Consider the following 72,089-nt stretch of genomic DNA (forward strand, 5'->3'; position numbering starts at 1 on the left):
GCACTTCCTGCAGGTCTCACCATGGCTCGATGCAGCGTTATGCAAATGGAGAACTATTCGCTTCGTCGGTACATAAAAGAAAAACTCGCCCAACTGCAGGCAAAATAACGTTTGCTCCAATCCAATCGCAAACATTCATAAAGAAAACACCACAAGACTTACATATATATTCACTTGATTTTTGACCACAGGGGAATTATATCTTCAATATGTCCCATACTACTAGTGATTGACGCTTCGACTTCTTTCTGGCTGCAGCATGCGGTTCAACAGGAATATTTCACTAAAAAATTTCGGCCGAGTAGCCTGTGTCAGTTCGCCAAACAAATTCGTCATCTATATTCCTCAAACAACAAGCACCAGTAATTTTCTCAAGTGAGTTGAACGTGTAGCACAGAAAAAGGAATATATATTGGTGCATTCCAATTTGTATTCTGTAAATAGACGTAAGCCTACATTAGCTCTACTTCAAATTACACCCGTTTAAAATAAACACGTGAAGAACCGCCTAATTTTAAGAAGCAGTCAAATAAGCAAGTTGTGCTTGTAGAACCTAACTGCAGTATTAGTTAAGTCCTCGTGTTACTGCCGAGCGTTTCTGTGAAGCAACGGAAAAATTTGATATTACACCATAAATTACTCGTCGTGAGCAAACCAGTTTTAGCGGACTGTAACTGTTGGAGAAGTCATATATAGCCAGTGACTGTGACATACTTGTTGCACCGCGGCAGGTAGGGTGTCCCCCACAACTGGATTCTTATTTTCTATATTTTTGCGGTTGTCGATTGAAAAACCTGCAATGGGCGGGTCTGCGCTCCTTCGGCTGGTACTGTAGCGTTGCCTTCGAGAGCTGCATTGTCGTCTAAGCAATAGGTTCTTTGAATAAATTTTCGCAAATGAAGACACAAAAAATATATTTGAGACGACCGCCATAAGTATACAGGCAGAGAGAACGAGGGCGAGCAAACTAAAACACCGCAGAAAGCGCCCGGACACCGCCCGAACTGTAGCAGACGACAGGCGCGAGTCCTTGCCCTGACGTCACGCGAGCGGCGCTCGCAGCGCTCCTGTAGTTCGTTCTTGGGGCTAATAGGCAGACTCCATCTGCCATAGAGGTATCTAGCAGGGAACTTGATTTGTGTTGAGCGTACGCGAGCGCGTCAAGGTACTCACGTAATCTCAAGTTTGAAAGATGTACGAGGTTAGAAACATCGCTTTGATAAATGACAGTGTGAACGACCCGCCGTGATCGCTCAGTGGCTATGGTGTTGGGCTGCTGAGCACGAGGTCGCGGGATCGAATCCCGGCCACGGCGGCCGCATTTCGATGGGGGCGAAATGCGAAAACATTGGTGTATTTAGATTTAGGTTCACGTTAAAGATCCCCAGGTGGTCGAAATATCCGGAGTCCTCCACTACGGCGTGCCTCATGGTCAGAAAGTGGTTTTGGCACGTAAAACCCCATAATTTTTACAGTGTGAACGTCAGTTGTGACGCACGCACACTCTGATTTTGAAACGTGCCAAGCTATGTTGTCGCGTACTTGGAGCTCACGATGCTAACTTCTGGCCTAATGTTTTTGAGCACAGAAGACGCTCGACTTAATTTACATTATGGGGTTTTACGTGCCATCACCACCATCTGATTATCATGCTCGATGTAGGGGGGGAGGGGGGGGGGGGCTCCGGAAATTTGGTCCCCCTAGGGCTCTTTAAAGGACACCCATATCTAAGTACACGGGTGTTGTCGCATTTCGCTCGCATCGAAATGCGGCCACCGTGGCTGGCATTCGATCCCGTGACCTCGTGCTTAGCAGCCGAACACCATAGCCACTAAGCAACCGCAGTGGGTCCGCCCGGCTCAATGAGCACCGGCGCATTCATTTGTAAAGAATATTTAAGTTATTTTAATGATTTAACAGTATCAGCTATAAGTGGTCAGTATCGTTTATCAAATAATTTTTCGCAATTACAACAGGCCTGATGTGACAAATATTCATGCATCAGGTTCAAAATTTGTTCCGCATAAATTTGCGCCGTGTTTCCAGAAAAAAAAAAGAACAATGCAAATTTGGAGGCTTCAAGAAGTTCGAAGGGGATGGAGCCGTCACCGCATAGAGGAGCATTCATTCGTCAGATAAAGCGGCGAGTATAGAAGTACCTACACTCTTAAGCAAGATTACACCGTTTGGGTCGTATCTTGGCACACAATGATAAACGTTATCTGCCTTGTTCGCATTTCCTTTCTTTAACGCTGTGATCCCAGTACTTCCAAGTCACAAACGGTATGCGCGTTATCTGCATGCCAGAGCATTCTCGGCAGGAAAGTAGCGAGCGCAGCGTTTTCAGGAAAAGAAACGCAAGCAAAAAGACAGATTACGATTGTCGTTTTGTGGCAAGATACGACCCAAAGGGGTGTACCTTTGTTTAAGAGTGCAGCTTGGATATTGTCACGTAATGTGAAGGTGGAGAAGGCAGCAGAACTGTGATTAACAAAACTAGCGTTTTATTGGGCGACCGTGTGCCCTCAAAAGCAGGCTACACTCAAAGAACAACGATAGCGGTGAACGCACTCGGCGATCGTCGAAAATTTCTGATCAGCGGGTCAAGCGCGTCGGCTTTTATACATCAGTCGTCGAATGTTCCAGAGTGATCGCTGGGAGCCGCGTGTCTTCCACAAAGTTCTACACTATTCGCGCCGCGCATACATGTAATCAGATTACACAAGGTTCGGTGAAAGACATCATATCGAACCATCGATAACATTCCAGAAGAGAGAGAGAGAAGGGACGAAGGAACGGCAGGGAGCTTAACCAGACTGAGTGCAGTTTGCTACCCTACACGTGGGGAGGGGAATGGAGAGAGAGAGAGAGAGAGAGAGAGAGAGAGAGAGAGAGAGAGAGAGAGAGAGAGAGAGAGAGCTTAGGTGTAGGATGTCTATAGTCGGGCACTCAAGTCTGTTGGCCTCAGGTAGTGAAAAAGTGCTCCTACGGCTTTCTGGGCTAATGAACTGTGAGGCCAGGCTCCCAATATCTTCGCTTCCGTAAATGGCCTGTCATCCAGTCTATTTAAGGCACACTGGAGAGTCTCACGTTGATTATCGAAACGAGAACAGTGGCACAGAAGATGACTGATGGTCTCTTCACACTTGCACTTAGCGCACATTGGTGAATCCGCCTTTCCTATACGATAGCTGTAGGAATTGGTGATTGCTACGCCTACCCACAGCCGACAAAGCAGTATTGCGTCACGTCGTGGAAGGTTCGCTGGTAATTTAAGTTTCAGGGATGGGTCGAAATTCCATTCCAGAAACTTCCGATACATGCAGGCGCGTCCTACGCTGTGTGATAACATTTGTTAGGCGGTGAAACGCAGTCGCCTGATAAAGATAAGCAAGTACACGTGTCAATATAGTGAAATGCTTGGAGACTCGAGTGTAGCGAATGAATTGCGTCGGATATTGTGAAGGCGTCTGGAAATTATTTGGTTGACTATGGCAATATATCCAGTACTTGCGAATGGTCTGAGAACTCTCTTCAGGTTGTGCCATTTTCGAAATATGAATTTCTCGGATTTGCATCTGCGAAGTTTGCCTGCTTTTTACAGGCTGTCATAACACGCAGACGACTTGGCCACTCTACAATATAAATCCTGAAGTAAGTGCTTGTCCCAGATTTAGGTGTGTTTACTTTTGTCCCAATAAATGTGAATGTACTGCCTTGTGGGTTGGAGGACTTTCATAAATTAAGCGGAATAAGGCAGAGGCCTTTCACCACCCCGCAAAAGGAGTTGCGAACAGCAGTGGCACGGACATCGACTCTGAAGCGCAGCGTTTCCACGGAAATGTGTCATTTCACCGATAACTCTTGGCTTTATTTATTTTATCTACTTATCGAGATCACCGGCTATCGTAACTTGCGTGGCGGCGTGGCAAGCACTATTCCGGGCGGCCGCAGCAGGCGCGAGCTTGCACGTAACACTTTTTTTCTTTCTTTATAGAAGGGAGGCTCTGCTGCTGCGAAAACGACAGTTCCTGTTCTCTTTAGGACCAGTTCGATACTCACGAATGCTGCGCAGTACCAAAGGCCAATTAAAAAAAAAAAGCTACACCAATCGTTAAGATTCTCTTGATAACCTGCACTTTTATTGCATGGTACACTCTGCTTCCGCGGTAAGTGCTCTACCAAAGTGGATATTCAAGAGAAGGTAATTAACCTCATTCTATAAGGACGAAGGAAAACTGAAAAGAAAAAGAAACCGTTTACACGTGACGCGCGTTGGCGAGACAGGCAAGAGAAACAAGCGCAGTGCGTGAACGTCAAATTTCAGTCGCGACGATAGACGCTGCAGCTGGTCCGCTGGACAGCTTCCGGCCGCCTAGCGCATGGTATAACGTGGGGCCGAGTGCAGGGCGAAGCGGACGATGTCCTTCTGTTTGTGACAGTGTGTGGCTCGAGAGCGCGCTCGCGTCACACTGAACGCGCGCACCGATCTTGTTTTGAACATTGCTGCGGTACATGATCTCAAGAGCGAAATAACCGCTACGCGCAGCGATCTCATTCGCTTCAGCGTGCTCATTGCGTTAGTCAGAAGCGAAGTCTGGCGCAAGGAGCGCAGGAACGTAATTAAAGCGACGCGACTGCATCGTAAAACCAGACGAATGACTAATACCACGGACAAACACACGCGCTCGTGTCTGCCCGTGTTATTTGGCCCTTTCTTCTGTTTATGCGCTGGGGTCGCTTCAGTATGAATCGTCAACTGGCGCGTTCTTGTGCCTTGTCGGAATCAAAGGGCACGAAGTTCACAGCCTGGCCGCAACGCCTGCAGGACTATGAAGGTTTCGCATGTCCTCAGTGAACGCCCGGGCGGCGATCGCGAGCCACGCGTCACAGTTGCGACTACTCGCGCGGTGGTTCGTGCGCTAAGCTGAAAGGCCTTAGGTGTCTCGTGATATACGTACAGCATTATAGGGAGCGATGTTAACAAAAGCTTATTTGTTCCTCATTCGAATGAGTCCCACGAAGGCACTGGGGGCGTGGAGTCCGTCGGGCACCTACTCTACACAGTAGTCGTCGCTATACGACCGCAAGTGACTCCTGCTCTGGCCCCCATGTTTTATTTATTTTATTTATTTTATTTATTTTATTTCAACATCAGACGAAAGCAGAGCCTGATGTAGGGACAGAAGCTAAAGGCTGATGGAGCCTGACGAGGCCTCTGACCCCAAACAGTCTACAGCGGTTACAGATACAACACAAATCTTAGAAACAAAGGAAATAAAGTAAAAGAGACGCAGTATTTGACACCTATACACAAATGTAGTGCATATACTGTTGCACACAAATGACACATAACAAATCATACAATGATACATAATAGGATAATACAATGATACATAATGATACAATGAAACAATACAATGATACATAATAGGACGCTAAGCAAATTACTTGAATGAATCAGCACAAATAGCTGTTGTACAAAAGCATACAAATAAAATATAACTGTCAGTGAAACTGAATAATGTTGCTTGAAACGACACAAAAGTAAGATAGGAGCAATTACTAGTCATTTTGTGTTATATAGCATATGTTAAAGCTAAAGGTAAAGCAGTATATAGCATATGTTAAAGCAGTCAGTCGAGTCAGCACTCGCAACTGTTGGCATTCGCGCTGACGCAGTTTCCCCCGAGTACTCGAAGGCACTCTACCGCGTTCCTCACCAGAGGCTTCCCATGAAACTAGCTCAAGTTAGCGCCGCCGCTAATGTGCTTGCATGGGTAAAAAGCTTTCTTTCAGATAGGTCTCAGTGTATTCACGCTAATAATTTCAGATCGTCTTATCACACGTCGCGTCTGGGAAGGCCGCGTGCGCGGTCGCCTTGCTATTTATTAATCATTTGCCAAACTGTGTTTCGTCCAAAGCTGGATTATTTGTCAATGATTGTGCGATATACCCATGCCGCCATGACAACTGCTGGCTCACTTAGATGTAATTAACGCGCAGTGTTCGACGCAAATAATGCCACTGAATCTTTCTAAAACTAGAGTTATCCATTTTATTAAGCACGGTTGTTCGATAAAAACTCCTTATACAATTAATAACAGCTTTATTGGGCGTGCTTATACTTACAAGTCTCTCGGTGTTCGTTTACAGTATTATCTAACATGGAAAACCCACATCAGGTCGATTCTTTAGCTTCCGCTAACCGCTCACACGGCTACTGGAACGGAGTATCAAGCATGCTCTCCCTCACCTGTGCAAGCTAGCTTATCTATCACCAATACCACCTCAGGTCGAATATGCTCCCACCATTTCGTACCCTCATCATGTAAATTTAACTAATGATGTTGAAGCCTAGCAAAACCCTGCTGCTTGACTAATCCTTTCTGATCACTTACTATACGGAAGCGTAAGAGTACTAAAAGGACGCGCCAAACTCTAGGACCAGTCATACCATCGTCAAATCAAGTCGCCCTATTTCGAAAACGTTATTATAACACCTCACTTCATCTCAACGCGACCAAATATGCAAATGAAAGCTTCAAGTTTGGCGCATGGCTCACGCCATTTCGGCGGATATTTCATTCCACGAACACTACCACTTTGGAACAGCCTGCCACAAGACATAGTCGCTGAAACTGATCCTGATAAATTCCATATGTCCTTTGCGTAGCTCACGTAAACTGGAACGCATTTCTTTCTTTCAACGTGGTTATCTGCGGGGAAGTTGTCATTTGTATTCTTGTATTCTTTGTAGTCTTAGTCGCTGCAGTTGTTTTTGATTGTGCCTACCGGTCTTCCTTCTTCTTTTTGCTGTAGTGAATTTGCTTTTGATTTTCGTAATTGACCTGCAAATAACTAATGACCGTGATCTCTAACGTTCCCGTGTACTGTACCCTGTATCTTTGTTTGTACACATTGTATCAAACTGTTCGAGCTTTGCTTTCGTTGTTTTAACGACTTGCAAATATAACGACTCTATTTACTATCCGCCCCCCAACCCCCTACCCCCCTATAACCTAACTGCCCAATCTAGGGTTACTTTGATATAAATATTTAAATAAGAAATAAATAAATAAACAAATAAATGTAGAAATACTTGGTCTGGAACCAGATGCGTCGCTAACTCTCGCTGTAGTTCCTGGGGTCGACAAATCCCAATTACCGTTTATAGACGACGTGCATCCGGACGTGCGCTCAGCTATCGTCCCTTCATTATTCTTATCCTTTTATTAGGCTGTCTCTGAGTAAGGCATAAAACCGGACGTGCGTGTAAGTTACCTTCCTCCTCTCCCTTTCCATTGCCTTCCTTTGCACGCGCCGCACAGCCATGCTGTGTGCTGCAAGCCACGTGGCCGCAAATTGTTCCATTTGCTCAAAGAAGCCCAGGTGGTCAATATTATTACGGCGCACTCAAATACGGCGCTTCTTACAGCGCCGAGGCACCGCCTCGGCAGGGAAGACGCGGTCAACTAATTGTTTTCACGGAATTCGATAAAACGGTTCTACAAACGGGTAATAAGCCACATTCACGCGCGTCTTGTTAAGTAATATGAGCAAAACGAGAACAAGGTAAAAGCGGGAGCCAACGTTTCGACAAGCGGACTTGCCTTTTTCTAGGCTGCAAACCGCCCTTTGAAAAATACAAGTCCACTTGTCGAAACGTTGGCTCCCGCTTTTACCTTGTTCTCGCTTTGCTGATCGTCTTAATTTCCATCTCCCGCCTTCTCCGTGTTTACCCTTGTTAAGTCAGGTATTTCGGAATTTTGAACGATTAATCTTTCAGAAAACAGTGATACGTCGAAACTGACCATATAAAAAGAAGGAGAAAGTAAGTTGTCCGCCTTATACTTGCGTATTCTCAGCATTAACGTACAATGTCTTGAATAATTTGCCGGCAAGAAAAAAAAAGAAAATAACTCCCGTATAAATAAATGAGGCCACCACCTGAAACGTGCGCCATCAAGAATAAACTTTACAAATTTGTCATCAGAGTCGAATTTAAAATTGTGTAAATCGTCTTTTTGTGTCTTTGTTCTTTCTTTTCAGTGAAGCACAAAGAGAGAGAACTGGTGAGGAGAGGGTCATCCCTGCCAGCCAACCATCCCTTCACTACATAGTACAGCCACATTTCTATCGCCCTAACTTCATTTTTTTTTTTCAATGCTATGTGTTTTATTTTTCTTGTGGCCGAAAGTAGATAGTTCCTTCTCTGCGTAAGGTGCTTGTTTACAATGATCGGCATGTTTTTTTTTTTTTCGCTTAACGAGAGCTAGAGTGTAAATTTTCTTTCTTTTCTTTTCTGCGTTTCGCGAGTGAACGGCTACGTCCGTCTCTCCTTACAAGCTGAGCGATAATGTTTTTGACGGCCGTATTTGGAAGGTGAACTCCGAAACACAAGTCCACGAGGTACACATTTTCGGGAACGCTCTAAGCTGTTTTCTCCGTGAGCGTTACTGAAGAACATGAAGCAATCTCACAAATGCAACATCGTCTGTAACGTCAGATGCAATGTCGTAGGGAGGATGTGTTATACCGAACGTGAGGTCATGCGAGTGTTTGGGAGAGCGGGTGGGTGGGGGTTGGGATGAGGCAAGGGAAGGAGAGGGAAGGGGGGTAGGTAGTACTTCTCCCGTGACTCTTACTTAGCATACTGACTACGCCACTGCATCTCATGGTACAGTCGACGCTGCGTTTGTTAGCTTGCTTCATGTTCTTCGGTGACGTTCACGTTCAAAATAGGCTACAATTTTGACGAAAGAACGGAGGTGACCAAAGTTAATCAGGAACTCTTGACTAAACGGTGTCTGTCATGGCTCCCTTGTTGTTATGTGACTTTGACTATAAATAAATCAATGAATAAATAAATAAATAAATAAATAAATAAATAAATAAATAAATAAATAAATAAATAAATAAATCTAGACGCATTAGCGTTGAAACACCAGAAGGTGTTTCCCAGCTCCCACCCTGCTCCCAGACTGCTGCCAGCAGCGCTTCTGATGCGATTCATGGCAGCTCGGGGAAAGCACCGCATGACAGCGGCTCGCACCCCGAGACGGCGACTTGCACAGCCACTGAAGGCCGGCGCCGCGTTAGCGCGCGGACGACCGCTCTCGGGCGATGATTTTCAAGGGCGCACGTGCCGTCCTCGCGCCCTCTCTACGTGGGCGAGGAGGCTGCCGACGCAGTGCAGCAGCAGCCTGCAGACAGCGCGGACGGACGCGCCGGCGCCGACGTCGAGACGGTGCTGGCTATTCTGGACGCGCTGCGATTTCCCCGCGAAATGACGCAAGAGTGACGTGTTCGGCGCGTCGGCCCGAGAGCCTACGTGCGCGCATGCACAAAAGCCGTCCGCGCAACGTGACCGAGATGTTTGCGAGGAACTCCCTGAGACCCGGCAGGAACAGGTCGCGTGCCTTGCGCCCGATTAATCAATCCCGACGAATGTACGTCGCTTTGGAGCCCAAACCGGACCTCAACGATGCGGCTTCTTTCGCGAATATGCGCTGTACACCACTGGTGGTCCAGGCCATGGGCCCGGATCCACACTTCCTCCCCCTCCCATTTTCTGTATGCTTTGTGGGGAAAAACAGTCAAGAAACTAACCAAAGGTGAAGCATAAACACAGGGCGCCGACCACCGCGATCTGGTTTGGGTGAAGGGACTGTTAAAGGGACAGACGGCTAGACGGACGAATGGATGGACTGATTTATGATGAACTGAAAGGGGGAGGGCACATTGACACACAGCCGATGTACCTTTATAATACTAACACAAGGGAACGTTTTCATTCGCTACAATGTAATCTCAGTTCGGAATCTTTACTCGTACATTCTGTCTATAAGGTACAAACAAAACATAGAGAATATAATTAGCAGATATTACTTTATTTGGCACAGTTAAAATCCAGGGCCCCTGTATATTCCACGCGCAATAAAGAGTACTCAAAAGTGCCCTTTTGCGGGAAAAGATATGGTGAGGAGAGCTTTCAGCATACGCTTCCAGTTTTCCTAAATTTATTCTGTCAACAAAGCATTGACAACACTGACCTCACGAAGTCCGGTTTACACAATTTGTAATAGTCTGATGAGATCGTTTTATTTTGACTTAAACTATTTTTCTGAATTTTTATTAAGTGTATTTGTTTCATTGTAATGCTACGTGCCTGTTGCTGTATTGCTCGTGGTAACAATTTCTATTATTAATGCTTTGTGTGCGTACGGTACATATCTACATTCTTGATTTAATACTTTTCATGTATGCTTTTAATGTATGTAATGTATTAGTATAGTGCATACGCAAACACTAGACTCGATTTCTTTTCCAGTGTGCTGGAAAGTGTAGTATGTCTAAACATTGGCCTACTTCCTGTTTGCCTTGCACAGGGGACTCGAATCTCTGTAATGTAGTAAAATGTTCACTTTCTTCTTCGGGCCTTCCTCCATTTTTTACAGAAATAAAATTGAAATTGAATTAACACCGCCTTTTAAAAGCGGTGGTGGTAAATTAGTGTAAAATATAATGCTCTCATAAATGTATGTTTTCCATACTTTTGTGCCACCGAGCTTCCACCCCTTTCTAGTGGTCTACACTGCAGATCCCCTCACATTGCCTCTACTATCCTTAGAAGACTTGGAAAGCTAAGTTTTTTTTTTTCTTGGATTGGAGGTTTGCCATATGGCTCAATGTTTGATATAGTTTGTTGCAAGTGGGCTGTAAGACCTGTGTTGCGTAGGAATTAAACAGGTGTTTAGCAGTCTAAAAACGCCCTGATTCGCCCCCTAATAGCCACTGCGACATTCCTTCTCCTCCAATCATCCTCTTACACCCTACCTTCCTTCTTTTTAGAGGGTGAAGAATAGAAAAAAAGGGTATAAAAAGAGCCCTAGAGTTTTACCAACATTTCCATAGGCTATGCATGAATCATTATTTCTGGTTAATTTTCTCTATATGACTACGCTACCTCAGACAACCCTACCTTGTTTTCGAGCAGTTGGCAAGTGCCTTTCTGTATCATAAAATACTTTCGTTCTGATTTTGTTCTTTTTTTGTCCATTGAACGCAGCTTCGGTGCAGTTTTCCAACTTGTATGTGTGACTCATGGTGGTGTACTTCACAAGCTCGCCCAAACTGCTTGATTTCACGAAAGGTTGCGACTTGTGAGCACCGACCGCTAACGAGTGCATGCTTTTTCTATGGGAGGCAACGAAAACAATAGGGCTGCCTGCTCGTTCTACACGTATTTTTCTTTCTGCGAAGTGTGTTTTCCTGTGCCTATATAGGGCTATCGTGTACCCGCTATCTTCAAGTAGCACCTTACTATAGGGTTTATCTGTAGGCAGTCTCATTGTGCAGTTGCTGCGAGCAATGAGGCTCCTTGAAAAAGTGGTGCAATAGGAGAGAAACATATCTGCACTTTTCTGCGAGGCGCAAACGTCCTCCAGCACTACGCACGTCCACGGGAATTTTTAGTTATCATTACAAGTCACGTGCCTCCTACAGACTGCCACTTCCACGCATTCACAAATGCGAAACTTTGCCCGCGGTAGAAGCTCAGTGTCTACAACTTGCTGCTGTTTCGATCCTGGCCACATTCTCGATGCGGCCACATGCGAAAACATTTGAGCACCGAGCATTGGAACGACAGAAAGCTAAGCTAGTTGGTAAGGATTCATTATGCAAAAAAGAAGTGAGGTGTGCAGACAGAACACAAGAGTATGAGTATAGAAGTGTTCGAGTTGTCCACTTCTATACTCTTGTGTCCTGTATGCACGCCTCACTTCGTTTTTGCATAATGAACCGAGCATTGGCTTTGGCTGCACATTACAGAACCTCGCGTAGTCGTTATAATTCCCGAGCAGCTCGACTTCGGTGTCTCTGCTCTGGTCAAGTGTGTGTGTGTGTGTGTGTGTGTGTGTGTGTGTGTGTGTGTGTGTGTGTGTGTGTGTGTGTGTGCGTGTGTGTGTGTGTGTGTGCGTGTGTGTGTGTGTGTGTGCGCGCGCGTGTGCGTGTGCGTGTGCGCGTGCGTGTGCGTGTGCGCGTGCGTGTGCGTGTGCGTGTGCGTGTGCGTGTGTGTGTGTGTGTGTGCGTGTGTGTGTGCGCGCGTGTGTGTGTGCGCGCGTGCGCGTGCGCGTGCGCGTGCGCGTGTGCGTGCGCGTGTGCGTGTGTGTGCGCGTGTGCGTGCGCGTGTGTGTGCGCGCGCGTGCGTGTGTGCGCGTGCGTGTGCGCGCGCGCGTGTGTGTGTGTGTGTGTGTGTGCGTGTGCGTGCGTGCGTGCGTGTGTGCGTGCGTGTGTGCGTGTGTGTCTTGCGGCCCGATAAGCGTTGTTGTTGTCGTTTCATTCTGTGCAACAAGTTGATGAAGCAAGCGTATACGGTGCGCGGGGTGTGTTGATACTGTACAGTCTGTACTCTTCCATGATCTGTCACTAGGTCATCGCCAGGCTACGCAGCGTGACCCGATAACTAAGTGCTTCAATGTATCGAGGCCGCAATTTCCAGGTACAGTGCTCAAAAATGTCATTCCCCCACTCGAACGAGGATGTTCTCATCACTGTGCACTGTCTCCGTGAGATTACGCCAAGATGCGACGATATCGCGGTTTGCTTTGCCCCCTTCATGTCCTTTTCTCAGCTTTCCCAGCTTTCTTTGGGAGAACTTTATAGGGTCTTGTGTTCAGCGGTCCGGAAACGTTTTCATACAGGAGCACCGCAATATGGCCGTCGTTATACACGACATCTCTATTGCTAACGGAAAGACACTGTTACGAAGGTCAGCGAACTACAAAAAAAGTTTTCTTTTTCTTTGTTGATTCTCGTCCCTAAACAAATAATCCACTCTGCGAAAGGAAAAGAAAATGAAGCCAAGCTGAATCCATATATAAAAGAAGACAACGTCCGCCTGCAATCATACCACAATCCCTTTGCGGTCACAGACGTTACCCATTGCACGTACACATCAGCGGCAGGCTCCCAGATTGGCAGCTGGATTTTTTTACTTTCAAAATCCTCCCATGCCCGGAAAAGTGAAAGAAGCATGTTATTGCGCACGAAAGCGTCTTCCTCTTGTTTTGTTTAATGACATGCGGTGTCAGACCACAGTAAAACACAACACGTAAATAAAGGGCGTGCAGACCCGCATGCAGCTGGTACTGCCAGAACGACTTCCTTGCTGTATACGAGCCAAATAGCAAAGTTTTCTGGTTGCGTACTACGAAAGCGTGCTTCGAGTTTGTGAACTAAAACCATTAATTTGTGCCCGACTCCTCAGGGCTCGTTCTGCTAACAGCGACACACCGATTGCTCCCAGTCACGTGCCCACATGTGGATTACTATTTTCAAGAAGAAATGCAAAGTGGCAGACAATGCTTGTCCTCGACGATACGCTGTTCGAAAAAGCAGAAGCCTATTGTAGCTCGGGCTGATATGGAACTAGGCCAACGAATGGGCGTGGAGTCACATGGCAGGCCTCCAAACAGAGTTAAGATATTTCATACATGACATCAATAGTCAAGGAGTGTTATCGTGTACATAATAACACTTTCGTTGCTCTGTCGTGAAAAAGTATGCCTTCAGCGTGAATGGATGACGAGAATGTTCCGGACGTTTCACGTGGAATCGCCAGAAAGGACGTTTGCGCCGTGTACCAAGCGACATAATTTTAACGCGAACATTGTGGCGACGCCGTTTCTTGCACCTCGACCGACGTTACTATTGGGCAATGGGGCGTTGTCGGCGGGCTGCCGGCGTCCGGTAGACCATGGCGATCAGGCAGGGACGGAGGCGATTTCTAGTGCGAAACTTGCACTGTTTATTCAATGGTTGGTGAAGGATATGAAGAAGAGAATGAACGAATTGAAAAAGTACGTTGCAGGGCCCCTTAACTAGGCCCTCTAAAATCGTAGGCCGGATCTTGCTCACGTCAACGCCACGTGACATGCACTGATCCTGGTCGGGGATGGGTGGCTGATCCCTTCTCCCAGGTGACGTTGCACGAGCTTGCCTCCTCTGGCGGCAACCCACGGAGTCTGGTCGGCGATGGGCGGCTGACAGTTTTTATACCAACCTTGATCCACCATAATCCACTTTAATCCACCTTGCTCGAATTTATATCAAATTTAGTTCACCCTAATCCACTTTAGTTCACCTTCATTCCCTTTACTTCAATCTAAGTTACGTTACTCTAACTTACTCTAACTTAAATTCTGCATTACTGCTGACGCCATGCAAGACGCTGATGGCGTCGCCGATTATGATGGTTTTTTTACCACTCGTTGCGGAGAACGCCGCCTTTTCTGCCTCGTGGGATATATAATGATTTCGCATTTATTAATAAGCGCAAGCACGTATAAGAAGTGCTTGGCTGGCAGGACGACACATTGGCATTAAAGTTTTAAGAAATAATGTATTCTCTGGAAAACCAGTGAAGCTTCCCGCGATTGCATTTGTCACAGTTCACACATACGTGTGAGGCAATTGCGTGAACGAATGTTGAGGAAGCGGGAACGTACAAAAATAATGACATTGTCGTATCGCGTCAGGCGCTTAGAGTGCTTTTAGGCTGCAATTTATGCACCTTATCTGCGCGATTACGCAGCGAAACTGGAGCGCGAAAAAGTGTGCGGGACTCGCTTGACAATGAGAGTGCTGCCGCGGCGTCGTACCCCATGCGGAGTGCGATACCCTCACAGCTCGATACGCGACAACAATCAACCTTTTACGAGGATGGATATCGCTACGTGATTTGATCTTGAACTTTCAGGGGGTGGCAGTCGACGCGAGTGTGCTTTCTGGACAAAATATTGCCCTGTCAACTGCACAATTTTCGTTACCGCTATCTTTTTGTTTTACTGCGGCCAGCAGTTAAAAAATTAAATTATGGGGTTTTATGGGCCAGAACCGCTATCTAATTATATGAGGCGCGCCGCAGTGGGGGACTCCGGAAATTTGGACCGCCTGGGGTTCTTGAACGTGCACCTAAATCTAAGTACACGGGTGTTTTCGCCCCGATTGAAATGCGGCCCCCGTGGCCGGGATTCGATCCCGCGGCCTCGTGCTTAGCACCCAACACCATGGCCACAAGCAACCACGGCGGGCATACAGCTAACAGTTAATAACTCGGAAACTGGGTTTCACCTGTTCGCCCGTCCCATCACGCCCTCGTGGTCGGGCTACCATGATCAGCTTCCCCCATCCCCTATGACGAAGGAAAACATTGTTGCAGAAACCGTCGGACATGAATGTCAAATTACGCGAATAGCTTACGCGGGCTGCGGAAATCAAATGGACATACTAGCAATACTTGAGAAGTAGGCTGCTAGCTTCGATGACAGTATTTGATGATGGCGACACAGGATCGTCGACATGCTTTGGTGGACGGCATGACAGCGTGACGACGATGGCGCGAAGACGATGATACGACGACGATTTGAGGTGACGACAGCGCGGCGACGACGGCAACGCGTGACCAAGGCGGCACGACGGCAATTGGTTGACGACCGCGTTGCGACGATGACATGACAAGGGTTGCGCACCTGCGTATTCTTCTATGCTCGTTTACTCCACGGAGGCCAGATGCCCCTCCGACGCATATTGTGATAGTCGGTATAAGCGAAGCTGTGCGGTAAGCCGGCAAGCCGAAATGGCGCATCTCGACGAGAGACGCGCAGAGGCCCGCAACTGTCAGCCCATGCGGCGGAGAAACGCGACACAGCCGCCAACACCGTCCATAGGATGTGCATCTTCAGACGCCCCAAATCTGTCATGCAACAGCAGGTGCGTCTCAAAGAGCTGTAGTTGGCGTTTGGTGACGAGAGCAGGTGCCCTCAGTGGAGAAAGTCTGCCCACCACGGTAACGGGGGATAGAGCCAAAGAAAGCTATTCGTTTTTTTAACACAAAACGTCGTCCAACACTGCCATTGGAGATCGAACTCGTGCCTGTGCGGCAATGTGTGGCGAAAAGCCAGGCACACTAACTAGGCTATAAGCTATAGCGCAGCTTTAGCGATTGAGATTTTGTGCAGAGTTTCGCGTGGCACGCATACTCTGAGAGGGGTGGGGCCTGTGCATGTATTTAGGAAGCCACAGCGAGGGCAAGGCACAGCAGGAGGTCACAGCTGTAGCGTACGAAAACGACATTGTGTGCATCGCAATGTTGTTCTCAGTGTGACGATGACTTTCCACAATGAGACCAAGCTGCTGTCGCTGCAGCAAATTAGTTCCGAGCTGGAGTAATGCGTCAATCCGTTGATTTATTGTAAAGTCTCGAGCGCTTATAGGTGGCCGAAAGCAGGATTGACCATGCATGTTCTCGTATTCACTGCTTTTGGGGATGCTTTCATTTTTTGTGTGTGACGGAGCGATCAGAGCTACGCATGGCTGGATCGACGTGGGGCATGCGTATATTGGCAGTGCACTTAACAACTATGGCACATGAAAATAACACTGATGAGAAGTGTGCAATTCCTATCCCGGTATCCAACTCTGATGGACACCGGGATGGATGGATGCGTAATAAAAGTGACATCCCCGAAAGTCATTAATCGAGAATGCGGCCCCGGCTTCCAGCCCTGTCTCTTTGGCCTAACAGCGCCCGTTACCGCTCGGCTGAAGTAGTATTACGACCCCACGTTACAACCCAGGATACGAGGCACGGCAACTTGCCATCGTATATCAGTCGTACGGATCCTACGGTTGCCAACCTAACCTGCTCCATTTTGCTTGACGGGAAGATTTGCCATGCACAGCCAGGTGCTTTTTTCCTGTGTACAGTTATAATGCATGTCTGAAGTTGTCTAATATTAGGGTTTGACGTCCCAAGCTATTCCTGGACTACGAGGCGCGCCGCAGTGAAGAGCTTCTACCAAATGTCAATGTCCTGAACTACATCTTACTACATGGGCACGTTTGCATTCCACCCCGCCGTCTAACTGCGGGCGCTGTGGCCCACAATCAACCCTACGACATCTCAGTCGACAGCAGAGCGCCATGGCTGCTTCGCCATCGCAGCGGTTATGGCGGCAGCTTTTAACAAACGCAAACACCTGTAAACCTCGTTTTAACAATGATTACAAGTGTTCACATGCATGCACCTGTAGACGTCGTTTCAACATAGTTTTCAGGGTGAATCAAGACTGCTAATTGGGCTAGTTGGAATGCTGGATTCATGGTTACGAAAAATTCAGCGCAAAACACAAGGGACAAGGAAGGAAATGCCCGACGCGAGCGCTGCGACTTCCGACTTCCTTCTTTGTCCCTTGTGCTTTGCGCTTAAGTTTCGTAACCATGAAAGATTTTTCAGGGGCACGAAACCGGGCTGGTTTGTTTTGGTCGGCAGTTGATTGTTTTCGTCGTAGTATCTGGCTGTTATGTGTGTGTATCCCCCCCCCTTACGCCCCCCCCCCAATCAGTACGTCTACAGTAACACGTCACACGCTCGCCCGTTTGAGCACCGGAACGCCAGTCACGACGTCTTCATAATGATCACAACAAAATCTGTGTTTCTACGTGCCAGAACTGATAATAACTACACTTAGTTTCATGCGCGTTTTGATAACGCGAGTGCGTTTAATTCATCCACGTTTCCTCGTCTCGTCGTCCCGGGGAAACTGTCTTCCCGACGATATCGCTTCTTTATCTAGCTCGGATGCTTTTCGTGACCAGCTACACGCGGTGTATTGCTAACCATTGTGTGATCTTTTGTCACTGCTACATTTTCTTTCTTTTTGCGTTTTGTATTCTACCCACGTTTTCGCTTTGCGCTATCACTTTCTGCTAATTTGACATTTCTCTTTACCATGATCCTTCTATTGTATCGGTTACCCTTTTTATTAATTTGGTGATGTAGATACCTACTTGGTTCATTCACTCTCTGGTAACTCGACATTCCTCTTTACCATGATCCTTCTATTGTTTTCGTTACCCTTTTTATTAGTTTGGGGATGTAGACACGTGCTTGTGTCATTCACTTCGCCTGTTTATTTCGCGTCAGTGAATTTTTTATCACTATGTTGACAACGGACGCAAGAGAAGCAGCACCGCATTAGAGAAATAACAGCGAACTTAACAAAAGTTCGCAATCATGCAGTTGAGAACGGACACGGCATCGGATTTAAATGACTGCGGTATCATTAGAAATGACCGATCGGATGTCGCTGCTTGATATGCACGTGACAGCGTACAGAATGCAGCTGGTTGGCTATAGTTGGTAAAGCTCCTTGCTGTACAGGCGGGGTTATAGCCTGGCAGTCCCCGCGTACTGGCATGCATGCTTGCTATGCTATAGCCCAACGAAGTTTGGCTGACTTTGCAAACTAATGCTTTTGTTCCCTGAATCCAGCACGTGTCCCGACGGGAGTTCAAAGCAAAGAGGGAAAGCTGCGACATGAATAGACAGACGCGTAAATATTAAACGTGTCGTCGAATGGGGCGCCAACAGTAAGCGCAATATTGACCCGCCGTCGGTGCGACTTTGCTTATCTTATCTGCCAGAAGAAATTGCGTCAGACGTGGAGTGCAGTCTGTCGGCTCTCTTTGTCTCGCAGGGGTCGCGTGCTTGAACACGTGAAACGCGGAGAAGGAATTATATGGCAAGGCAAATTGACACGAGAGATTAAATAGGGAGGGACAGAGAAAAGGACAGTTCGATGAGTTGAGACTGCAGGAAAGCTACCCTGAACTGCGGGGACAGAAAGAGGGGGCCAAATGAAAGGCACATGTAAAGGCAGACAGTGAATGCATGTACTCGCAAACACGGGCGTTCAGTAATTCTGATTGATTGATTGATTGATTGATTGATTGATTGATTGATTGATTGATTTTAATCTCCTAAAGCATCACAGGGGCTATGAGAGACTTAACGAGCTGAGTTCACGAACATTCTAAGTACATAGACGTGCTTGCATTCTACCCACCGTGGTTGCTTAGTTGTGGTGTCGGGCTGCTAAGCACGAGGTGGCCGCATTTCGATAGGGACGAAATGCGAAAACACCCGTGTACATAGATTTAGGTGCACGTTAAAGAACCCCAGGTGGTCTAAATTCATCTGGAGTCCCCCACTATGGCGTGCCTCATGATCAGATCGTGTTTTTGGCAAGTAAAACCCCATTATTTGTATTTTTTAAAAATTTTCTTGCATCCTGCCCCCATCGGAATGAGGCGGCCGTCGCAGGCGAATGCAGTCGTAGACTCCTCGTGCCCCCCCCCCCCTTTTTTTTTTGGAACGGCCTGTCCTTCAAACTGCTTTGGCTAGCGCGTAGACACCTTCTGGTTGTTCAAGGTGTCCAGAGGGAAATGAGCGGTTATGCATAGTTGGCGCACATTTAAATAGGAACGTTAACAAATTTACTAAATGCCCGATTGGTCACGAAGTGGAAGTATGTTATATACTCAATCTTCGCAAAGGCTGGATCCATGGCTCAGTTTGGTTCTGTAGTGCGCGGTCGCCGATACCGCCAGTTCGCGCTTCATGCACTTCGGTTCCTTCATCCGGTTTGCGGACTGGCGGTTCATCCACAAGGCCAGGCTCAATCTCCTTCCTTTCAACGGAGCGTGCATGTGGGTGACGGCTGAACGCGATCAGCGATGCAGCTTGTGCGGTTATGCCAGGGAGACGCTGCCATACGTCCTGTGTCACTGTATGCCACAGAGTGCACAGTACAGGGCCCGACGCAACCACATCGTGGCGCGTCAACGTGCTGCATGCCAGAGTCGGTTTACCATCATCAAACGGAGACATCAAGCTTCGCCGTAACATCGTCCTGGTACGTGGCGAGGAGGCAGTCTTCATTGATGTCTGTTGTCCTTTCGACAACAGACATCCGGCTGAGTCCTTTCGGCTTTCGCCGTGGCGCGCCACGCCAAAGTACTCTCTCCTCGTCGCAAGTGGCTACTGTGCACATCTGCAGTCTCTGGGCTTTGCTCCGGCGATGCCAGACGAGCCGGGTTCGTTAGCATTCTTTGCATCCGATGCGTTCGATCTCGATTTGGGTGATCTGAGCACAGGGATTTCCCCGCACTTTCCCCGCTGAACACTTTCCCGCTCGCTGCCGGCCGAAACTCGCCGACATCAGTGCCCGGTGATGTCATCCGCTGGCTTCATCCGTTGCTTTCATAAGATAACATGCCAGGGGGAGCAGCAGCTGGCAAATTCTTGACAAATGCAAGTTATAGGCGAGTAGATTTACGTGATGTGCAAGACGTGATCCATATCGTTGTCAGTGTCGTACTTGCAAATTGAAGTGCCACTCGATGAGTGTGTGACGCAGATGCATGCTTTATTGTTCTATTGTTCTGCACTTTCTTATTTTTCGTTCTTGTTTCTTTTTTTAACTTCTGTCTCGTCTCCTTCACTCACTGTACCCCCTCCCTTTTAATCTTTTTCTTACTGTTCACCCACTGAATCCATTTCTATGTGCCCTTTTCTTTCTGTAGAGGAGACAGGCGTTGTGCCCCGCTGGTGTAGAAAAAAAGAGAACGCGTAGCATTTCATCTCGACAAAACAAACGTTCGGTGACATATTTGGGATGCTTGCCTTACTGGAGCTTTACTCTTCGTCGGAAATGCATGCGTCGGACAGGAGAATAGGCAACCATGCGTGGTCGGCGTCCCACGGGCACGGTGCACGGGTTCCACTATTAAGCTGAATATCCGTGCAGTTGGTGCACTCAACCAGTAAAACCGTACAGTATATGGTGGTCGCGTATTCTATAATGACCCAGCTTTTTAACTATCGCGTATGCCTCGTGCTCCGTAAACTTTTGGGGGCGATATTACGGTATTATACATGGCCGGCTGATTCAACCATTTCATCCCTTCAAGGTGCACGAGTCCTTGCCAGCATATCAACCAGTCAATGAGACGGGAGAGAAATTCGATGCGAGCTCAGAATGTAAACATATCTGATAATGTATGTTGGTGCTCTAGTGCGTACGACGATAGCGTTCTTACGCGGCGTACGAAGGCGCCCACGAATTCGCGCACACCGGCGCTTATCTGTTGATGCTCGAACGTAATGTCGTGCCAGCAGAAAGACAATAGAAGTCGATGGGTGAATGCATTGGATCCTTCTCGAGTTGGCGCTTGTTTACTCAGGTTATACTTCTTATCTGACCTCTGGGCACCAATTGCCGAACTGATAACGCGTTACAGCATACACCCAAGGGCAGCGTTTCCAAGCTCTGCTCACGTGATGTCGCCCTCAAGTGCCCTAAATTTGTCCTTGGTTTGTTTGTGGCTCCGTCCTGCTGCTCGATTCACGCATGTTGTGATGCCGAGAGAATTGTTGATAGGCACTCAACCATCCTATTCTCACCTATAGACACCTGTAGAGAGAATGGACGCGCTGTCTATGAACAGATCGTTCAAGCAGTCGCACCGTAACCGCCACTACTGCTTCGCTAGCATTGGCCTACTTCCCGCTGCTATCGATTTGGTCATTAATATTTTTATACTGCCATACTTTTTTTTCACCTTTTCATAAATTTATTCTGACGAAGACCCTATGCTTATGATTTGAATATCCAGACTTGTGGCCACCGATGAAGAGTGATTCGAGAAGTTCTGTATAAGAGCAGAATTTGTTTATCGCCTTTTTAAGCTATTCGTCCTTGGAAGGCTAATGTATCAGAGAAGTTGAGAGGCCATCCTCGACATTATCTAGCCAAACGGAGAAGCTTTGAACAACGGAGTTTTTTGCGGGAGCTATAGGCGAACATTTACTTCATCCTCGCAAGATCGCTGATGTCGAAACTGACTGAGAACAGAGCGCCTATGGCATCCATCTCGCCGCCCCCCACCTTTCTTCACGTTGCCACCGCCACCGCTGACAACTCCACGAGCTTTTCGTCATTTTTTTCTTTCTTATGGCAAGCATTATTGCGTTTTGATGCCGGTTGCAGCGTATGCTGACAGCGGAAAACCTTGCTGCGGCGTAGAAGCGGTGCCAGAAGGAGGAGGAGGCAGGGATGTTAACCAAGGTGCAAGAAGGAATTATGATTTTGGTCTGGCACTGGCATCAAGACGCTACATTGCCGTGAAAAGTCAAGGTAAATACGAATGCGAGTAGTAAGACAACCGGCTCATGGAGCCATGCCAGTCGGTGGTGACAGCGTGATGACAGGTGGGAAAGGTTAGATCGACCTGCATAAGCACCCCCCCCCCCCCCCGCCCCCACCAGAATGCCCTGTTCCATTTATTTAATATGCAGTTCAGCGAGCGCGCGAAGGAGAAATAATTGTTCGTGTAATTCTTACAGGAACTCCTTCGTTCAAGATTTCGTTGTCCGTCCAGATAGCGAATCTCGACATGTAACGCATTTTCCCGAGGGCTTAAATACGTTAGCAAAGAAAGATAAATAATTCAGCATTGGCCAGGAACCATCGAAGGATGGTTGTCAAAGCGATAGCTTCCCATGAGACCTGCTGAGATATGCTGCTGGGGACACTTACTGGTTAGCTCAATTAGTCGATACTGTGAGGCACTGTGCCATTGCACGGCCTCTCAGCCCGAGTGAGAAACCTACGCGAGGACACGCACCGGACACTGATATCAGAATCTGCCTTCGCCATGTTTTATCGGCTCAGTTTACTAAGCCAGATTCCGCAAAGGGCGGAGAAAGAAATGTTCACACAACTCGTGCGTAACTGCCCAAGTTATCTTTTATCTATAGGCTACAATATGGACGCTAAAGTGTTAAATATGAAGTTGCTATGATTAAATCTGCCGAAAACGTGTATGCATCGCAGAGCGGACGAAAAAAAAATATTAAGAGATACGCCGTGTATATGGCAAGCTGCGAGACACTTTTCTGTGAACGAAGGTGTCTTAGATACAACACACATTTCAAGTGGCTGGATGGGTGCTTTCCAAGTATGGCCAATCGCTAAAACTGCGAAAAGTGCCCTTTCCTTTCCTTTTTTTTTCTTTATGGAAATGGTGGTCCACGCATGTTCACAAAACTGGTGTATTCCTTTGACGCGGCAATTTTACCTAACATTATTAGTCTTTAATTCGCAGAGTACAATCATCCTCTCTATATGGCTTTCATATATTACGAAAGGGCATCTGATTCAATTTAAACACTAGCAGTCATAGAGGCATTACGTAATGAAGGAGTACATGGCGCTTACGTAAATATCTTGGAAAATATCTACAGAGATTCCACAGCCACCTTAATTCTATACAAGAAAAGCAGGAAGATACCTTTAAAAAAAGGGGGTCAGACAAGGAGACACAATCTCTTCAATGCTATTCGCGGCGTGCTTGGAAGAAGTATTAAAGTTTTTAAACTGGGAAGACTTAGGAGTAAGGATCAACGGCGAGTATCTCAGCAACCTTCGATTTGCAGATTACATTGTCCTGTTCAGCAACACTGTGGACGAGTTACAACAAATGATTGAGGACCTTAACAGTGTAAGAGTTGGGTTGAAGATTAATATGCAGAAGGCAAGAAAATGATCAATAGCTGGGTAAGGGAACAAGAGTTCAGGATCGCCAGTCAGCCTCTAGAATCTGTGAAGGAGTACGTTTGCCTAGGTCAATTACTCACGGGAAATCCTCATCATGAGAAGGAAATTTAAAGAAGAATAAAATTGGGTTGAAGCGCATACGGCAGACATTGCCGGATCCCGACTGGAAGCTTACCATTATCATTAAAAAGAAAGGCGTTCAGTCAGTGCATTCTACGGTTGCTAACATATGGGGCAGAAATTTGGAAACTGGCAAAGAAGCTCGTAAACAAGTTAAGGACCGCGCAAATATCTATGGAATGAAGAATGTTAGGCGTAACGTTAAGAAACAGGAAGCGTGGTGTGGATCAGAGAGCAAACGGGGATAGCAGATATTCTAATTGACATTAAGAGAAAGAATTGAAGCTGGGCAGGTCATGTAATGCATAGGTTAGCTAACCGGTAGACCATTAGTGTTATAGAATGGGTGCCAAGAGAAGGGAAGCGCAACAGAGGACGGTAGAAGACTAGGTGGGGTGATGAAATTAGGAAATTTACGGGTGCTGGTTGGAATCGGTCGGCGCAGGACAGGGGTTATTGGAGATTACAGGGAGAGGCCTTCGTCCTGCAGTGGAATAGGATGATGATGATGATGATGATGATGATGATGAATTACCACCATCTCCAATATCATGTGAATTAATCACTCAAGCAATAAATGAGCGGTGCTCCGAACTGTTTTTTTTTATTTCCAAAATTAAGCGCAAACGAGAGATTTGCGCCAGATCTGAAGTCAGAATTATTGGCCCACGCACCGGTTGTTCCAGAAACATAGGAACTAGCAAGAGGATGATAGGGCAAAAAGTGAGCCGCGTTGGCACCAGGAGCTTCAGTATAGTGATGAACTTTGCATTCGCAGACGAGATTAATGTTTCGTACTTTAGCCTTGCCTAGGTTATCATACCTAGCTACTGACCTGGCCATCAGTTCAACTCACGTGGTCGAAGCACGAAGCTCGTACGCGTACTATGCGTGGTGGCAACGGAAGCTCTTTTGCTCACACGGATGACCAATTCGCTTTAGCCTCCGTGCGGGACGCTGTAGCTCGCTGGCATCAAAGTTACAATGGCTGCTACAATGGCTGCTATTGTTCGGGCCATTACAAGCACAGCCGCTGTGTCTACCGTCTCACATCTACACATGACGCGTACTCGTTGCGTAAAACAACGCAGAGGGCCACGCGATTTCACTTTGGCTGTGTTCTGTCTCTGCACAAGTGATGCTGCCAGAGGTGCTTTTGAAGAGCGACAAGGTGCATTGCGGAAGCACACTGCCAGCTAACAGCCCGTCAACCACTTCTGCCGCGAATGCCGCAACTGAAACGACTTAAATTTAGCAGCACAGCAGAACAAACATAAGGTGTTTTGTTGCAGTCGCCTTTGTTAGTTGCTCCTTGATTCCTTGATATACAGGCCTCTCCCTTTCTAGCAGACATATTTATTTTCTATTTCTGGAATTTAGCCTGGTTTTAGGCCCTTTTTTATTCATGAAATTTTGATGCATTCTCATATCGCGCACGACAAGGCAAATAATGAGAATGCGTGTCGTAGTAGCAGTGATTGCACGATCCGCTTCTGTGACACTCGGTGCAGAGAATTAAATTAAGCGTGCCAAATACAAGTTCAGAGATGTACAATCTTCTTTTTTTTTCCTTTTTTGAAAAAGCTGATTACACTGCGGTCGACATGCATAGTGCAATTGACTCGCTGCTGTATGAAAGGCTTGCTTTGTCAGAACGGGCAGCAAGAGTCCGCATTTCCTCAGCAGACGAACAGGTTGAATTCCCATATATTATTATTATTATTGTTGCCGTTGTCGTTGTCGTTGTCGTTGTCATTGTCGTCGTCGTCGTTGTTGTTGTTGTTCTTGTTGTTGTTGTTGTTGTCTGAGCTAACTATATATAAAGGGAGCACACCACCATAATAATACTACTTGTTAATTACATCAGACGCCAGAAGGCTCACTATTTAAGACTCACTGACTGTTCCCATTAGGTTAATCCAACGCTCTCATTTACTTCGTTTACTTACAAAACCTCCACTTTAGATTGAGACCGTAACAGGTGGACAAAGTGTGGGCACAAAATGCAATGGCGGCTTTTTTGAGCGTGCTGCTCGTGCAGAGTTACCGCGCGGTGTTTACGGGCGCGCGCTCGAATCGTTTCTTACTGGCACTCAAACGGTGTGCGTTCACAGCAAGGAGGAGGAATGTGTGTGTGTGCAAGCACTGGGCTCCGGTAGGTGGGGGGGGGGAGGGAAGGGAGAGGCGGTCGCCGTCTACTCCCGCGCTCTTCTTCGTGTACATGCTTCGGGCCGCGCGCGGTCAACGCAACTCGAAGCCCCGTCCCGTTGGCGCCCGGGTCAGCTCGGGAATGCCGGGCCGCGACGAGGGGCGCTGGCTGCCCGCCGACCAAAACACCGCGAAGCGCTCGGTGCGCTCACCGTCGCCGTGTTGAAACCTGCGCGTCTATTAGTGAGCACGCTTGCGCCATGTGGAGGTGGCCGTGACACCGAAAATAGCGCCGGCTGGCACCTTCCGGTGAACGCAACGCGCATTCGAACGCGGCCACTGTCTTTTTGCACTCCGCGCTTATATGGCTTCGATATACTGGCAGCGTGTGCCGGCGCAATCGCAACGCGTTCGTTTTTTTCTGTATTCCTTTCTCTCTTAGGAAACGTATAAGGCTGTCGTTGGTAAACATACGCAAAGCCATCCGTGGCGCACGTAGTTGGCCCCGGCCTCAGCTGCGCATAGCTGAAAAACTGTGCGTCTCGTTGCCTGCTACGCAGTGCATTCCTGATGCTGGGACTACACGACGGAAAAAAAAAAAAAATGAGCACGTGCTTCGCAGGATCACAGTGCGCGGGATCACGTCAACAACGGGTAAACGGTCAGACTCAAGGTTTATCGAAAGACATGGCTGAAGATTATGCCGAACTGTGGTATAATTATAGGGCCACTGCAACGGTCAGGTGGCGCTGCGACACTTTCGTTTATGGCCACAACGTTGCAAATACCAGCCGCTTGGTTCGCTACCAAACTCGCAACGGGCACTCACGCTTCATCGCTCGTCTGAGTGTTACGCACCGAGCTTTCCCGAACTTAAAACACGGAAATGCTTAGACGTGCGCAAAGGATGCGCACTCCCACATTTTCAAATGTTATCGTTATGAACTGCGTGTATTGGTGCTGCTACTACTGCCCGAAGTTTCAGCGCAAGGTGCCTATGCAGGAGCCACAGCGGGAAGTTGTTATTGGTCTTAACAGCAACCACATGGAAAAACACGAAGTGTTTGCTTTCGGAGTCCTCTAAACATGACGCATAGTTCACGGCAGCGGCAGGTAGAGTTGGCTCTCTTACTGCGTTAGGAGGCTTCTTTTTGAACTATTTTTGTAAGCATGCCATGCCACTCCCTTTCCCCTTTCTTTATTACATCCGCGTTTTCGCCAGTTGTTTGAGGATGTGCCCGTACGCGCGCCACGTAATATGCGTGGCATGCCGCGAGTGACAAAGGGCCCACCAACTGAGCTGCTTTCCTGCCGCCTTAAAAATGCGTCACGAAAAAACGAACTATTGTTCTATTCAGTGTGACTCCTCTCAAAAGCTAACGAGGACTTCGACGAAAATCAGAGAAAAGAAAAAGAAATGTGTAAGACTTTGCGCTCATCCTTTGACTGGAAGATGGGCTAACCGCACGAGTATAGGGACGACAAACGAGCGCACGAAATCTGCTGGTGGTCTGTTGTCAACGGACAGGTCATTTTGCAGGCTGTCGCCCACGTATACGCGAGTTGCAACTTGGCGCTTTTAAAGCGGGCTAAAGCGGGCTACCTTTAAAGCGGGTCTGTAGAGCCTAGGAACCTGGAACTCTGCCCGTCGAAATGCCGACGGCTGTCTACCTTACTGAAGGCGGAAAAGAGCACATTTTTGTGTTAGTAAAACCGGGGTCAATCACAAATAACACCCGCCGCGGCGGCTTACCGGCTATACGGTATTGCGCTGCTAGGCACGAGGTCGCGGGATCGAATCTCGGCGGCGGCGGCCGCATTTCGATGGGGGCAAAATGCAAGAGCGCCGGTGTATACCGTGCATTCAGGGTACTTTAATGATCACCTGGAGGTCAAAATTAATCCGGAGTGCCCCACTACGGTGTGCCTCATAATAAAATTGTGGTTTTGAGACGTAAAACCCCAGAATTCAATTCAATCACAAGTGAGTTGTTCGGTGGTTTTGTCACAGACAGGTGCTTTATAAGCGGGACTGCGTGTCATGCCAAAGCGAAAAGCCTGGGCGTTTGTAAGCGCTACGCCGAGCCACAGACAGCGAAGGAGCGTTCACTGTGACTGATTGCTGGCGTAGCTCCTCCAGTTTCTTCTTTCTTAGTATTTCCTTTTTAAAGTGAGGCTTTTTTTTTTTCGCGAACTCTTCCAGACTTTCCTGACCGTAGCTGCTGCTGTTTCGAGGAGCAGCTCTTCCTTAAAAGAATAATAGTAAATTACGCACCTGGCGGTGGGATCGAACTGGTACCCAGCACAGCAAATACTGAAATAAATTTTTGGGTCTTACACGCCAAAACGACGACTTGATTATGAGACACGTCATAATGACGACTCCGGATAATTATGAATTATCGTGTGCCCAAAGCACGGTGCACGGGCGTTTTTGCATTCGCGCCCCCATCTAAATGCGGCCGCCGCGGCCGGTATTCGAACCCGCGCTCTCGGGCTTAAGTAGCGCATCGCCATAGCTTCTACGCCACCGCGGCGGGTACGCGGGGCCATAGAGTTTCATACAATAATTACTAGAGGGAACTCTGGCACTGCAGTCGTTGTACCACCATGGGAATGATGGGAAGTACATGTATTTGTCTTATCTTCGTGCTTGTGGATTCAGACGTTTTTGTGGCTTTGTATATTATACGCTATATAATTCTTATTGTCGTAAATTTCCGCGCAACTTATACTGTTCGAAGTGCAAAAGACGCCACGAAGACGCACAATTGCTATTAATTGCAACCATTGAGCTTGTCCAGGCGGCTAAATCGAAACGCACCAAGCGTCTCAAGGCACTGGCATGCCTGCGATAAATTCATAAGGGCGTTTCATTCGTTTGTCGATACATGCGTCCGTTGCTTAATGATATCAATATCAGGTTTCTGTGCTAGAGTTCCTGTGTTCGAATCCTGCCGTTGGACAATTTTAGTTATGTTTATTTAATCATCTATTACGCAGTACATTGTTAAAAATTACCAGTTTGCAAAGTCACAAAGCCGTTTCAAGCCAAAGGAACGAAGTTTATGCAAATCCGTGCACTTCCCATAATTCCCATGCTGGTACAACCGCTCTAACTACAGCTCCCTTAGGCAATAGTGCCAGAGTTCCCTCTAGTAATTATTGTATGAAACTCTATGCCCAGGACGGCAGCCTAGTGTTCTAACCACGAGGGACACAATCGCGCTTACACTTACATCGTGCCCAACGCCTACTAGCTCTTTGAGATGACGGCCACATGTATCACAATGCCTAACACGGTTGCACGAGAGCACATGCGTGCGCGCCAGTTCGATTTACGTCAACGACGTGGTAATGAAGTGGGCAAATTTATAGCGTTCGATTAACTGCCTGACGAAAGCTTCACTTCACATAGATTTCAACATGTGCGTTGCGAGGATCTGCTTCATTCTTTTACATCTCTGTGTTTCCACTCTGCCTCATTGTGCAGCCAACCAGATTACATCTCGGATTAAACCACTGAACTTTTCTTTTTGCTTGTCTGTCTAAACTTGGAGCCCCGATAAATCTCCTGACGCGCCGACACACTTCTCGCTAAACGGACGCGATACCCTGGAACTGTTGCACCGAATGGCTGGGAAGGATTGCTCCGCCCCCCTTGCAGGGAAAGATATCTATATACTTTCTTAATTCCTGCCACAGTCCGTCAGTCTGTCAACTTACGCAGATGCCATCTGGGCGTCAGGAGTAACTCGGCCGCAGGTTCGCCGCGCAACGTTACAAAAGGCTGCAATGATAACGTGTAATTATCTTCAGAGATAAGGCCTCAGAACTTCAATAGAAAATTGCGCATTAGTTGCCTTCTAGCAAAAATCGATGACTGGATACCCGGTGTCTATTAATGGACAGCCTATCTTGTACGAGACAACCCATCCATGTTAGAAATGATTGTCGGCCGCGACATTTCCTGGAGCCCCCATGTATCCTACGTAAGGAAGAGACTCCTCTCAATCAGTCACCTTTTCAAAGCCATTGCTGGAAAAGCATGGGGACCGTCGTTGCGTTCTATGATTCAACTGTTCAAAACTCCATCAGTGGATATCTTGCATTACATCACTCCGGTGTTGTCAAGCGCCCTGAGAACACATCTCAGAGTGCTTTACAGCATGCAAGCTCAAACACTTAGAACATGTCTGGGTCTACCGCGGTGCGCTTCAACAGCCGCAACAATTGCCATCGCCAGGGAACATACATCAATTCATATATCGTCATAGACGCCCTCACAAATGATCTTCGTCACCTTTCCCGACTCCAGTCTGAACGCCTTGCTTCCCTCTCGGAAAGTAGATCAAGTGCAACTTTTTCAGGCATTGTAGCCTCGTACCGATCCTCTCTTCCATCCGATTTCACGCCTGCAGCAAGATCACCTTGTCCTTTGTGGTGTCTCCGGCAGCCACAAGTGCGGCTTTCCAGTCGAGTAGTTGGAAATAGGCCCGACTTTCCAACTTGTACCTTGAATCAAGCCGCTCTGCATCTACTGTATGATTCATACTCCAATCGAGTTCACATTTATACAGATCGCTGTTTGACTCTAATCAGCTCTACTGGTGCGGTAGTCATTCCGACGATGTCAATCTGCAAGAAGTTCAAGATCAGCCACGTCACAACATCGACAGGATCCGAACCTTCCGCCCTCCATAGCGCAGTGCTATATGTGCAGCAACAATCACCAAATCACTGGGCTATATTCTGTGATACAGAGGCAGCTCTGTGATCACTCTTATCATCTCTGCGCTACAGCGCACATGAACAATTGGTAGCAGAGATACGATTACACTACCATCAAGCGGTGGGCGGCATTGTATTTCAGTGGAGACCCGAGCACTGTAACATTGCTGGCAATGTAAATGCCGACAAAGCAGCCTGTCAGACACATGATGTATATGAACGCACCTCGATACCATTGCCGAGAACGGCTGCAGCGCGACATCTCAGTGGTATTGTCCATATTGTTACTGTAAGAAAATGGAACACAACGGAGTTCACCAAACGGCCCCTATATGCCACGAACTCGCATATGACATTGGAAGTTTTACTGTCTGTAACCCACGGGAAGAAACGCTACTGTGCCGCTTGCGAGTGAGTGTTTCTTTCACAAAAGCTTACTCATTCCTAATTAGGATAGCGGACTGGCCAGTGAAGTGACTGGCCAGTCACAGGATAGTGACTGGCTATGAAGCAGATGGGGTGTAGAAGAAACGACCAAACATATCTTGTGTGACTGGCCTACATACGAAGATGAGAGGAGTGCACTTCGTACAGCTTTGAAGCACTTAGACGACCTTTCCTTCACAGAGGAGATCTTGGGCCCGTGGCCTCGTGAGTCTGCTGTGTGCAAGGCCACAAAGGTGCTGGTTCGTTTCTTGAAATGCATCCGCCTGTATGACCACTTGTGACTGACTCAGTGGTGCACACTTGTGTGCGTAGCAGAGGAGACTGTGACCTTCTTTCTTCCTTCTCCTATTTCAATCTCCTTTCCCGCTTCCCCAGTGCAGGGTATCTCCCGAACTTGTGCTTAGCAGCCCAACACCATAGCCACTAAGCAACCATGACGGGTGTGGAATTAGCAGGTCTCACAGAAACCCATTGCCTGCAAAAACCATCTCTACCATAGAGTGTTTACGTGGTAACTTGTTTGTACGTATAGATGGCTATATGAATGGCTGTGAGTTTTTAAGGCTAAATCTCGGCCGCTCGAAAGTATAGACAGGTTGAAATTATTCACTATAAATGCGGGCACGCGGCAACGGAAGCTGGCTAAAAACACGCTTATTGCAAAGACGCCATCTCATCGTTTAAATTAGGTGTTTGTGCAGAAAAGATGATAGTCACGGCTGGGTGACGCCGTCTGCTTATTAACAAGAAAAGCAAAAGTGTGTCGCAACCACTGACATTCTGGATTGTTGACGACAAGTCAAGGTCACACATGTTACGTTTGAGACTTGTAAACAATAGGTCGCGCAACGGCGCGAAACGAAGTCGCCATGCCACTACCATCCTGCCTGGAACGAAATCAAGAAACGGAAGTCTCTCCCAGCGAGGTACATGCGAGCAGCTTGCTTTCCCTGGCGCGTCGTCGTTTTTGTTGCGTGCTGTTCGTATGCGTCTACGTGCTTGTATAGTGAACAGACTACACCGTACAGGTCCCTCTGACCTGGGCGATGCACGCGGCACTGCGCACAATCAGTCGTTTCCCGGGCGCGAGTTCATGCATTGCACTGCACGGCGGCGGCCGCCGTGTTCCCACGATGAGAGGCAAGCGAATCCGCGAAAGACGGCCGTTGTGCGCATCTCACTGTTCCCTGTGTTCTGACAGCGGGGCCTTGTGCGGAACGACCAGCAGTTGGCGCGGGTTTCGCCATCCGAGCACGCATCCTCCCGGATCTTCGGCGACCCGCCAGCGTGCATTGATTCCCGCTATAAACATGAAGGACCCGAGATAAAACCGGCAGGAACACAATGATATTGCTTATCACGCGTCTGCGGACGGCCGTGGCCTTCTTTTTGCCCCATACGGCGTCGTTTTAGCTCAAAGCCGAGCGTGGCCGGCGCATTGTCCCATTTATTTCTTCTTGTGCATGTGATGTCCGATTGGCGTAATTGTTACGTTGTGACGCTGACTGTCATGTGCACGCCACGCACTTAACTCACTTTACCTTTGTAGAGTGTGCGCCACAATTTCGCTGAAACCTCTTGACAGCGTCGAGCGCTGCAGGCCCTGCGGGCATGGGATTAGAAGGGACAAGAAAACATTGGCTGATACAACATGACTAAAAATGGCAGAATATATGCATTCGCAAGTTCAGATAGAGGTATATGTACAACGGTCCTAAGTTAAAATTAAGCGGCCATCATTAACAAAACTCTCTATTGAAACTACTGAAAACTCCTCGGGATGTTAGAGAACTGCCGTCCAGACGTTTTGAACAAGTGCTCTGTAAACACCTATCCGAGAAATATAACTCCAGAAAGGGCCACCGGACGGGGCTAGAAACATACAGTTCGACACTCATTGTGACAACATCCTCCTCGTGCCCTCTCGGAAGTGGTCGTGCTCCATCCCCTTTTGGTGTAACAAAGTGTTGCAGCAAAGTACCACGTCCTTTTCTGCAATTGCGTGACTGAAGAAAGAGGTGTTCATTGAAAGAGCAGGATAAAGTGGAGCATATATAAACCCATGTGCTTTTTTTAAAAAAAATCTGCTTGACAGTTTTACAGTTGCCACCGTTTCCTGTCATCCGGCGACGTTCGGTCCATGGCTTTGCACGGTGCTGTACCTGGACACCTTTACAGATACAATCATCCTGCTTGATTTTTTTTTGTTTTTTGTTCACCCGCATCCGACTGCAGCCTATGACGTCAGGACCACTAGTGCCAAGGTGCGCCAGCTGCAGCTTCAAAGAAGACGTCACCATGAGTTTCTTGTCAATTGGTGGCAGCAGTACCTGTGCAACGCAGGTGCCGTTTTTTATTCCTGACACAATTTAGCAGCGGTTCTGCATCTGCTGGAACAGGGACGTCCTGCGGCGCTGCCCTGTATTCCTGTAGAGAAAATAGCATCACTCTCAGCTGACAGTCGCCCGTCCGCTCCTCATGACAAGTACCACATTGCGAACTGAGGTGGCGCACCTGCAGCTTTATATGTGTGTAGAGGGAAATATAAAGTACCTATATATATATGTGTGCGTGCGTGCGTGTGTGTGTGTGTGTGTGTGTGTGTGTGTGTGTGTTGTGTGCGTGTGTGTGCGTGCGCGCGCGTGTGTGTGGATTTGCCACGACGGCTTGGCAGCTACGCAGCAGCCAAGTACAGATGTTGTTTTCGACTATAATATCACATACTTTGCAAGTGTTCTTAATACCGCGATTTCGCGTAGTTGCCTCGGCGGTGCAGTACTGACGGGCCACGAGCGAGCGTGCTGGAGCAGCTGTGCGTGCGCATGTATCGCCGGAGCGGTTGGGAATAGCAGATCGCGCTGGCTATGAAGCGATGATAAGTTGTCAACTGACGCGTTTGTTTCACAGCTGTTGATGGCTTTCGCGCGTCTTTATGTCTCGCCCTGCACACTGGCGAAGATCTTCGTTGATATACAGACATCAATATCAGAAGTATTTCTTAACGCATAGCATGCTGAACCTCAAACAGGTTAGGTCAAGACATGCTATCGCTGAATGGCGTACCTAATAGTTAACGTGGATCATAACATGCGCACATTTCGGTCTTCCTTTTTCTCTCTCTTCCTTTCTGCCATTTCAACACCGCCAATCACCCTGTCGCGATGTAGACACTAGTGCTTACTGACCTGGCTATTTTACTTGGCCCTCTTGTGTATTACAACCTCTGAGCACGCTTGCGCCAAGAAAGAAGGGCATTTCGACAAATTACGAAGGTATCTGCAATGCCTTTATGTTAACTGAAAGTGATCCACGTTGCAAGAGCTCGTAAGGAAGTCACTATATACAAGGCAACTGGGAAAATGGCCCGTTGGTCCACAGGGCGTGTGTCAGTGTATTTGTACCACTGGGTATATGCCTTTCATCAATGAACCACTTTTTTGTTGTTTTTTAATTATGGAGTTTTACGTTCCAATACCGCGACCTCGTATTGATGCCCGCCGTAGTGCGGTACTCCGAAAATTTGGACCAGCTGGGGTTCTTTAACGAGCACCTAAATCTAAGTACACGGGTGTTTTCGCACTTCGCCCCATAGAAATGCGGCCGCCGTGGCCGGGATTAGATACCGTGACGTCGTGCTCAGCAGCCCAACACCATAGCCACTAAGCAACCCCCGGCGGTTAATGAACCACTCTAACGCCAACATCCATGGGTCGCCGAGTATGTGCCACTATAGGTATGCGCGGACTCCCTGGAAGCGCCGCGTGTCCAGAGAGAAGGGCGAGAGAGAGGCCCGGTTGCAGTACTCCCCTCAGTACAACCACATCTATCTAGCACTCACTTTCTATTGGTTGTGGCAAGTATCTTATTGTCATGCGCGTTGGTGCTGTGAGCCCCGAGGGAAGAAAGCCACTCTACCGTTTTCATCAGCGCATTCCAAACTAGTTAAGCCGGGCATCATTAATCTTTGTTTTAATAACGCTCTTCCAAAATCCTGCCATCACCTGATACACAGAAGCTTCGAAAGTCACGTTTCGCGCCTAAGCGCAGCTGGCTAGCCCTTGCAAATGCTGACAGCAGTGGCTGGCAGCTCGTTAAGAAAACGTGATGATCACGCGGATTCCGCTGCCCAACAGAGCAGAAGCATAACAGTGGTTGTCATGCCGCACTTGCACCAAGCTAGCCACAATATGAAGAAAATTGGGAATCGTGTTGGCGTTGACGTCGTCTTTTCAGCCCCTTTAAAATGGTCCGGTTTGTGCACGAAAGTTAACAATACTATAAAGAGGCACCATGACTGCAATAAAAAAACGCCGAGAATTGCGTTTGTTTCGTGCATGAAAGGAGTGGTGTGCTGTATTTCTTTAGACTGCGGGAAGGAACATTTTGGTCAGACGGTAAAGTGCCTCAATGATTGCTTACGGGAACATTCGAAAAATGTTAATAATCTGGCAAAGACTAGTCATCTAGCCGCACACTGCTCGCGTTGCGGCTGTAAACCCTTGTTTGACAAATCACAAGTGATGCCTAGAAACCCATATCAAGTGACCAAGGAGATCATCGAGGCATCCGAAATTATTAGAAACAATAACTCTGTAAGTTGACCATTGGTAAATCGCTGTCAAAAAAAGAAGGAAATCATGTTCTTGCCCCGGCAGCGGCCTATGGAGGATGATTTCGCCGGAAATAAATCTATGTTGCGACAGTGGCCTTTTTTTTCCCTTCCTGTTGTACGATGACATATATGTGTTCAGGGACGGCATCGCCACAATTAGTACATGACCGGGGTTGTTGGAGAAATATGGGAGAGGCCTTTGCCCTGCAGTGGGCGTAACCAGGATGATGATGATGATGATGATGATGATATATGTGGTAACCATTTGGAATAAAAGATCATGAGCCACTCCACTCTGTGAAAGTGGTTAGCCAGCGAAGCTGTTTAGTACACGACACGGAGGTGACACATAATTTTGAACAAAGGTACGAACTCAGTTATTGTCTTGATGGGTGGTCATCGTGATGAAAGGTACGCACACTCATTTGTTGTCTTGATCGGTGGTCACTATTTCACTCGCAACTGCAATCACATTCTTTGATCCTGTCAAATCGATGTACATACGCCACTGGGTGGTCGGTTGGGCCGGATTGGTGTGGCATCGCAAGGGATATGCCTGCAACACGGAACGCGTAAACCGCTCCCTTTTCGGTATACCGACACATCCACATTGAAATCGCCGACAACGACAACAAGGGTAGTGTCATCGCAGCTAATTCACGCAAAGTGAGTAGCCATGAACCTTACGGGACTACGAGTCCTTGCATTTTTTGCTTGCTTACGGGGGTATGAGCCATTGATGACGACAGTTTTTGTTCACGAAGAACAAATGTGCACGCAACCCTAGCCATATAGAGCTTCGCTGTAAAATTCAGTTCTACGTGCTTTCTTGTGCTTTGCCTCAAGTTATACAGTACTAACCAGCCCACCCCTCCCCTCCCCTCCCCTCCCCTCTGTTCTCTTGATCTCATTTTCGATTTCATAACGAGGGGCTGGTGCGCACGCCAAGCCCCACTACCAAAAATTGCGTGTCCCACCCACCCCAGTTTGGGGTAGTGGCGTACGTCAGCCACCCGCAGTGCAACGGGAGGCCTCTGCACGGGGCCCCGGCCACGCTGACCGCCGGAGGGCCCGACACCACGTTAGTATGCTAGCACACCGGTCGGAATGGCAGGCCATTACATGAGGTGCAACACATTGCACAGGTCGTGGCTGTGGTTTTCACCAAGCCGTAATCGCCAGGAAGCACCGAAATGCCCCGAATTCAGGCATGGCAACTAAAAATGCTCGTGACTTCAAGCCTGTAATCCTACTTTGCCAACTTTTGCGTGGCAGGGACTGTACTGATGATATCACTGCATGCTCGAGTGTCGGGAGCAAAGCAGCGAACATTTAGGTGCATTCGTACTGGTTCAGTGAAGGACTAGTACTTTGGCGCGTGTCCTGGTTGCTATGCGAAAGCTTCGTGGTGTAAAACTGTTGAGATGCACAGTGTTTCCTCATACGAGTGCGTGTGTAACGATAACAACAACGCGACGACGGCAACGACGGGATGAAGACAACGCTTTGACGACGATGATATGGCAGTGCGGCGACGGCGACGATGATGAGACGAAGAGGGCACGGCGGGAACAGAATGGCGAGAGTGTGAAGAAGACGACGATGGTATATGACGACGGCAGGATGACAAAGACGGCATGACGACAACAGCATGCGCACAGCGTGGTGATAACGGCTTTGTGACGACAGTAACGTGACAAAAACGGCTTGACGACAAAAGAACGATTACAACGTGACGACTACGACGTTTTCAGCGAGGCAAGATTACGAAATTAAATTATGGGGTTTCACGTGCCAAAACCACTTCCTGATTATGAGGCACGCCGTGGTGGAGGACTCCGGAAATTTCGACCACCTGGGGTTCTTTAACGTGCACCTAAATCTAAGCACACGGGTGTTTTCGCATTTCACCCCCATCGAAATGCGGCCGCCGTGGCCGGGATTCGATCCCGCTACCTCGTGCTCAGCGGCCCAACACCATAGCCACTGAGCAACCATGGCGGGTTGAGGCAAAATGCATGCGCATTATATTGGGGGCTGATCCCGGAGATGGTGCAGTCTTAAATTATGTGCCCCTGTGGCCATTAGCTATTTCATTAGTGGCATGAGCATCGAGACACACTCTTCACCTCCTGAGACGACCGGGGAGGAAATTCAAAATAAATCAGAAAAATATAGAAAACAAATAGTACAGTACAACATTCATGGGCATCATTATAGATATCATATCAGAGCATAAGCTTAGTTTTATGTTGGGTTACAGGAGTGTCTGGAATAATTAGAATAATTAGAAATCAGTGAGCCGACCGGGGTCTAAATTCAAAATAAATCATAAAGAATAGAAAAAACTAGTACAGTACAAAATTCATGGGTTTCATTATAGATATGATATCAGAGCATAAGGTTAGCTACAAGTTCAGTTACTGAGGTGTCTAGAATAATTAGAATGAATTAGAAATCAGTGATTACCGAACATCAAAACACAGAATCGTATAATTTAGAAACCCGCCACGTGAGCATGACTTTGGTGAAATTCTTGGAAACCCGGAATTAGAAAGCGAAAGCAATGACGTCAGTAATGACGTCACACACAAGAAGGTGACATGGTATTTAAGTGGCTAATTAATGGAAAACAGTTGCTTCCGATTTCAGTTCGTGCGTTGCGTTCGCCTAAAGTTCACCAACGCCGAGGTGCGAGTGGCACTAAGAGACACCTAAGACAAGCTTTAGGTCACTTACCATTTTTTTAAAATTTAATTTATCCGTAGAACAGGCTCTCTTCGGCTCCATGGAGTAGATAGTAACAAAAAAAAAAAGGAGCGAGAAACATGTCACTGAACAAATAGTTGGTTAAACTCAATTGAGATCAGCTAGGACAGAAAACAAACCAGGCAGTCAATGTTTTCGTACAATAAAGGATAAAATATTAAAGGTATAGCCTACATACAAAATCACTGCACAGTTTTCGCATCCCATACATGCACGCCAAAAATCATGAGGTAATTTTTAATACGTGTTTTACTGCGTGACTAATCTAAACATTATTTACTTAACCTAATAAGCCCTCCTAAGCTACTAGCATTAACCAGACTCTATGGTAGTCTGTTCCAAATAGAAATAGCATGAAGAAATGGGGAAAATTTGGTGATATTAACAAGGCTGAGAGAGCCTACCTTATAGTTTTATTTTTGTGTATTCTGGGGAAGGGGAGGGAGCGTATAAATGGCTCCTTTATGGAATGTTTTCGCAATAACTTAATGTGACCATAGATAGTAAAGCTAAAGAAGAAACATTAATCGAGGTACTGTGCGGCACTTTATGTGCCGCTGGGGACACTGGTTGCCGTGACGATCCACATACATGTCTGTGTGTGTTTACATAAACAAATAAAGATGAATAAAATTATCCGACGACTGGATTCGAACAAAGGACCTCCAGCACAGCAGCCCCTTATTGTAACCAATTACGCCACCATATCGAGGCGTGGTCCCACTGACGCATGCCTCGACAGCCGGAATCGAACACCCTTTTAGAATTCCCCGCTAATGCTTCGCTTTACGTAGAGGTCAACCACAATTTGAGGCTGACAATTTGTTTTTCTTTTCCATTTTTTTCGCCTTTGCCCGCCGTGGTAGCTCTGACGTTGCGCTGTTGAGCACGTCTGATTGCGGCCGCTGCATCGGCATTCGATGGGGACGGAATTCAAGGACGCTCGGGTAGCGTGCATTGAGTGCGCGTTATAAAACCCCAGGTGGTCAAAACTAATCGAGAGTCTTCCACTACAGTGTATCCCATAACGAGATCGTGGTTTCGGCACGTAAAACGTCATAATTTAAAATTTCATTTCGTATGCTGCTTTCACTGCAATGAAAAAAAAAAAAAAGGTGAGATTCGCGCGTATTAATAACAGGTGCTGTTAAACGGAGGTGCTTTTTTGATGTCCTATAAGTACTTGCGTTGTTCGCTAAAGTTTCCCCAAAAGCCAAACATTAGCGCCCACCGCGTTTGTTTTGTTGCCAGCGGATGCGCGGTGGTGTTTTCCCTGCTCCTCTTGGCGCAAAGCCAGGGCGCTCGCTATCTGCTCGAAACTCACGCTTATCGCCGTCCGGTCCACCTCGAGTAGCGCCGAGAATTTGCTCGAGGCATCGCGATGCTCGCTGCTTCGCTAGACGAAATTGGGCTCGGCAATACAGCGGTGGGAGTAGGCGTATACCCTCCTTAATTCCCTAAGCCGTTCGCACGAAGCGTGCAGTTTGAATCGTGAGTTGATAATCGCTGCTGTACAGCTTGTAGCCATTAGTTGTAGACGTTGTCTGTGCACAGTAACTCGGAAATAACGCCAAGCTTTGCTGCCCTCGCGTGACCACAAAAGGTGAAGGGCATGTTTTTAATGCGTAAGCATTCTTTGTCCAGTACCACAACAAAATATGCCCGTCACGCGAAAAGTGTAATGCCTTGTATCTGCGCAGAAATGCATAATTTGTGAAGTTAAGACATTTAATCGTTGTAATAGTATAAATGTAGATGATTGGTGGCTTTATAAGTCATGCGGAACAATGAAAAAAAAATGTTTGGCAGAGACACTTAAAACTGCATAAGTGTAGGAATACGAAAACATTATAGCCCCTTTGGTAAATTTTTTTTTTTTTCGCGCGTTTCTTGTCCGCGCAAGCTCTCGCCTGCGTTCGAACTGCGCCTCGATAAGGCCAAGTCAAAGCGCGTCAAGCGCCTCAACGCGCTCGCTTGCCCTCGAGGAGATCATAATTCGAAACACCGCTCAGCGCCGTTCATTGTACAGCAATGCTTTTTATTTTACACACTCATTTTGTACGCGTCCTCCCCGTTGGCTGTGCTGTCACGTCTGCAATGCGCACTAGGTGCACCTTTCTTGCGCCGTCGGCCATTTTTGATACCATTTTTGGGTCACGCCGGCTACACCGATGGATTTTCGCGTATTGGGGCATATACTGCTGTCGGATTAAAATAAAGTTGATCAGTGGGAATGTCCATATGATCAAATTTATGCAGACCCATAGGGATATATAGGGCTCCATGGAAAATGCACGGGAAGCCTACAGTAGGGGCGGCCCAACTTTAAATTTGGGGGTGGGCCAACTTAAGTTTGTGGGTATGCTTACCCATACTTAGACAACTCAAGTGAAGTCTCTGCATATCTTTTTCAGTTTACTTTTTTACGATACCATAACCTAGGTCACAACCATGTGGAGTAAATGGACAAAGAAGGCAAGTAAAGAGATTTTTTTTTTCATTGAAGTGCATGATTATGGAGGTTCAATTTCGATAAGTTTCATAGCCCCAATAGCGGTAAAGGAAAGCGAAAGTTGAAGACAACCTATCGCCTGTGGGAGCCGAACCCACTACCACCGCAAGACGCGTGCGGTGCTCTACCAACTGAGCTACGGCGACCACCGGATGTCCATCCACTTGATATCGTGACTAAACTGATTTCAGAAATTTATTTATTTATTTATTATACAGTCAAGGCTTTAATGCATAGTATAGGGGAGGGGCAAAAAATCACTGAAATTTTATGAAGTGCAGTTACCAACAAACAAAAAAGCAAAGCAACACACACACACAGACTAGAAAAAGAAAGAAAAGGAGTTAGTTTAAAAATGAGTTAGCAGATCATACTATCACAACAATATGAAAGAGGCCGGCTGCATGTATGCAGCGCGACTTAGGTGCACGATTGTGATAACAGATATTGTGAAGAAAGGCAGACGCGAGGTAATTATCTGCGCATGGCAGGGGAAAGGAGCCTGACACTAGCTTTTACGGTAGCTACACGAGATTCTCGATGGTAGGTGCTGTTAAACGTGCTAATAGCATCTGAACAGCTTCAAGCTTGTTGTTGATAAGAGAGACCTGGTCGGGGACTCTTATGGATGAAGCGTGTTCAAGCACAAGACGAACGTAAGGGACAAATAACTGTCTCTTTAATGACGACGGTGTGAACGAAAAGTTTGGTTTTCAGTAACTGAGCATACAATTGGATTTGAATGTTATGTAGTCAACGTGATTAGACCACGAGAAAGGGTTGGTGATGTGTACACCAAGATATAAGACCGAACAGATACGAGTAGGATTGCATTCGAAGAGTACGAGTAGCTATAGGGAGAGGTCCGTGATTACGGAAACTCTCGTAGTTTTGCATTTAGAAATGTTTATCTTCATCTTCGAGAGGTCGCCCCAATGTGTAACAATATCAAGGTCTGTTTGAAGTGATTCGACGGCGGTGCCATTAACAACGTTGCGGTAGGTAAAGCAATCGTCAGAAAGAAAGAGATATAGATGAATTTATATTATCGGGTAAATAATCGAAATAAATTAAGAAAAGTACTGGGCCTACAACAGAATAATGAGATTACTCGTGGAGAAAAACAGTGCGCGGTCAGAAATAAATTCTTTTATCTACTGAAGCAACCAAGGGGCCATACGCAAGCGGTGTGGTTTTGGTAAAAGCAGCTGATGGTTAACCTTACCGAATGTTTTTGTAAGTCTAAGAAGATTCAGTGGATCGTCGCACCTGTGTTAATGTCGGTGTGCAAGTGATAAGTATATAAGAGAAATTTCGTTTTGCATAAAATTAAAGAATTCACGAAAGCCGGGTTGTGAGCTGTAAAAGAAGTTATTTGAGTCCAAAAAATTAGCTGGATGGGTGTAAATAATGTGCTTCACTATTTAGACGAATCGAATATAAGAGAAAGAGAACATTCGTTACTGGGGTTAGGCCAGTCGCCAGATTTATGGAGCGGAATCTTTCGGCTGTTTGGATAGCTATCTGGCTTATGCCAGATGAAAATGCAAACCTAATATTATAGAGCTATATTCTTTCGTATTCAGAATGAATTTAGAATTTATTCGGTCAGTACCACAGTAGGACGACCATTCTAATTTAGTAATTATGACCGCAATGTCGGTAGTATCGAAAGTAATTTTATCCGTAGAGAACATTTTTAAATCGTGCGTGTACGAACAATGAATATTGCTAGAATCAAAGAAGTGGGAGATAAGGCACCAAGGCGACAAGTAAGTAAGCTCTCCCAAGTAACAAATGACACAATAAAGAAACGACAATGCATGGCAACGTACAATTAAAAAAATCCGGTAAAATTGGCTCAACTGTCAAAGCAGGTAAACAAGAAGAAAGTAAGTGGTGCCCGAAATTGACAACATCGGTAAGATTTTGGGAGCAGTAAAAAGTGGGGGCAGTATGAATTCAGTGAAGCGGAAACTTGTCATAGGAAACGGTAGGACGTATGCAATGAAATATAAGCAGGGTAATGCAATCATCAATTTCAATTACATAATGAAGGTAGTATATTAATTCTATACTGAACTGTACAGTACGCAGAGCACCCACGCCTCCTTGTCTGGAAGTAGGGACGAACAAGATACAGAAGTTTGATCTGTAAATAGCGATGAGCCTAGGTGGGCTTTTCAAGACGTATGTTCCGGCGAAAAGAGACAGGAGAGGGGAAAACAGTCCATTTCATCAAAGATGGAGAGGATATTATACTAGAAGAGCTTCCGACCCTCCATACGCAATGCCTCAAGATTTCAAGTGAACCAGAGAGTTGGAAAAATGGCGACATAATACGAATCCATGATACGAGAGGCGTTAAAGATATGAGGAATTGTAGGCCCATTAGCTTGATTTCAGTATTCTAAAAGAAACGTTCACCAAGGTAATTTCTGACAGCACCAGAGCAACACTTGACTTCAGTCAGTTCAGAGAAAATGCTGGGTTCTGGAAGGTGTATTCTACAATGGATCACATCGATGTACTATAGGAGCCTAAAAGTGCCTTCACCGCTTTATGGGCTTGTGCGGCCATCTGTGACTATGAATGCAATTTCTATAAGACCACACGCGTCAGCGAACTCACCGCAATTTCCTTCTTTCCTTCCCTCCTATCTTTGTCTCCCTGTCATCTTTGTTTCCCCTTTCCCATTCTCACGGTGTAGGGTAGCCAATGGGACGTTATTCTGGTTAACTTCCCTGCCTTCTGCTTTTCTCTTGCCCTCCCTCCTCCTGGATGTACTATATCAGGTAATTACGAAATACAACCAACTTCTTTATGTGGTTTCATAAATTATGAAAAATGCATTTGATTCCGATGAGATTCTAGCAGTCTTGGAGGCATTGTGTAGTCAAGAAGCGCATCATGAAGCATACGTGAATATCTTAGCAAAGGTCTATAAAGACTCCACAACCACCTTAATTCTCTACATGAACGCAGGAAAAATAGCGATAAAGAAAGGGAACTGGAAATGAGACACAATCTCCCCAATGTTATTCACTGCATGCTTGGAGGAAGTATTAAGGTATTAGAGAGGGAAGGATTAAGAGTGAGGATTAACGGCGAATATCTCCGAAACCTAAGGTTTACAGATGACATTGTCCTGTTCAGCAACGATAGGGATGAATTGCAAGAAATGTTTGAAGACCCTAGCCGAGGAAGTGTAAGAGTACGTTTATCTAGGCCACTTATTCACAAGGGAACCCTGATCATGGAAAGAAAACTTACAGAAGAATAAAAATGGGTTGGAGCTCATACGGCAGACTTTACATAATCTGATCAGCAGCTTACCGCTATTCTGGAAAAGTATATAATCATTGCATTCTACTGGTGCAAACATTTAGGGCAGAAACTTGGCGTTTAACGACGAAACTTGAGAAGGCGTTAAAGACATTTCAATGAACGGTGTGAACGAAAAATGTTAAACCTAACCTAGAGACAGGAAGACAGCGGTGGGGATTAGAGAGTATGCGGGGGTAGCCGGCGGTCTATTAGAGATACAAAATGGGCGCCAAGAGAAGGGAAGATTAGTCGAGGACGTCAGAGAACTAGATAGTGAGAAAAATGAGAGAAATGAGAAAAATTTGCAGGCATAAGGCGGAATCAGCTGGCGCAAGACAGGGGAAATTGGAGTTCGCCGGGAGAGGCCTTCATCACGCAGTGGACTAATGGAATGATGATGTTGATGATGCTGCTGTTGCTGATGATGATGAGTAATCTAGTCCTTGGAGAATTAGCCATCGTTGCTGACAGTCATGGCGGCGGATGTGGAATGGTTGTGAATGGCGCTGAAAAATAAATAAAAACTGAATATATCCTGTGTGTAATTCCTCGACATCATTGTCTTTTTGCCTTCATATGGTTGCTGCTAATAATACAGCCATCGATTAATCTCCTCTTTAATTTACATGACTTCTCTGAGTGCTTCCCTTCCGGCATAACATCTTTAAGGCGCGTGTTCTCATTATCTGTCCGTTGTCCAATTGTGCAGTTCGGCTTGGCCCACCGTAGCGGCTGAGCGGCCATTACGTTCCGATGCTGAGCACGACGAGGGCGCGGGTTCGCTTCCCAGTCGCAGCGGCCGCGTTCCGATATGTACAGAATGCAAACACACTGGTGCACTCTGCTTTGTAAGGGCGTCAGTATAGTGAAATTTCCGATTCGAATCGAATACGAATAGTTTGGAAAAATTCTCGTCGAATACCTAATCGAGTGTCGAATATGTACCCATTGCTAACTCAACCTGAAATACGAAGTTTGTGCAGAGTTTGTTTCTAAGTAGCATGACTCATAACTGACATGACTCTCCTTCTCAGTACATCACAGGCGATTACCAATTGATGTATTCACGACGTCAACGAGAAAGAGGCGTTGCAAGGATTTCGCACCTACTTTCTTTGGCAGTATATGCGGCCAGGAGCACACGCGGTCAAGAAATACTATATACCAAGCTTGTCTTCCGACGAACTCGTGATAGCTGGGGAATGTGCCTTCTCATAAAGCATTCTCGCTTCGAACCATTTGCTACAAGTTAGGCGAAAGCTTGTCGAGTTGCTTGTCCTGCGTTTCCTATAGAACTACCTCGAGCGGCAAAGAGGGAAGACAGTCTTGATATTAAAGCTTGATATTAAACACTACGCTCGTTAAACAAAGAAACCTCCAGCAAAACTGTATCTATTCCACGCGCACTGCCGTCTGCATACAGCCAGTCACGACCTCGTCTGGTTGTATCGAGCAAGAAGAGCTTGCCCAGAAGCGGACACAGACCACCCTCCACCCGGTAGTAGATGGCAGACATCTTAACTGCCCTGATCTTTATCGCTGGCGGCCATGGTGTCGTGCAGTAAAGCGTGGCACTTATTCATATTTATAGTATGTAAAAAATGTGTTGTGATGCGCGGACGCCCTTCTATTGCCGCGGTGCACGGGGAATTGGGTGGACATGAAGCACGGGGAGTGGCGATGGCCGAGCGGACATCGCAGTTACGGGACATAAAGGACGCTGCGTTGCATTAGAGGAGACATATTGGCCGGACGAACTGGGTGCGAGCACTGCAGCCGAGCCTCGTAGCACGGGCCCCGATTCAGCAGCCGGGCCCCTCCGAAACGGCGGCGCGCACAACGTCGCCTGGCGGTCGAGAGCCGCGCACGCATGCGCGGCATGGTGGGCATTCCACGACAGAGCGCGCGGGCCCCTTCCTTTGGCGGCGCCGCGGCAGCAGACGGTAATCGGCGGCTCGTAGCGCAGCATTTGTATCGTCCTCCCTCCTCGCCCGGTGTAATCGCGTAATTATGATCGAATCTCGCGGGATGCGAGCGAGCGCACGGCCTATTCTTCACCACCTGTACAGCGTTAAACCAGTTTCCGCAGCGGCTTTTGTGTCGTTGGCTTTCGGCGGCGGCCGAGATAAGCGGTGCGAGCGCGGCGTTGCGATGGCGATGCCGGCATCGATGCGGCACAAGGGCGGCCCTATCTGCTAAACAAAGCGAGTGAAGGGGAACAACACGCGCCGCCCGTGCAGACGGGGCAAGTAAAAACATTAAGGACGGACCGGAGACCGTCTGAGAACTGGGGGTGGGGGGGTCACTCGTTTCGCGAGCCGGTAGCTCTCGCACGTGGGCGCCACATCCGGGCCTGTGATTGTTATGCACCGAGAGGAGAGCCGCACAGCTGTGCTTGCGTTGCGTTTCGCGCGGTTGAAGAAGACAGTTCGGAAAAAGGAGCGCCCCTGGTCTTCCCGAAATGAACTCTCTCACACGTGGACGAGGCGGAGAATTAAAGAACCCAACGAGGACCACAGAAAGGGCCACGTGGGAAAACAGTGCGGAAGGGGCGACGAACGACGGCGTTCTGCCTGCCGCCCCGCGTCTACGTACACGTAAAGTCAGGGTCCTTCAATACCTGAGTAAAGGCCTTCAAGCTTGGCCGAAATGTTGAAAGCGCCGCAGTTGTGCCAAACATGATTCGACAGAACGTTTTTCATGAGAGGTGGCTCCGCCACAGGAGTGCTGGAGAATCAACCGGGATTAAAAACACCGTCACTGTGGGAACAGGCGTCTTTCTTTCGTACTCAGCCTGGTCAAGGAGGTGGCAATGTCTTTGACAGTTGAGATAGTGACGCTTAGGTGCGAGCGAACGCCAGTAAATAAGGTCAAAAAGCGCTACAGTGCTAGAGCAACGCTAGAACGTAAAGCCCCGTGATTTTATCGCTAGCACAACATTTGTTTGTCTGACGCAAGCTGGAGCGTGTGGATCAGCTTCCGGCTTCCAGTGGGCTTGCTCTTCACGAGTGTAAATATGCACCTGGCGTAGTGTGATTCGTGCGTGCACTCTTCGCACCGAGGAGAAAGGCCAATTCGCCAGCTCCTCTTAAATTGCGCCAGGAGGCAACGTCTTCGCGATGGCGCTGCAGCTAATTCGTAATCCGGCACTTAATACATGGTTGCGCTCCGTAGCAGTCACGTGTGCAGACCACGCGCTTGAACTTGTTTCGGTCAGTTCACCCACACAGTGCAGTGCTTGGCACGCCGCCGGTCGTGGAGCCCTTCGCGAAAATATTTATAACAGCATACGAATAGGTCCCTCTTCATGGCTTCTTTGCCAGCATTCAATAGTGCAGTGAATCTTTCACAATGTCGAATTTAGTGAACAAGCTGTGCAATGAATGGACAGCTGGACAGCACGCGACATCCCTCTGAGACCGGTAGGTTTTCTTTGTGCAAGTAGGCTGTACTATTCAGTGTGTTTCAGTAAACACTTTCAATTCTTTTTTCAAAAAATTGCCTGTGGCAGATAGCGCAATTCTAGTTCATGAGCTGGTCTACTCGAAGAGGCGAACATTACATGCACAACATATTGAAATGCATAATCGACTAATTAATAAAAAAATACTAATTAAGTTTTAGCTTTGTTGATATCAAATTCACGAAAATTTTGGCAAGTGGTACACAGTGATACTGAACGGACAGTCGGAGTAACCGCTGGCAGCGATGTTATCTCCAGGGATGATTGTTACTCTGTACTTGACGCTGTGTGCTCGAAGTCATTTGTTAATACTGAACCAATTTCATTTCCTGAAATTACTAGATATATATTTTTCCAATGGACCCCCTCATTATAGATATTGCTGAGGTAAGCCACCTAGTCAGTAACATAAAGCTTTCTTCCCTTGATGTACACAGTATGAACTGTAAGATTCGTCGGACGATCTCGCCGCTGCCACCATTTGTTAGAGTTGTCGGACGATCTACGAGCTGTAGGCCGATCTCACCGCTGCCATTCATATGTAAGATTTGGCAGTCGTAGCTGTAGGAAGGAGCTTGACTCTTCGTCGGGACATAGGAGAGCAGTATTTATTTACATGTTATTTACAGTTGAACATGAGATACATCGACAGACTAGCGTGACTCCCAAATGGAGCCCGCAAGACGAGCATACAGCAAACAGCTTACGAGCACACAGCTTACGAGCACACAGCTCACGAGTTCACTTCGAGCACGACAACGCGAGCACACTCTAGCAGCCGACAATCGCTGCTTATAAGCACTCCGCTCGACATCATAGTTCGACGTCATTGTAGGTGACCCGCCCTTCTGGAGGAGGCGGACTCTCGACTTGGAGGAGGAGGAGGGCTCACACACACACACGCACACACACACACATAGGTGCAATGGTCCGGAGCCGACGTCAGAGGGGCTTCGTAGAACTCTGAGCCGAACCGGGTTGCGTGTCCGGGTAGCACTTTGTCTTGCGTCTTGGTCGGCGCGTGGGAACGAGCCCTCGTCGGCGTTCCCGCGGCAACTCCCCCACTCATAGCAGAACAGGAAGGCGTTGTCGTGTTGCGCACAAAGCCTGCTTCGTCGAACACGGAGCCGTCCCGGGTGTCGCGGCCGGGTAGCACGTTGTCTGCTGTCTCGAAAAGCGCATGGGGAGGTTCCGCCAATTACATTTTTGAAAGCAGACTCTTTCTTCACTACACAATAACACGGGCTTAGAAAAAGTTTCTCCTGCGAGACACAACTTTTGTCTTTCACTAACGACTTATTTACTGCTTTAGGTCGTTCTTTCTTCGTAGACTGCATTTTCATAGATTTTGCGAAATCATTCGATTCGGTATGTCATTAATTACTACTCTTTACCCTACGCGCGCTTAATTTAGACCCTAACGTACTAAAATGGATTGCGTGTTTCTTGTTTGAGCGCATGCAGTTCGTGACAATTCACGGCCACAACTCTGCTCCTTGTCCTGTGACATTCGGAGTACTGCAGGGGTCAATTCTAGGACCCTTGCTCTTTCTTGTTTACATTAATGACCTGCCTAACAACATTTGTTCGTCCCTAAAACTGTTCGTGGATGATTGCATTACTTATCGTGAAATGTTAACTGCTAATGACTATTTACCACTTCACTCGTACCTAAGTAATATAAATGCATGGTGTGAGACTTGGTTAATGAAACTGAATATTAATCATTGTAAAGCAATGAGAGTTACTCGCCGTACTTCTCACGACACCCCGTGTGCTTATTCTATTAATAATTTTCCCCTAGCTCAAGTTTTCACTTATAAATACATTGACATTTATATTTCTACGAACCTTTCCTGGCAAACTCATGTTTTCCACATATCTAGTAATGCTAGTCGTACTCTTGGTTATATCAAACGTAATTTTAGTCTAGCTCCCACAAGCTTAAAACTCTTGCTTTATAAAACACTAGTTAGGCCCAAGCTTGAATATGCATCTTCCATTTGGCATACTCATCTAAGTTCACTTAACCTCAGTATAGAAGCCATTCAGAACCACGCAACACGTTTTATTTTATCTAACTATTCGCGTACAGCAAGTGTTGCTTCAATGAAATTCAATCTTGATTTGTCTAACCTGTAACTTCGTCGTAAAATTTCACGTCTTCGTCTATTTCATAAAATATATCATTACAATCCCCCTTTAAGTGACTCTTTTGTTACCGCCATTGTGCATTTATTCCAGAAACGATAGTCATGTCAAGGTCGACATGCCATGTTGCCGCACTACATCATTTCAATTCCTTCATTCCAACAAGAGGGGACTGAAACCACCTTCCCGCTTCCGTTGTTTCAATCGTCAATGCGAACGAATTCAAAAAAGCCCTTGCTAACAACTATTTGTAACCCTACTATGCTGCTAAAATGTATATTATTTATTCTTGTTTTGATACCAGCCTCTCCTCTCTGTAATGCCTAGGCCCTAAGAGAAAATAAATGAAATGAAATGAAACTGATTACCCTTTGGCACACATTGCAATTTACAAATTCTAGCGGCTGAGACTGCAAGACATATCCGCTTGAAAATAACTGTGTGGATGACACAATTTACGACATATGCGCGGTCAAACTTGCGGTAAAAATGCACTGTCGTTCCACTTTCTTAACAAAACGTCGTTTTATGCATTGAAGCACAAAAGTAACTGTAACGACAATGGATGTTTCCGCAAAGTTCGGGAATTAACATCTCGAAAGGGGTGTCATCCTGAGAGTTCGCTCCAAGTGGATTGTCAACTTTTCCCTGACTAAAGTAAATGATCACAAGTACTTGGGAATAAAAATTCAATCCATCCAAGATGGGAGACTCACATTCATAACATTACTAGCACAGCCCTGAAGCGACTGTTTGTACTCAAAAGATGTCTTAAACTAGCACCACCTAATACCAAACTAATAGCTTATACAACGCTTTTCCGATCTGTACGAGAATATCCTAGATCTATCTGGTTCCCTTTTACCCAGCAGCAGGTGAGCAGAATAGAGGCAGTACAAAGAAAAGCAATAAGGTTTGTTTTCAATAAGTATAGACTTCCAGACTCACCAACACAACTAACTAATAATGCTGGTATCCTAACACCACAAAACCGAACCAAACTAACACGGCTAAAACTAATGTTCCAGTTCATACACAGCATGATAAAAACTGACACCTCAACAATAATATCTTACTCAATGGAAGACCATCTCATCAGAAGCACGCCCGCACACTAGCCGAATACTCTTTCAATACTATTTGCTTTAAATACTCATTTTCCCTCTAGCAATTAAAGACTGGAACTCATTGAAACTCACTGTAACTAACGCTTCATCATTAAACAGATTAATTAGCATGATTGAGAATGACTTGCTTGCTTCACAAATAGCCTCATCTTCATCGCAGGAACATTAAACTGACTGAGTGTCTAGCCTATGTCGTTGTTACAAATGAATTGTTTTTCTTTTACGTGTATGTAGATCGTGCAACCAAAACCATTTTCTGATGTATTGTTCAAATAGTAATGTATAATGTTGTGTACGCATGACTCTGTGAAACCAACAGACATTTCATGTACCTTCCCTGCTATAATCTCTGACGAGATTGGCAGTTTCCTTAAATAAATAAATAAATAAATAAATAAATAAATAAATAAATAAATAAATAAATAAATAAATAAATAAATAAATAAATAAATAAATAAATAAATAAATAAATAAATAAAATGTCCGTTCCTATCATATTCCCGTTATGTTGAAAGCGTAGTTTCCATTTACCCACTTCATTCACTGTTTTCCTGTAGGAGGCACCCATTAAGGCAACGCATAAATACTTCTGTTAGGGGAACTGTGTGCAGAGAGCAACACACTAAGTAAAGACTCGGCAGAAAGCATATCATCCCTATCGAAAAAACTCGTATGCTCCATAACTCCCATATCGAATAATCCCATTTGAAATATGCGAACATATGGGTTATTATATAGAATTTCATATGCTTCATATGGAATTTATTGGATATGGGAGTTACGATGCTTATGAATTTTTTTCGATGGGGATACCATTGATCGACCAATTAAGATGGTGTGGTTTTGTGAATGGCGGCTTACTGTTGTTCTGTATGGAAAACGAAGTTGGGACAATGGAGAATGTCTGTATGCAGATTGATGAAGAGTAGTCATTTGCGTATGGAGAAGAAATGATAGAGAACGGCGAATGCAGTATATATAAATATCTTGTGGAAGTAGATGATAGAGTAGCAGATAATTTATTATGCAGACTGGATATTGGAGCATGAGAAATTGTAATATCGAAATATTACAATTTCTCATGCTTAGATATCCAAAATGTAATATTGTGTAGAAATTGAAATATCGAGAATGCAGCACGAAAAATGATGCGGAGAGTGGATAATGAAGTAACGAACATAATAGGGAAAAGCGTATTGAGGATGGAGGATAGACAATAAAAAATAGAGATATTGCGAATATGTATTAGAATACAGGGAGTAAGACTTAAAGAATACATATCGGAGTACAGATGGCGGAGTAGCGAGTGCGTGGAAGGGAAAGTGAAATTTGGAGCATACACTTTAGGGAATAGGGTTTGGAGAATATATAAGGCGTTGTGGAGAATTCACCATGCTTAACTGAAGATAAAGACTGAAATGCAGAGAATAAAGGTGCGGAGAAAGGAGCATATAAAATGGTGAGCACCGACAGAGGATAGAGATTAGGGTATGCCGAATACCATATGAAGAGTTCAAATTGTATTGTCAAGGGCGCGCTGAATGGGAAAAATGGGCTGTAGATAACGAAGAAGGGAAAGTGGAAAAGCAAGCCTGTAGAATGGAGCGCGGAGAATGAAGTATGCTGAATGGTATATCGAGCGGAGACACTTCATACGAAATACGCAAAATGTAGCTATAGGTGTATGAAGCCTGTCTATTCTGCAAATGAACGGCATGTTGAAGAACGAAGTATAGTGAACGGAGTAGTCTGCGACAAGAGCTGAAAATTGTATGCAGGGTATGTGGGGCATATACCATTTTTTATTTACTTCTAGATTATACAGAATTTTTTAAAAATCACCGGTAATAGATAAAGGAACATTAAAGTCCTTCAGAGGCGGGCATTACTTTCACAAAAATCGACATCTAATTTTGACTAATGAACAAAGTTTGGCTACATAAATTTTAACTCATTACTTTATGGCATATATTGCAATTTACGAAGTGTAGCCGATGAACTTGCAAGGCGTATCCACTTCGAACGAATTCTCAGGACTACCCCAGTTTCGAGATATTCCTTCCCAATGTGTGCGATGAAATAAATTGATTTTGAGCTTCTATGCATAAAACGACGTTTTCATAAAAAGAAAAAAAACTAAGTAGAACAACAGTGCATTTTTGCCGCAAGTTTGACAACGCATACCTCGAAAAAGATGCTATTCTGAGAATTCCTTCCAAGGGATGTGTATTTCAATTTCACGACTACAATTCGCTAATTGCAATATGTGCCGAAAAGTAATTAGTTGGAAATTTCACTTGTAAAAAATTGATTAGTTAATTACGCATCTAGATTTATTGTGCAAGTGATGTCCGCTTCTTCGAGCAATCCAGTTCAAGAATTTGAATTATTCTATCTACCACGGGCCATTTTAAGGTATCTAGCAGTTTTTTAATGCACCACGTAGAATTGATTAGGCAATGTACAATTGAGTATCCAGAGTGGACAGCATAGCATTGAACATAGATAACGTAGTACGAATAATCGAGATTGACACAGGATAATGTAGCACGAAGTTAACAAAGCCTTGAGACACGGAGATGGGAATGGGGATAACCAAGGATAGAATATGGACAAATAGCAAATTTTGTACGAATAATAAAGTATACGGGATGGCAATGGAGAATGCTGTACAAGCAATAGGGTATACAGAATGGAATACGGAGAAAAAGGTGTGAAATATGGGTAATGGAACACAACGAGCGGTTAACCCGCATAATGGAGTAAATAGAAGGCAGAACAGGCAATTGGATCTATATAGCGGAGTGCCGAGCATAACATAAGGGTCATAGACAGGGAAGTAGAGCAGAGATAATGCAAAAAATTTAGTTTGCAGCATAGAGATGGGTGAATAGAACACACCGAAATGAGAGTGGAGATTCGAAAAATGATTACTACAGGGCTGACAGTATAGAATGCACCGACAACGGGGAATAGTGTGGCCACATGTATGCGAATGAGGTACGGCATGTGGAGCATGGAGTGGCTTAAAGAAAAAAAAAGAATAGACATATTCGACTCTCGAATAAAAGGCAACTAAATTGATTTATCTAATTTTGTAAGTTACCAGAGCGCCAGTTCATCGATCTTCCGAGCTGGAAACATCAAGATCGACCTTGGACCACGGAGTTCCAGTCAGTGCAAAAACGGAAACAGGGCGACCTTGGCGAGCGACTACGTCGTAGAGGCTGTCTGGTATTGATTGCATTCAATGCCCGATATAGGACATCCATTGTGCCCAACAACAACGAGCGGCAGCTCACTTGCAGATGCACAACTGCTGCCTTCGCAAAGGGTCCAGAAAGTTCGCTGCTTCGGAGATTAGGTTATTAATCCACCGTAGTAAACAACTGCTGTCTGCCATTACACGTTTTCATAAAGCGGCGGCTGTTATGAGTTCCCGACATGTCTTCATGTCCGCGCGTCCTCTCCACAAGGTTTCCACCGGGCGTTAAGCTGGTAGGGTAGAGCCCAGCTAAGTTAGGCGGTGTTTGTTGCCGCGTCTAGAACTGTGCGCACGTACGCATTGCAGTGCCGCCCTCAGCAGCAGTGACGGTCCTCCCGCACAGCGTTGAGCTACGCATAATGCTACTACCTTAATTGCCGACGAGTCATAGCGACAAGACGTTGTGTCAAGCGCCCTGGAACGCACGCGTCGGCAAACGTAAAGGAAATGAATAAATCGGAGAGACAAGCTACTAGCTGCTTTGAATGGCATTCAAATGTTTATTTTTTCATTGGGTATTTTGTAAACTTTAAAAAAGAATATTAACTTACTGTAGGGAATAATAAATCTTCGGAAGTTGCTTTGTAGTTCCGTCTAATAGGAGCGAAAATACGGACATTCCTATTAGTTATGCAAGCGTTCTGTCTGCAGCATTCGCGCCAAAGTAGGGAAAGGCGACTTACGTCACGTGCTTCAGTTGATCAGCTGATTGAGTTTGGTGTCCCAGAGCAACACATGGGCTAAGAGAGATGTCCTACAGCTCGGTTTAATTTTGACTACCTTGGGTTCTTTAGTGGACACTCAGTGCTTGGAGCACGAGTGTCCCTCCTTTCTTATAGAAATAAGTTAGCTGGAGCACCTCGTATAGCGCTTGGGCAAGTATTTTAGCTTTCAGCAATATTGTTTCAAGAACACTGACGTTGAGTGAAGAAATTTACAATAATAATTCTTCTATAGTTTAACATGATAAAGCTGCACTTCGGCTATGAGAGAAAGCGAAATGTAGAGATGTGGATTAGTTTTTATTACCCGATATTCTTTAATTGGCACCTTTGTTTTAGCGCATGAGCGTTTTGCATTACGCTGCCCATCGAATTGGGAATCACAGCAGTAGGAATTTCATGCCACAGCACCGTCCACCACAGGAGAACGCCGTGGCAGTTTAGCCAGTTTAGTCGCATCGGAGAGTTGAAAATGGGAATGCGAGTGGAATGTGCGGTAGCACCGTGTGTCAGCTGATCGTGTCTCGGCTGACACACAGCGCTACCTCGCATTCCTTCTCCGACCGACGTTGAATAGCACCCCTTTATTTTCAGTTGTACACCCTCGCCGCTAACGCAACCTCGGTCGTTGCCTCGCCCACCCGCATTACCCCTCTTCCCTTTAGAAGAAGCCTACCTATATATACTGCGCCGAGGAAAGCATACGTCGCCTTGAAAAAGACAAATAAAAGATCACGGTCAGGCGGCGACAAACAAGGACAGAGTGAGGAGTAGACAACACAAGCGCTTACTTCAAACTGATCGCGTATTAGCGGCCCGCTGCGTACTCATCGCGCGCACCGACGGACCTCAAGAAAGTCATCCATCCATCCATCCATCCATCCATCCATCCATCCATCCATCCATCCATCCATCCATCCATCCATCCATCCATCCATCCATCCATCCATCCATCCATCCATCCATCCGTCCATCCGTCCATCCGTCCGTCCGTCGGTCCGTCCGTCCGTCCGTCCATCCGTCCATCCATCCGTCCATCCGTCCATCCGTCCATCCGTCCATCCATCCATCCATCCATCCATCCATCCATCCATCCATCCGTCCGTCCGTCCGTCCGTCCGTCCGTCCGTCCGTCCGTCCGTCCGTCCGTCCGTCATATGAACACTTTCCTTCATGACGTCACAAGACCGAAATGCGAACATCAGGTGGCCATGCTCAGAAACTAGGTTCCTTTGGACGACAGAATAACGGAAGGTGAGCTGACACACGATACACCCACCTTTCTAATGCAATCTGCTTCAATTATCTCCCTAACATCCTGGTTTTTATTTTTGGCTACTTGTTCTCGTTTTGCTCATTATTTCATGAGGTGTATGTTAAAATTAAGATGAATTTGGCGAACATGTGAAAACTTGATTAATTTGGGTAATCATGAAGTCTGTACAATGTCGCACAGTTTGTACGCATAGCGTAAGCTGTTCAATGTCTTTCTAAGAAAAATGCAACGCGGTATACCACGCGGTGCGTATCCCTTGTCCGAACCATCTACGGGTCGTTACGGTGGTTTTGCATATTTGTTAACTGAGGTAGTCAGCGGACCACTGCTTTCCAGGTCCGTACACGACAGACCTGGAATGGCGGCCGGAAGACGAACCAATCCTTGGCGTCAACAAGCTTATATCGATACATGCGCTGCATTTTATGGACGTACATTGAACAGGACGACTCGATAAATTTGATACACTCTGGAGAAACGCTGTTTGAAGGTAACGAAATATCAGTTTCTTAACCTTGCACAACCACCTTTAAATTCCATTTACTCAGTGATTTTCCCCAGTCGTCTTTTTCTATATTACATTTTATTATTTTCACAGGCTCCCGTTGTTCAATTTTTTTTATTAGCACAAGAAAGAAAGAAAAAGATAGGTCGCTAAACCTTATAGGGTAATTAGGCACAAGCCACGGGTCTATTATTAGTGCCCTGCATAAGTTCATTGAGGTGTCCGGGAGATTACGCTGCTAGATTACCCGACCATGGTGTCCTTTATCCTTTTTTCAATTTTGATGATTGAGCGCTCTCAAAAATTTTCTCATGCTTCAGTTGCTCAAGGTTTCGTTATTGTTTGCTTTTCCCCTCTCTTTGTCTTGTATTGGGTGAACTTTTCATTAAATGCATCTATATCTGCTACTCCAGTGTGGCCTATCCCCCTCATGGGTGTGCACCATGTTTTAAGGCAATAACAAGAACAACAATACAGCCGCAAGCGGGACACGTGGTCAGGCGAGTAGAATTTATTTACCGCCTAAATTTCATCCTGCTCCTTCCTTACTTCTTGATTCTGTACATCATCGGCTCAGAAGGCAGTGAAAGCACTTTTGTGCTTTCTCAGAACGTCTGGATTCCGTCCGTACACGTCTCTACACCTTCTCTCTCTCTTCTCCCTCCTCCCCTTCTCCCTTCCCCCGACGTAGGGTAGCCAACCGGACTCTTGACTAGTTAACATCCCTGCCTTCATATATTCCCTCTCTCTCTCTCTCTCTCTCTCTCTCTCTCTCTCTCGGGCACCAGATTCGATCAAGAGAAAGCGATGCAGGGAAGCATTGTGCAAGAGCGGCGAAACGCGCGTACTGAGACGAAATTGTCCACCACTGCTGCCGATGCATTGCTACAAGCGCAGTGCGCAGACGGCGCTGCGTGTACGCGTGCACTTCGCTTTGCGGACAAATATGGTCGCACATGCGCGGTATGCGCACACAAGCAAACGGAGAGCGCAGAACAAGTGTTTGTCCTCGTTCGTTCTCTCCGCGCTGTTTGCGTCCGGGTCGATATGCGGCTAGAGGTCGTCGCGCGAGGGGCCCCTCTCGGCAGCTGCGGACGGAGTCGTGTGCGTACAGCTAGTGCGCTCGCCCGCGCACGCGCGTGTGTGTGCTTTTCAAAGACAAGCCGCGAGGGAACGGCAAATAATACGGGCAAGCACGACGGAATGGCGGGCGTGCGCCGAGACGATCCGACGTCTGCCCTCGCGAGCCTCGTGCAGCGGCCCCCGAGCCTTCCCGCCGCGGGCCAGGCCACATGCGTCGTCGGGGAAACGCACGTGACGGCATAATTTCGACGCAGTCATTAGGCGTCCGCGCTCGGACAGTCTCTGCCCCCTTCCCCCAATCCCTCTCCGCCGTTAGGTTTCTCTAATAGGTTCGTGCCGCGCGCTCGCTTCACGTTTGGTTACGCGCGGTAACCAAACGTGAGCGGTCGGTGGGACACTCGTGACGGCTCATTACATGCCGATGCTACATACCGCGCGCCGGCCGCGGCTAATTTCTCTGGCCGCGCGGCATACCTTCGCGTCCGCCGGTCCCCCGATTATTCCGCGCTCTTCTTTATCCTTCTGCCACAGGTGCCCATTACTCCGCTCGCTTGCGTCATCGCTACATTCTGCGCGAATAAGATAAATAAAGCGGCCGGCACCAGCGTGGGATAAGAGGCAAACGAGCGCGCCTACCGAATCGGGCTTCAGCGTGTGTGTTACGCACGCCGATCGAGTTTGAGAAAGCCGATCGGGTGTGATCAATGACGGCGGGGAAAAAAAAGAGTATCTTTAACCGGTGGATCGAGGAGACACACGGCGGCCTGTCCTGCAGGCTGTCATTATCCGCTTTTAGTTTACGACGAATATCAAAAGAAACAACGAAAGCTCGAACGAGAGAGAAAAAAAATGGTTCAGAATTATTATCCACCGCCCCGCACGCACGGTGCTACCGCTGTGCCGCGCAGACAGGGGCTTGCCGCGCTTCCGTGGTTGCGCCCATGCGGTGTGCATGAAGTGGCGCCGACCAAATTGCTACTATGACGCAACTGTCGCCGAGCGCGAGCTTTCCCGGCCACGGCGCCTCTGGATTTTTAAAACGAGACACGGCTGCCGCTGTTCAACGGGAAGGCGTACGTTCGCCCCATTCTACCCCCCCCCCCTCTTTATTTCTTGTTTTATTTATTCTGCCGCTGTCCCCGCGATATATGCAGGCATGCGGCTCCCCGCGGAAGTCTAACCGGCGCGGCGCGTGGAATTACAGAGCGCAAGTGTGCGCGGCCATATTTCTCGACGGGGGACCAATAGCTCCGTGGTTGAATCCATTCCTATGTTCCATTTAAGCGTGGGTCAGCTCCCGCAATACGTATTCTGAGTTCGCGATCCTCTCAGACGCACGTGGAGCAGTTGTGCTCCGAAGATGTGATCACTGCAAAAACTCATCAGATATTTTGGAGGCGCCCTCACGGGCGACTTCGTATATACTGACTGGACGCTGCACGGCACTCGCTAGAAGAAGGCACTGACGCGCCTCCGAAGCTATAGTGAAATCTGTTCGTACACTACTTCGCATACTCCGCGAAATACAGGAATGTTCGAACTACAGTGCGAACCGCAACCATCCAAACGATGCGGGAACGGGCAGCTGCATAACACATAATTCGGAAACGCTTTGATGTGGTGGGTTTTCGACGTTCCAAAAGCGACACGCGGACTATGAGAGACGCCGTAAACAGTGGGGGGCTCGCGATTATTTCGACCACCTGAGTCTTCTTATCGTGCACCTAAGGCCTCACGGGAGCCTTCTCTCGTCCAAATACGGCCGCGGCGGCCAGCAATCGAACCGGCGACCTTGTACTTAGCACCAAAATGCCATAGCCAATTAACGACAACGGTGAACGAGCTGTAAACAACATTGACTGAATTTAGTATACTCAGAGTCTCCGCCTGTGGGAAGCTCGGCCGGCACATCTTCTGCCGTCTGGAATGGTTGATTTAACAAGTCCAATAAGAACGCAACTGCCAAGGCGAAGGTCTCGCGCTTATATTTTGTAAGGATGATCATTATAATCGCCCCTCACCTTCTCTATCGCTCTCTCGTACTTGCACCACTTACAAGAAAAATTAGAGGCTCTGAATGTAGCGAAAACTGGCGCTTTTAATCTGGCATGATAAAGTTAATAAGGAGGGGTGGGGAAGGCAATGAGTGCGGTGGTGTACTTTACCCAATGCAGATGGCAAAGCGTGCAACTCAGCTATGTGATAGTGACGCCCTTAAAGGAGCAGCACAGTGGCGAAAGGTGTTGTCGCTCTCACATTCCCTCGATCAAACCGTTTCGTAATGGAAGTTTTCTATCTCCGCGCACCTATGAAGGAAGTGATAAAAATAAAAATAAAATTGCGAAACTCAAGGCCCTGAAACTGCACAGTGGATTATGGGTAGAGACCGGATGTTTAAGCAATAAAAAAAAAATATCGGATTCTCGATGACGTCGGTTAAAGACGTGAAGTGGGCGCAAAGTACGCTAAGCCACCTTCAAGTGTATTGTCGCGCTGCACAGCTTGAGCGCTTCTCACAGGGATGCTCTGGTCTGCTGTGAAGCTTTTAACAAGAGCCGTTACACCGGCAAAGTGCTTGTGGTAATACTAGACTGGCTTCAGCCAAGTTCCCCAGCATGCTGATGACATCATAAGCATAATATGGCGTGGTAAAAACGCGGAAAAAGGCATTCTTAGGCTCTGAAATCTAATATAGGCACGAACATCGCGATAGTCCTTGCAGGCACAGTAAAAGTCATACTAAACTGTTTCGAGACCCATAATTTGTGTTTGTATGGTTAATAGGCACGTTAATGACGTAATGAAATAAATTGGCATTTTGCCTTAAGTTCCGGTCGCTCGTTGTGAGGGACGCCGCAGTGGAAGACATTGTAAATACGTAAAGCGCGAGCACGGGAAGACAGAGATGAGGAAAGGTACGAGAGCTCCGTCCTGCCTCGTTCCTTACACTGTGTTCGTCTGCTCGCGGTGTACGTACTTGCGACGGATTCATTTTGACTACCCGGGTTTCTTTAATGTGCGCGTCAATCTTAGTACATGAGAGCGTTTGCATTTCGCCCTCATCGAAATATAACCACCGTGGCAGGGTATCGTACCCGGGACCTTATGCTCAGTGGCAGAACGCCATATCCATCGAGCCGCCGCGGCGGGTGTGAGAGGAGCCTCGCGTGGCGCACCAGCTCGATATCACCGACAAGAATTTCCCGGCGCGGTGATGTCACGCAATAGACAAGTTGTACGATAGGTAAGCAAGTAAACCATGAAGTGTAGGCAACCGGTGCACATCTATAGAGCCGACATTCGGTGGCAACGCTATATATTAGGCAGTCCGTGTCAGCCCAGGTATCTAGGAAGTATGATGAAGTGGATGGAGGTGCACCGCACTCCCTCCCCTGTTGAAGCAAAAGCAATCTCTGAGACCTCCGCTGAGAAGTGGTTTTCTCGATGCTAATCTGTAAGCGGCTGACCCGCCTGAGCAGGAGAAAAAAAAAGTGGGATGGATTTGCATTCCAGTAAGTGTAAGCAGCCTGAAGGCGCAGTTCAAGATTTCATTTTTGTTTTCTTCTTGAGGTCGACCGGCCAGTGTGAACGCCTGCGATTGGAACGTCTTTTCTGTTACCTGTTACTGTTCCTGTATTTCTTTTTCTCTCTCTTTACCCTCTTTCAACCCCTATATCTCCCACATCACTGCAGGGTAGCAAACCGGAAACTCTTCTCTGGTTAACCTTCCCGCCTTTCTTCTCTCTCTCTCTTTCTTTCTTCCTGTGAACTTTTTTTTAGTTTATGTGTGTGTTTGCAGAAATGGGTGAAGGAGTGTTGGAAATGCATCATTCTGCAGCTAACAGGATGTCGCAAATAAGTTCTCAAATTAAAGAAAAGAACGTGATTGTAATTTGAAGGTGGTTGCACTATATTGCAAACACCTTCGAATTGCAATCATTTTTTTTTTTTGCTATCAAGTACAGTTAGGGCGTTTATAAACGCCCTAACTGTGCATGTTCAAAGACGCTTTCTATTGCTTCAAACGCCAATGGTACCGCAGCACCATTCTCAAGGTGTTCCGGACAGCATAAGCTATATGCTCAATAAATGGGGACAGGCGTGTAGATGTCAAGAAACGTAGTGCAAGGTAACACACTACTAGGAAGGACACATTATTGCTCAACAGTGTCGGACTGGCGACGGGTGTCATCGCCCACTGAGTGTGGTCATCGGGGAGTTGGGTGGCCCAGCTAGCCCAGCTGTGAGGCATGGTTATTGGTGCGTGAGATCAGGGGGCGGGGGGGGGGAGGTGAGAAGAGAGTGCGTGGACATTCCCAGCAAGTACTGACAGACCTGACAGATGAGGGTGGGCTTGTCTACGTTCAATTCGATGAATGATTTCATCATTAGGGAGAGTGAGGGTCTGCGATTGTCGGATGAGAGATGCTTCTGCACGTGGAAAGAGGTGTGAAGGAAGACCATGCGGGATTCGCGGGCCTCTGAGTCGAGAGCGGCTTTGCTTGCGGCGCTCAGCTCGTCAAGGGGGATAAACTTCTGGCCAATGGAGTGGGACCCCCGGTATGTCGACGCGGGCTAGCGAATGAGGTTACTCATTGCCTTCTGTCCCGTGATGGCTAGGAATCCCTTCCAAGAGGACCCGGAGGTCTGGATGAGATAGCATGTGTGTATTTAGGTGGTCGCGAAGGTGACACGGAAGGGAATTTATCGCGAGATTTCGAAGCGCGTTTTGGCCGTCGAATTGTATTGTAATTGAGCCGGTTGGCCGATGGCGTCTGCAGCCGCCTGCGTTTCAGCATCCATGGCAGTTGGCACATTTATATGAGAAAGATTACAAAAACGGCGCCGAATAAAACAACACACGAGGAAGGGAAACACGAGACAGCACGTGTCCCTTCCTCGTGTGTTGTTTTATTCGGCGCCGTTTTTGTAATCATGCTTAACCAACTAGCCCACCAACACATGCTCAGTTATATGAGAAAGTTAAGAGTGAATACGATAGGCTCAGGACTGCCGTTGCGGTTCGCTCCAGTGTATGGGCAGCATCTGCATAGTATGTGGTGTGCGGCGGTGTGGCGAGATGGGTGGCGCGGGCCTGTCGGCGGCCCTGGTGAATATCGGCGTTCATGTTCCGAGGACGCACATTAGCCCCAGGAATCGAGTGCCATGGTGGTGGGGTTGGTGGAAAAGATGGAAGGCTGCGATCTCATACCCAAGGCGAGCCAGAATGGCCCGGCCTGATGTGTCCCGGTCATGATGTTGATCTTGGTGATGGTTTTTGGTTTTTTCTTCAAGCGTACTGTGCCGTGCTGTGGCTTTTATATCACTCTTTCGTGCATAGGGGGGAACGCACAGTTCTATACGCAGGAGCTTGCGGAGCACGGCCTGCAGCTTCGCAAGCTGTGTACGCGTAGGGGTCATGTATGAAAAGTAATACATTACGTGAGAGCAAAACAGTGGCTTCCATTATTTTGTGCAATTCATTGTCTTTTAGGCCTGACTTGCGCCTAGTTACCCTTGCCATCCTCTATAGAACCTAGTGGAATTGTTGTATTAGATAAACGCTTCCTCCACTGCGTGCAGCTACCGTTCTGCTGCAAATGGAATCCCAGCACACGGATGTAGTGCCGACATGGGATTGGTTGGGTACCTATTGTTAGCTTATTCAGGTGACGGGTCTTTCTGAGTTTTTGTGATGGAAGCTTAGCACAACAACGTATTCGGATTTCTCTAGGGTGTATTGTAGGCATACGGTCTTTGTAAGTGCGCTGATAATATCGAGGCCATCCTGCAAGGTTGACTCCTGCTGTTTGACGTCACCTGTAGCGCAATTGAGAAAAATGTCCACATAGATGGCGTGCTTAAGATTACGGATTTCGTCACCGAGAAGAACAATGACCTCTTCATCGATGACTCCCTAGTCGATAAAGGCATTGGTTTTATCACCCAATCTTCTTCATGCGACTTAATCGGCTTTATCAAATGACTCATCGTCGTGGCAGCCACGCTTGCAGGACAAGGACTGTCAGCCAACACGCCTTAGTGCTCGCCAAGCGTCATGGACTGACCGACCGACCGACCTCGAACAAATATTCCGCACTATAGCCAGCTTGTCTGTCAGACTGGAACCAGCAATTGTAGTTTGGTTTACATTTCCTTAATTTTTATGTGTATTATTTGCTAGAATTAAAAAGCCTCACAGCCTATTAAAGGAGTGTGATTGAGCGACGATCGAGTGCTTTGTGCTGGCACAGAATCATTTTGCAGCTGCTTCGCGCATCGATAGGAATGCAGAGTCTTGGTCACAGTTCGATGGAGCCGCTTCCTTGCGTCATCACAATTTCCCCTCCTTTCGGCATATGCGAGGCCACGCGAAGCGGTGGCTTTGACGGGTTGACACGATAGACCGCATTAAGAAATCTAGAACGAACCAGCGCAATTCGCCGTGTCCATCAGCATAATGTCAACTGCGAAACATGCAAGCTTTCATTTGAGGGGCGTCGCGACAAAGAGCGCCGTTATTAAAAACATTATGGGGTTTTACGTGCCAAAACCACTTTCTGATTATGAGGCACGCCGTTGTGGGGGACTCCGGAAATTTCGACCGACTGGGGTTCTTTAACGTGCACCTAAATCTAACTACACGGGTGTTTTCGCATTTTGCCCCCGTCGAAATGCGGCCGCCGTGGCCGAGATACGATCCCAAGAGCGCCGTTATGCAGTTGTATTCCGTTTTTGCTTTACGACTCTGAGATGAAAAGCCGTCGAAGTTATTTTCAAGATAAGAGAGAGCTCGGGGAGCTCTAACATTTGCTCCACCAGGCATAAAAGTTTGTTTCCAAATCGAATTTATTGACCAATCCATTTTCTGTGCTAATCTCAGGCGACTTTCAGTGCAAGCATACGGGTTGATCAGAAATTGTGAAGGCTGAACATCTACGTGACTACGTATGAATAATAAGCCGTTTATTAATTTCTTCACCTAATAAAATGGAGCGTCTAGAGTAAATGAGCCTCCTGATGAATGGAAGGCAATTTATAGCTGGCTCATCTATAAAGCGAGCTGTCACCTGTAATTACCGCAGCTTAAAACACTGATTTTGTCTGCATATCTGTGAGGGGCAAAAAGCACAAATCACGCAAAAGAAAGTAAGTTTAAACGTCCAACGGCTGCGAGCATGTGGCTCCAAACCAGTCGTAGCGGAATGACCGAAAAAGAAAACAAAATAACGTGGGCGCTCACCCTCAGCCTAGGTTTATTATTGCTGGCGCAAAATATACAAGCAAGACGACGCAGCGAAAACAGAAGAGCGACAAATAGAAGCGACGCCGGGGGCTATACGTGCCGATGAAGGAGACGGTGCATAAATGAAAATAAAGATCTGTACTGCCATTACGTGTAAACTTCACGACTGAGCACCACTCTCTTTCACCTAATAACTGAACGCATCTGTCTTGAGCAGTACAAGGGATAGTACAGGGGCTGAACACGACAGCACGTGATCGAGAACGCTGCCTGGCACGAAGGGCCATCCGGAGGTATCTCGGTTTCATAAGGCAGTCAGCGTAACCAAGGCAGGTTCTTGGTTAAGTGGCTTCTTTCCGCTTCACATGGCCTTTTAGTTTCTTCAGATTTTGTGTTCACCTAATGCTTCTGATTCACACACACAAAAAAGAGAAAAATAATGCAACAGCTTTCTTGACTCACGAGCGACATCGAGAAGTTGGCAGACTGTAACCGGCACGGAGCCGGTTATGACGTGAAGCCCCATGCGTGCTCCTCGTCATAAAGAGAACCTAGTCATACCACGCCGGTCAATTCGTAGCACAGACGATTTGCGTAGTTTGCAGCAGAGAAAAAGAATGCCTACAGCAAGGTACTAATTGGGCCGAAAAAATATTGTCCAACTCTACACAGAGAATTGGCTAATAGAGGTACATTGTTTTTTGTCTTTATGTCATATTTTTATTCGTAGCCAGTTTGGCCGCACCAATTGAATGTTGCACGCCGCCAAACCGTAAGCGCCATCCTTAACTGGCGCAAGTTGTGGAGAAGGTGAGTGGTTCGCCTACTTGAGGCGTTGGAAACTGGAGTGCAGAAATGTGCCCATTTTCATAGAACTATCATAGTTTAGAGGCATTATTCATCTAGCGAAATACACTTGAAATTGCAAACAAGATGGTACTCACCACCCGTGATTTCCCTACAGTAGACTGTGTAGACCCCCCACCCCCCCCCCACTAACCTTTGTGGACCCCCCCTTGAATCTCTAAATTTTACTCATGTCAATTCTTGTATTAAACGTCTGGGCAGTTTGGTCAAGCGCCAATAAAAGGAGGAGTGAAATACCACGTTACCATCTAAATCGAAACAGAAAGAGAAAATACGCACCTGTCTACTTTAACCTAAGGGGCTTTACTTCCAACCAGGGACCAAATTTCTGTGCAAATATGAAGCCTCATAGGAAGCTTTAGCTGCAGTTTACGTCAGGTGAAAAGAAAAGGGAAGGGATGTGGTTCGAGGCATGAAACTGTAGATGGAGAATGTTTTTAAATGCAAACAATGCTAATCAATATTGGAAACCAATGATACAACCTAAAACAAGTTTTATAATGAAATTAAATTAAAGAAAAATAGCGTGCAGCCGTGGTGCTTCCAATATAGACCCTTATAAGAAAAAATCTCTACAGGTGGCGCCACAGGCTTCAGCCACCTAAATTACAGCCACCAGAAGACGTCCCAGAAAACTTCCGGTCTATCATGTTTGCCTGTGTTTACGCTTGGTTTACGTGGTCGCGTCTCAGCTTTTCTGAGTAGGCTGCCGTAGTTTTTTCGCTAAAATATTTTCCTGTGGTGGTCCTTTTTCCTGTGCCCCCTTTATAAGTGCTGCATAATTCGTGTACTCCCTAAAGATTGTTTCAAACACTTAAATCTCGTCATTGGCACTGGTAACAAGCTTGAAAATGTCCTTATAGACTGAAAAATCGTCAGACATTTAAAAACTGAATACTGACCTTTTCGGTAAAAACTGAATTTCTGAAAAATAAGCCTTTTTTCAGATTAAATGGAAAACACCGCCACCCAGGTGTATATAGAGAAAAAGGTAAACATACGTCATGGGGATGAGCATTTGGGCAGTAGACGCGTATATTTAACTGGTGGACCAATAAAGAAACAGTTTGTATAGTTTATTTAGCCTCCCGCCAAGAGGCGACTGGAGGTCTGTAAGAAGACCACAAAAATCGCAGCAGTGGCTCAGAAAGTTTGACGATGAGAATTCTTTGTTTGTGCGTGCGTGCGTGCGCGCGCGCGCGCGCGCGCGTGTGTGTGTGTGTGTGTGTGTTTTGAGGAACATAGGCAGAACATTAGACAGAATAAGAACAAGAGTTTGGTGGCGCAACCCACCAATCCATTCCAAAAGAACGCTCATAGCATCCATCCATGGAAAGGTCCAAACGAGTTTCTCGCATCGCCTTTCCTCTCTTCCACGCTCCTGTCATGTATATACATGCTCTGAACCACCCCGCGACGCGGCGTGCAAGACAGCAGCAGCAGCGGCGACGGAAAAGTACAGGCAGTATGCTTCAGTTGAAATTAGCGCTTTTTACTGATAGAAGCGATGAAAAAATGCGAATCAATAAACGCTGGCGAAACCCGTCTTCGTGAGTCACTCGATACAGATACAGAATCGTACGAATGAGAGCTCTATAAATAATTAGCTGTGATACGAGCCGGCAAACATTTTTTTTACCATGCAATTCGATAGGTTGGAGATTGCATTTCATTAAAAAAAGAATTGTAAGGAGAAATCGGTGTTCTTTCACTGACCCTTCCTCCTTGCTGCGTTTTACAGCACTCATCCTTCTGCCTTTTATCGTGTTGCTGCTGTTACTTTGTATTTCTTCGGGTATTCCTTTTTAACTTATTTTTGTTGCGATGTATTTTTTACGCATGCGCTAGTAGCATAGACAACCGGAAATAACTATAGTTGCTCCTTTCGTATTCCTACAGCGAAGAGTTCGTGTCGATATATGAGCCCGTGAAGGCTCATATCGCCGCCTTGGAAAGCGGCCCATCGCGCACACCTGTATATTGGTGCTACCTGGAGAAGGATAACCACCGCTGTTGGTAAGCAGCATATTTAAAAGTACGCCTTGGGCTTGAAGGCCTGATTCACGCAGCCGTTATCCTTCCCGTCCCGTCACCGTCACGGCGTCTGTGATGAGAGCGTACTTCATCGGCGTTTTATCGCTTATTAAAAAAAAAAAGAGGGATGCCCGTGACGTTGGTCGATGCTCTCAACGTCCCCGGCGCACGAAATTGCAATTTAGTCACTAAGGGCAGATTTGGGTTATTAGATTGTCGGCCATTCACCCTGACAAAAACTAGGCGACTTGGCCCATGGCCGACAGCGGGTTAGACTAAACGCGTTGTCGCTTTAAAAGTATTTTACTTAACACCAATATCTTGGGCTTATAATATATATTCGTGTCCTCTAATATATACGCAACAGTGCTACCATTGACACATATGTCGTGTAAATCTAAGCTTGTGATACGTTGTTGAGTAGCTGTGTCTGGTATGTACTTTAATTATACGGTACTTGTGTTCGCCCACTCGTCTGTAAAAGCGTGAATTTCTGGGCGCGCTCTCGGACAACTTCAAAGTGACCTTACTTAATTATGCGATGTATTTTTTACGCATGCGCTAGTAGCATAGACAATGGGAAATAACTATAGTTGCTCCTTTCGTATTCCTACAGCGAAGAGCTCATCGCATAAGAGCTCAACGAGATTTGGATCGCCTTCCGCCCTGTCCCTTTTAGAAGAACCCCACCTATATATACTGTGGCGAGGAAAGCATATGTCGCCTTGAATAAGACAAGTACACTTGTCGAAACGTTGGCTCCTGCTTTCACCTTGTTCTCGTTTTGCTCATCGTCTTGAATTTCCATCTCCCAGCTTCCCCGTGCTTTCCCTTACTTAATTAGGGAATTGTGCGCCTTTATACGCGTTTGGGAGTATTCATGTACTGTCTTTTGTCGCTTCCTGGACTCGTCTGCAGAACGTTGCATATGTGTTCATACTCTGTGACTGTATTCAGCGTTTTTCCGCGTCCAGTTTCCGATTTCATTTCACTTTCCACGCGATGTGAAGCAACTGGGGCCACCTTAAAATGTATCATATAAATTATTAAGAATTTTAAATTAATTTTCAGTTGAATTTTTTATCAAAGCTAGCCACTACTACGCAGGTCAACGAAATGGTGAGCTCAAGGTGTCACGCAGGTAATAACGTTGAAGCAGATCTTTTGCAGCAATGCAACGCGAAGATATTCACGACGGTCAAAGAGCAGAGGAAGCTGCAAATGTGTTTTCACGGAAGGCACACTGGCTGTGCACCTCTAATGATTAGCATGATTGTTCGCGGCAACCGCCGTGGTGGCTTTTGTGCTGCCGCATTTCAATGGGGGCGAAATGAAAAAACACCCGCGTACCATCCACTGGAAGCACGAGAAAGAACTCCAGATGGTCAAAATTGACCCGGAGTCTTCCACTATATATGGCGTGCCTCATAATCATATCGTGGTTTGGGCACGTATAAACACCAGAATCTTTAATGTTCGCGACGTTATCCTGTGCTTGCTTTAGTGATTGAGCTAGATTATCTCAGTGGATGCCGCGTATTTTAACATACTGCGAATGTACGTTTTAAACGAGATTTGGTTAGACGATAATAAATCAGAACAGAGGTTACGACTACGGCGAATAGAACCCAACGAGCAGCTAGCATTGTTGATTATAAATATAAATATTCTATAATAATTTTCTTACGAAAATACGCTCGAAATTTCTCAAAAATAGGGAAAGTACGATAACTATATAGGCGATTTCCTCGTGATTGCTTGTACCACAGGGGGCGTGCATTTCAATATGGCTCGAGGTAGCATTCAGACCAATACTAATTAAAATTAGACTAAATAACTTTCAACGAAAGAGCCGGACCACTGGCCGTGATTGGTGAAAGCCCGTCACCCGAGAACATCGTAATCGGTTCCAAAGGTGCAGAAAGCTGTGGCCGGGAATCGAAACCGCCACCTCGTGCTCAGCACCGGTACTCGAGTACCACAGAGCTACCGCCGCGGGCAATTTCACAATTTTCAACGCATTCATTGGCGAATAACTACACGTTAGAGGAAATGCCCTCAGGGAAATCATTAGTACAGATTGGAAAGGAAGGAGGCCCTAAACGGATCCACGGGAAAGCCAAAATCAGTGGGGCTAAGCGAAGTGAAGTGGTGTCTTTTTTTTTTGCATTGCAAATTACTTTATTTCCCATAAAGTTTTACAAATTTATCGTGGGGTTTCGGGAAAAAGTTGCTCATCGGCTGCTTACTAGCCCAACGTCCTATATGCAGCAGCAAAGACACACACTCAACAACTAAAAAATAAACAAAAGCAAGAACAATAATCAAGAAAGCAGCGGTATCAAACTTAATGATGAAATTTTTGGTTACTGTCTTTACAACGGTTATGATAAGATCCCAAACAAAATCGGGCAACGGCAGCTCGACTCAAAATCTGATACCACTGTACAAAGCATATTTCAGAGCGTTATAGTACAATCCTAAGACGACACTGCATTGGTCACAGTGGAAACAAACCAAAATAACATATAAATATATAAATCCAATTTAATGCAACAAACTGTCACCGGCCAAGAAGAACGTGAAGGTCAGGGTAGAGATCTAACTTACTAAGCTTCCAAAGAAGTAACTTATGGGAAACCTTGTTAGAGGCCTTGGCAAGTATAAAACCAGATGCAGGATGCCATTCGCGCAGAGAGAGAGAAGTGGTTCTTGTGGGAAAGGAGGGAAGGCTGGCACTATCTTCTGCAACCCATGCGGGAGCACGGCTCAACGCCAGCAGGGTGGGGGAGATGGGATTAAAAGAAAGAGAGGGTAGGAGGAAGAAAGGTAGAGGGTCGTCCCAGCAGCATCAGATCAGACCGGCCGGGAGGGCCCAGTGATTTCGACCGGAGGAGTAGGCTGGAGGTAGACCGTATAGGAGGTGGCCCAGTAGAAGTGAAGTATTGGCGGATCAGGAAGTCCGAGGTGGTGAGATGGCCGTTAGGCTATCCGTCTTTGTAAAATTTCCTATAGTCTCGCCGAGAGCCCCGACGAGTCGAGGTACTCGACGACACTTAGGAAGGCTGGTAGCTGATTACGACAGGCGAAGAGGATATCTTCCTGTCGTGAACATGGGAGCCTCAGGCGGTGGAACTCCTGCAGAAGTCGGCCGCGGTGCTCCAGGAACGGTTTTCAAAAATGAGGGGAAGCTAGCGGGAGAAGGAAAGAGATTATTTTCACACGATGAATGAATGAATGAATTGAATTGAATTGAATGGACCATTATTGAAAAGATGGCTCATTAGTGTAAGTGCTGAAGTAGGTGGCAGGAGTACAAATAAATAAATAAAAGTTGGGTCAAAAAGAAGAGGGATGAAGGAGGAGGGGGACCAGTCATGCAGTATCAAATCATTGGTATAATTTCCCGTCTCTGGCGAATCACAGAGCGCCAGGAGTCGTTCCCGGGTCTCTACTTGCGCAGGGGATCCACTCGTCCGCCATTGGCATTGTCCCCGTGTACTTTTGGCGGCTACTATCAAAGGCAAGGCATTTGCATACTAAGTGGCGCATGTTTAGCCTCGCTGTTGTCTTGCACAGAGGCACAGCCAAGTACAGGCTCGGGCATCAGTGTCTTGTTAGTTAGTTTAGATGCGAAAGCATCAAATGGCCCATTGAGAAAAAGGCCGGCGTCTGTAGCAGCGAAACGGCACCTAGATTCCGATTGGCTGCGATGCCACGTCACGTGCGCACCTCGACGCAGCATAACGAGCGATAGGGAACACCTGCTGGCTCGCCAGGTGTTGCGTGAGGGGAGAGGGCATCGCCGCGAGTCTTACCCTCGCTCTCGCTCTCGGAAGCCTGTGTTATCGGCGTGTTCCTCTTCCGCGCAAGCTCTCACCTGCGTTCGAACTTCGCGCCGGTAATCGCTATAAAGAAATGAATGTGCAAATATATATATATATATATATATATATATATATATATATATATATATATATATATATATATATATATGTGTGTGTGTGTGTGTGTGTGTGTGTGTGTGTGTGTGCATGCGCGCGTGTGTGTGTGTGTGTGTGTGTGTGTGTGTGAAAGGAAAAGCGTTGGCGGCAGTAAATTTCAAACCTACGGCCCCACGCTTACAAGCCCAGTGGCTTACACCCGGGCTGAACCAGTGCCTCCTAGAAGCAGGCGTGTGCACACTGCTTCATGGCATCATGCTACTTGGAGCGAA

At 46.8% G+C, this 72,089-nt stretch overlaps 1 non-coding gene across 1 annotated transcript; it reads right to left on the reverse strand.

Annotated features, from left to right (window-relative positions):
- Positions 1–36,452: 36,452 nt before the first annotated feature.
- On the reverse strand, positions 36,453–36,615 carry LOC135901806 (U1 spliceosomal RNA). Its single transcript, XR_010564272.1, has one exon. It is a non-coding gene; the product is annotated as a U1 spliceosomal RNA (small nuclear RNA).
- Positions 36,616–72,089: the final 35,474 nt, after the last annotated feature.

Source organism: Dermacentor albipictus, chromosome 1, assembly GCF_038994185.2.
Source record: "Dermacentor albipictus isolate Rhodes 1998 colony chromosome 1, USDA_Dalb.pri_finalv2, whole genome shotgun sequence".
Taxonomy (NCBI): Eukaryota; Metazoa; Arthropoda; class Arachnida; order Ixodida; family Ixodidae; genus Dermacentor; species Dermacentor albipictus.